Source organism: Coenobita brevimanus, chromosome 56 (genome assembly GCF_032717465.1).
Source record: "Coenobita brevimanus isolate Jiangsu-jjx chromosome 56, ASM3271746v2, whole genome shotgun sequence".
Lineage (NCBI taxonomy): Eukaryota > Metazoa > Arthropoda > Malacostraca > Decapoda > Coenobitidae > Coenobita > Coenobita brevimanus.
This window is the reverse complement of record NC_137009.1, coordinates 10,295,016-10,367,104: the sequence shown is the minus strand read 5'-3', so window position 1 is coordinate 10,367,104 and position 72,089 is coordinate 10,295,016. Positions and strand designations below refer to the sequence as shown.

The 72,089-nt window shown below is 41.1% G+C and overlaps 1 protein-coding gene and 1 non-coding gene across 2 annotated transcripts; one reads left to right on the top strand and one right to left on the bottom strand.

Moving 5' to 3' along the window:
* Positions 1-26,027: 26,027 nt before the first annotated feature.
* LOC145401637 (glutamate receptor ionotropic, delta-2-like) lies at positions 26,028-54,450 on the bottom strand. The gene is made up of 7 exons (XM_080273830.1): positions 53,938-54,450; positions 47,736-47,925; positions 43,192-43,373; positions 29,571-29,729; positions 28,590-28,838; positions 26,719-26,886; positions 26,028-26,120 (listed from the first exon to the last, which is right to left on the bottom strand). The coding sequence occupies exons 1-7, from the start codon at positions 54,448-54,450 to the stop codon at positions 26,028-26,030; spliced, it is 1,554 nt and encodes a 517-aa protein (XP_080129956.1).
* Positions 54,451-55,693: 1,243 nt separating this feature from the next.
* Positions 55,694-55,812, top strand: LOC145401848 (5S ribosomal RNA). The gene has a single exon (XR_013897688.1). It is a non-coding gene; the product is annotated as a 5S ribosomal RNA (ribosomal RNA).
* Positions 55,813-72,089: the final 16,277 nt, after the last annotated feature.

The following is a 72,089-nucleotide window of genomic DNA, read 5'->3' as shown; positions in this document are numbered from 1 at the left end:
GTTAGGTAAGAAATAACTTGTTTTATAAATGTATTCTGAGACCTAAATGAATCCTCCTTTTGGAAAACGAACCCTGGTTTCTTCTTTACGTTTGTATGTTATAGTGTACACTAAAGTTAAGTTAGTTTTCAATTAGGCTTTACCTTATCCCTTTTGGTGATTAATTAAGGGCTAAGAGCGCACCGTAATATACACCCCCACAAGAATTTGGTGTCCTCCTGGCCAGGATAGCTGCGTGACATAATATTGGCAATCTTGGCCACATACACAGTGCTTACTCCTACCTACTTAACCATAATCAGTAATCATGGCCCTAATGAATGATAGTGATGTGAAAGCATTTTTGGATTCTGTGCCTTCCCCAACCAGATTGAAAACACTCACAAAACACGAGCTCATATTGCTTGCCCAGGCCGTGCAGTTGAGATTTCCTGCCTCAGTCACTAAGACAAAGTTACTTGATTTAATACTGGACACCATGCTGGAGGAAAGTGAGTCCTCTATAGCTAGTTCTGAGCCATTTGATACTGCACAAGGTGTTGATGCTGAGGTTTTAGCATCGGAAATACCTGGCCCTAGTGATTTTGCTGCTCATGATACTGGTGACAAAGTGCAACTTGAGTTAGCCAGAATAAAAGCTTGTAGGCATAATATAACACAGCACTGTATGTAACAATATAGCTATAGGTAACAATATGTAAAACAGATAGTTTTGTCTGAGTTCTCCAGGAAGACTTACAGAACACATCCTTTTACCTAGATGAAGCAGGAATGTCAATCCACATAATGTATATCCACAACCTTTGTTGTCCCAGACCATCAAGAATCCTTAACCGTACAATGTATCTCAAACTTCCTCATAGTCCAGACGAACAAGAACTTCATGACGTATTCAAACACGTGGAGTAATCAGCTCTAGCCAGTTAGTCCACGTGATAGGAAATTTGCCACGCATACACATCCTCCCCATGCTGTATATAATGTGGGAGAGATTCCCTTCAGATGAAAAAGGAGAGAGAAGGACTAGGGAGAAAGTCTGATGTTAGGGTTACGCTCTGCTAAACTGTAACTCACTTTTTATAACTGTGTTCAATAAACTTAGTAACCCAAGAGTGCTGTCACTCACCTCGTTGACACTATGTCTCACTACTTTATTCTGGCTGAGCTTAACGATCCATAATCGATTGCTCTATCTCCCTACAAGTACTTAAGAGCACACTATCGAGAAGCTGAGGGAACTAGAAGTGCAAAGAAAAATAAGAGAACAAGAATAGAATGCTAAAATAAGAGAAATAGAATCGAATGGTAAAAGTAGGGAATTAGAATTACAGGCTCAAATGAGACAAAAAGAAATGGATCATGAAATCAGACTGAAGCACTCTGATAGTTCACCTCTAGCTGGTAGTAGTTCATCTGCCAGGGAATCTTTTGATGTTGCTAGGAACATTAAGCTAGTACCTCCCTTTAATGAGAAAGACGTCACTAAGTACTCCCATATGTTTGAAAAGGAGGCAGGTCGTCTCTCGTGGCCAAAAGACTCTTGGACAACACTGCTGCAGACTGTTTTGAAAGGAAAGGCTCAAGAGGCTTATATGACTTTATCTGTTGATCAAAGTGCCATTCTAAAAGCAAATGAAAGAGGCCATTCTAAAAGCATATGAACTCGTGCCAGAGGCATATAGGCTTAAATTTAGATCTACCTTTGAACAGAAAGATCAGACTCATGTGGAATATGCTAGAGTACCCACAGACTTATTTGATCAATGGTTCCATTCTAAGAAAGTTAATTATTTCTGTAAACTTAAAGAAATAATAATCTTGGAGAACTTCACTGGTAAGATAGATAGGGATGTGGCTACATACCTAGTGGAGAATGATTTAGATACCCTAGCTGAGGCTGCTGTTGTAGTAGATAATTATAGTATAATCCATAAGCACGAACGTAAGCCTCAGCCATTTATTAAGGGTAGGAGAGTGAACCAACCAGTTTTTGTGAACCCTTCTTCTGGTAAAGGCAAGTTAATGTCAGGTGACACTAGTGGGAACACTGCAACCCCGGAGCATGTTAGTTCCACGAAAGCAAGTGAGGACAGTGTTGCCAGAGGGTCAAGAAAAAGTGTCAGATTTTGCCAGTGTTGCCAGAAAATGGGACACTTGGAGGACTGGTGCTGGAAGAAATGTGGGAAAAGTTTCACTGTGAAACCTATTACTTTGGTAAACGCTTGGGGATATTTTGACACCAACAGAGAGAAGCCACCCACAGATATTGTTAGCAGTAGTAAGACACAACCCCAGCAGGTGCATATTGTTGATAAGGCCAGAGTGGAGCCGTCGGTGGTTGACAGACAGACTCCTGTAGAGCCATTGTTAGACACTAGTAAGACTGGGGCAGTGCAGGCATCAGGATCAACTGAGAGTGGTAATAAGACTCCTTCAGTGTCCTCCCCCAAGCAGTACACAAAGTGACTCCTCCCCAGATCATTTATTTGCTAACTTCACATCTAAGGGGTTAGTTTCAGTTGATGGCAAGGGTGGTAAGGAAGTCACTATACAAAGAGACACAGGTGTTTCACAGTCACTAATGTTGAAGGGGATTGTTGGTGTAGCTGACCCTAATGAATGTGTCTTGTTGCAGGGTATAGCTGAGTTTGTATCTGTTCCCTTAGTTGAGGTGAAGCTCCAGTCAGAATTACTGTAGATACTGGTTCAGTGCATGTGGGTGTTGTTGACCAGCTTCCTGTACAAGGGGTCACTTTCCTTTTGGGTAATGACCTGGCGGGAGGACAGGTGAGTGCTGTTCCCTGCGTGTCAAAAACTCCCCTGATTGAGGATAGGACTAAAGAGTTGGAAGATACATGTCCTAAATTGTTTCCCGCATGTGCTGTAACTAGAGCTATGATGGCAAAAGCCAGCTATGAGAACGTTGACGGTAATGGCACTGGCAATGCCGATGATGATATTGGGCTTGGTGATACCTTCTTTGCCCAGTTAAATGACTCAGAGGTTGATGATTCTCCCCAGACTGATGCAAGTGCAAAGTTAGCTGATATGCAAAGATCTGACCCAGAGATTGCCACTTTAATTGACTCAGCAGTTAGGGAAGATGAATGTTAGTCTGAACTGACAGAGTGTTATTATTTAAGGCCAAATAACGTGTTAATGCAAAGATGGAGACCTCCTAGTGTTGCTCATGATAACGAGTGGGAGACTACATTGGGTGGTTATTCCAAGATCCTATAGGCAAAAAATCATGTCCATTGCTCATGACTCTTCTTTTGCAGGTCATTTAGGGGTGAGGAAGACTCTCTCCCGCATCTGGCAGCATTTTTACTAGCCTGGAAACTGGCGAGATGTCGCCCGGTTCTGTAGGTCATGTCACACCTGTCAGATAGACAGTGAGAGCAATAAGCCATCCCTGCGGCTCCTTTGATTCCTCTACCTATGTTTGAGGCCCCATTCACTAGAGTCATTGTGGACATTCTTGGCCCTTTGCCTAAGACCTCTTCAGGCCACCAGTACATCCTCATAATGTTAGACGTGGCCACTAGATATCCTGAAGCCATTCCCTTGAGAAATATTTCAGCTAAACTGATTGTAAAAGAGATGCTGACCTTCTTTACCCATTTTGGTCTCCCTAAGGAAGTTCAATCAGATCAGGGCAGCAATTTTAATTCCAAACTGTTCAGGCAAACCCTTAAGGAGTTAGGAATCTTCCAGATCACATGCTCAGCATATCATCCTCAGAGTCAGGGTGCATTAGAGAGGTATCACAAAACTTTGAAGGGTGTGCTCAGGAAACTATGTGTTGATGAAAAGGAATCGGACAAGTGCTTGCCTTTCCTACTTTGTGCAACCAGAGAAGCACCGAGTGAGTCTTTGGGCTATTCCCCATTTCAGTTAATCGTTGGCAAGGAAGTAAGACGTCCTCTTAAACTCCTCAAAGAACAGTGGGTCAAGGATGATGACCAAATTAACTTGCTAGACTATGTGTCAAAATTTAAAGAAAAACTGGCCTATAGCATATAAGTAGCGAGGGTACACTTGGAGTCCTCTCAGGAGAAGATGAAAAGGTGGTATGACCACTCTAAGAAAGTTAGGAACAGAGTGTCTCCCAGGCGATCAAGTTCTTGTCTTGCTTCCCATTCATGGTCAGCCTCTGCAGGCAAGTTTTGCAGGCCTTATATAGTGGAAAAGAGGGTACGTGAAGTAAATTATGTCATTTTAACCCCAGACCAGAGGAAGGAAGGAAGATTGTGCCATGTAAATATGTTGAAGAAGTATGACAGGCAAGACGTGGACCCCCCTAGTGCTGCATGCGTGGTGTCGGCTGCCCTTTGACTCTGGAGCAGACAACCAGTTGGAGAGAAAACCAGGATGCTTGGAGTACACTGACTGATAAACTGTCCCACTTGACTGCAGAGCAGTGCACTGAGTTTGTTGCCCTTCTCAGGAATTCCCTGATGTCTTCCAAGACACCCCAGGGCGGACTGAAGTGGCACACCACGACGTGGATGTTAGAGATGCTAGCCCTGTAAAGCAGTCCCCTACTGGGCCAGTCCTCAGAAGCAGACCATCATTCAAGAAGAACTGAACTACATGTTGCAGCAGGGGTTAATCGAGTCCTGTCAAAGTGAGTGGTGCTCACCCCGCCATAGTGGTTCCAAAATCCGATGGGTCACATCGGTTTTATATTGATTATCGTAAAGTCAACTTCCTTACCAAGACTGATACCTACCCACTTCCTAGAGTAGATGATTGTGTGGACGTGATAGGCAGTGCTAAGTTTATCACAAAATTAGATTTGATGAAGGGATATTGGCAAGTCCCACTCACAGGAAGGGCCCAAAAAATTTCTTGTTTTGTAGTCGGTGTCAATACCTATAAATGTAAGGTCATGCCCTATGGTATGAAGAATGCTCCTGCCACCTTCCAGAGGCCGATGAATGATCTCACCAAGAACTTGGATGGTTGTGTTACATACATTGATGATGTTATTTTTAGTGGCACCTGGGAACAACACTTGAGCCAACTAGAAGCCTTGCTGCAGAGACTGTCCTCTGCTAAATTGGTGCTTAATTTAACTAAATATGAATTTGTGAGGGCTCGAGTGCAGTACCTAGGTTATGTGGTCGATTTAGGCCAAGTGAGTGCACCTAATGTTAAAGTTCAGGCCATTGTCAATTTCCCCAAACCCAAAAATAAGAAAGAGTGGAAACGATTCTTGGGTATGGTAGGGTACTACAGACATTTTGTCCTGAACTTCTCTGATCTTGTAGCTCCCCTCACTGATTTGTTAAGAAATGGAGTCAAGTATGAGTGTAAGCCAGAATGTGAGGATGCCTATTCTAAAGTCAAAGCCATCCTGTCAAGTCATGCAGTGCTTCAAGCTCTCAATTTTGACAAACCCTTTAAATTAGCTGTTGATGCCAGTGGCCTAGGGGCTGGCGCAGTTTTGCTTCAGGATAATGATCAAGGCTTTGAGATGCCTGTGTGCTATTTTAGCGAAAAGTTCAATAAGGCCCAGAGAAATTGTTCAACTATTGAGAATGAACTCCTTACACTCATACTTCCCCTTCACCACTTCTCTGTTATGTTGGTCCAGGGTCAGATGATGTTGTAGTGTACACTGGTCACCACTCTCTGAAATTTTTGTCCCGATTGAAGGACAGAAATCATAGATTGACCTGCTGGGCCCAATTTTTGCAGGAATACTCCCTTGATGTGAGACATGTAAAAGGTGTTAGTAATGTTTCAGCAGATTACCTGTCCAGAACTTAATTGTACAGTATCCAGAAATTTTCCCTTGGGAAATTTCATCTCTCAGGAAGGAGGTGCCACTGGCACAGTTACGTCAGTAACAAATGGGTAAAATATAAGATCAAGTGATATTGTAAGAAGACAGGCGAGCCGTTAAGAAGATAAACCTTTTATCAGTTTTGTTGGCTGTAAGGGTAACCCTCGTCCCCAGCTGCATTTACTCAGTGGTCAATTTTGCCTTCTGGACTGATAAAACACTAGTTGCTTTTCCCATAAACTGGACAGGAAACCCTCTTGTCCTTGAACTAGTGGGTGTAACTCATAGTGTGGGAGGAGCAAAAAGAGGGTATTTGCCAATAGAAGCCTAAATAACGTTTTCTCTACATTCTTGACGGCACGCCATTGGTTTTGTGGAAAATGTGTAAGGCTTCCAATTGTAGCAGGTGTCTCCGTTGTTTGTGTATGGACAAAGATTTTTTTTAAAGACAGCCTAGTGGGTAGTTAGCCAAGAGAGGCGGAGTAAGTCTGCTTTATCAGCTCAAGGACAATGTGAGAGAGACACATTTTGTCTCATTTATACACATTTTGTACACATTTGTTCACTTTTTGTGATCTGTACACGTTTTGACACATTTTTGTCACATTTTCACATTTACTGTTGTGTTACACTTTTGTCACATTGTGTTGCATTTTTCCTCATATTTTCTCGCATTACTCAATATGTGACTTTGATAATCTACTCTAGGAAGTGGGTAGGTATCAGTCTTGGTAAGGAAGTTTAAAGAATTGTTGAACGTAGAGGATGGAAGTGATGCGAGTATAAGTGGCTGGGGAATGGCTGGGAGAAGGAGGGAGGTGAGAAGACAGGAAGAAATCAGTAGGATAGAAGTTGTGGAAGCAATGAAGAAAGTTAAATCGGGGAAAGCCCCAGGAATTGATGGAGTGTGTGGTGAAATGCTGAAGCATGGGGGAGAGATAGTAGTAAAATGGATGTGGAAGATGTGCAGATTGGCCTGGGAGGAAGGTAGAGTCCCGGAGGATTGGAAGTCAGGTATAATTATTCCCTTGTACAAAGGAAAAGGGGAAAAAGAAGTGTGTGGTAATCATAGGGGCATTTGTCTTCTTAGTATAATAGGAAAAGTTTATGATAGGATACTTATAGACAGAGTTAGAGAAAGAACAGAGAAATTAGTTGGAGAAGAACAGGGAGGCTTTAGGAAGGGAAGAGGTTGTGTAGATCAGATATTCATTCTTAAATCTTTAGTGGAAAAGTTTCTAGAGAAGGGAAAGAAGTTGTATGCGGCTTTCATGGATTTGGAGAAAGCATATGACAGGGTGGATAGACAAGGATTGTGGAAAGTGTTAAGAATATATGGAGTAGATGGGAAGTTGTTGAATGCTGTGAAGAGTATGTACGATGGAGCGAAGGCTGCAGTGCGTGTGGATGGTGAACTAAGTGAATTTTTCTCTTTGAAAGTTGGTTTGAAACAGGGATGTGTCATGTCTCCATGGTTGTTCAATCTGTACATGGATGGGGTAATAAAAGAGGTACAAGGTAGGGTAGTGGATGTTGGAGTGGCCCTGGTGAGAGAGGATAGTGTTTGGAAACTCCCTGTACTGTTGTTTGCAGATGATACTGTGTTGTTGAGTGAAGACAAAGGGGAGCTGCAAGGCTTGGTGGATGAGTTTGAGAGAGTGTGTAAGAAACGGAACCTAAAGGTGAATGTAGGGAAGAGTAAAGTGATGGTCTTTGAGAGAGGTGAAGTTAGTGAGTGTACAGCGAGGTTAGATGGTGAGGAATTGAAAAATGTGAGTACGTTTAAGTATTTGGGTAGTGTGATGAGTAAGGATGGAGGTTTGGAGGGTGAAGTGCTTGAAAGGGTACAGCAGGGAAGAAAGGTTGCTGGTTCCTTGAAAGCAGTGATAAGAAACAGGGAAGTGAGCATGGAAGTGAAAAAGATACTACATGACAGTATTGTGATACCAACTCTAACGTAAGGAAGTGAAGCTTGAACATTGTTGGAAGGACACAAGTCAAGAGTGAGAGCAGTGGAAATGAGTTATTTAAGAGGAGCCTGTGGAGTCACGTGGAGAGACAGGCTGACGAATGAGGATATAAAGGAGCGTTGTGGTGTGGATGTGGATGTGATAGGAAGCGTTAGGAGGAACACACTGAGGTGGTTTGGCCATGTGAAGAGGATGGAGGGTGAAAGACTGACGAAGAGAGTGTATGTGAGTGAGGTGGAGGGGGGAAGAGGGAGGGGGAGGCCGAGGATGAGATGGAGGGATGGGGTGGAGAGGTATATGAGAGAGGGGGGTGTAAGTTGGGAGCAGGGCAGTGAAATGGCGGGGGACAGGGCGACTTGGAGGCGATTTGTTTGTGGCCACCCCAAACGGGATTGAGGCGTCTGGCAATAGATAGATAGATAGATAGATAACAAAACACACTGCTTGTGCACTATTTCCCATTTTGGTTCACTCCTCCATTTACACTAGTATGTGAGTTATATCCGGATTATATGATCAACAAGTCTCCAAGTTTCCTCAAGCTTTGTGAGTACTTTGACTCCACTGACTGTATCCTGGTTAAGTAAGAAATAACTAGTTTTATAATTGTATTCTGAGGCGTATATGAATCCTCCTTTTGTAAAACGAACCCTGGTTTCTTCTTTGGTTGTGTATGTTATAGTGCACAGTAAAGTTTGTTTTCTTGTAAGATTTACCTTATCTCTTTTGGTGATCAATTCAGGGCTAAGAGTGCACCGTAATATACACCCCCATAACAACATATATATATATATATATATATATATATATATATATATATATATATATATATATATATATATATATATATATATATATATATTAGGGTGATCCACTTTTTTTTCCTCCAAATATTTCTTCATCAGGCTGTTTTGATGTCTTACAGTCTATATTGCCTTTCTGCTAAATTTTGTGCTATTCTGTGAAAATTTAGAGGTCGGCCAACTTGGCACTATTCTTTCATTCAAGTACTTTGGTTCAGAAAACAGTGACTTTTTTCATAATTCACATAACGTTTATTACACCTTTCAAAATGAAATATGTATCTAAATGTGACCATGAAATTCTTTCATCAGCTGGGTTATATTACACCCATCAGTGTTTTCTTGGATGCTATGGGCAACTGCTTTCGGTGATTAGCCACGAGTTGCAGGGGGTACTGTTTCTGGTCAAGGTTGTACTGTAACGTTCGATCAGAGTGATACCACGCTTCGCTATGCCATGAACTTCAAAAATGGTGTCAGGTGCTGCAACCAGCTCTTCAAGTTACATGGACAGCCATTCCTTCTGATATCGCTTGAAGAGGCTTGTTTCAGTACTTCCTGCTGGACCAGATATTGCGGTGCATGCAGCAGCAAGGACAACTTCAAGAATATGATACTGACAGGCAATCCATACAAGCTCGTGACCCAGCGCCTCTTCAATTCTAACACACGCTCCACAATGCAAGCCAGTTGATGCAGTCGTGTCTAAAACCAGACCTTTTACATGTGTGTCTTCGTGCCATTGCTTTATAACTCAAAGACATTCTTGAGCCTGAGCTTCACAGGTTCCTCTTTCGATCACTGGGACGTCAGGCAACTTCTCTTGACCACTGAATGTAATGAGGATTGCAACACGATCTACATTTTTCTCATGTGCTTCAATAGCTGGAAGACGTTTTCCGTCCCAAAGAATGAGAACAGGTTCTTCTGTCGAGAAATTTTCTTGAGATGCTTGTTTCCATCCACTTTCTCTGTACCGACGAATAGAGCTCCGAGAACACATTACTCCAGACAGATCATGGCCTAATGCCTATGCTATAGCACCTGATATGAAAGCTGCATTCTTGACTGAAACATTTGATTGATCCAATGCTGTGATAAATTCTGATAATTTTAAAATGTTAATGGTGTCATTCTTTTTAAAACGTTTCGAGTGAGGAGCATCAGTTAGAGAATGAGTGCTACCAATAGGTTTAAATTCATCTTTGTCTTCTGGAGAGGATGATGAGGACCCTGCAAAAATTGGTGAGGTGTTTGCTCCTTCCAGCTGCCGCTTTTTCAATTGATATCTGTATTGCGCCATCATGGTTTTCTCCAGTCTGAATCTTCTTTGTTCTATTGCAGTGGCTTCTATATCAATGTGAGCCATGCTACAAGAATGGACATTTTCCCGTTCCATGCATTAGAATTTCTGATCTTCCTTTATGACAATGGTGCCATGGCATCATTAGCTGCAGTATCGAATAGTTCCACAGTGTCTGCTTCGAAGATATCTTGGTTCATTTTTTCGCAGTCACTTTTCCTGGTCCTATGCTTCTTTAGTGTGAGGTAGGGTTTTGGAAAACTTTGAAAGCTCTGGACTTATGCATAGATCCGCTGAGTCGGGATGTGAGCCCGGATTCAGATCTCCATAACCACCTGACAAGTCAGATTCAGACTCTTTGGTATTGTTTGTGCTTCATCAACATGGTGATACTGCACCAGAAGGAGTGTTTCCAACCATGTAGGTAATCTATGTCTTGGTAGGTTTCCAGTTGCCTTCCCTAAAAGCCACACACCAGGATTTGTTCTAGTTTCAGCCATATGACCTGACGAAGAGACACAAGTTTGAGTTTTGCTTCCTGTCGGAAATCACATCAGTGTCTGCAAAATCACTAAATACAGTCAAATTTAAGGTTTTACTTTCGATCAAAAAACTATTTTTCAGATGATCTTATTCTTGATGAAGTCATTAAGATAAAAACACAAGACATTGCTACATTTCCTAAAATGCTTTATTGGGAAGTAAAATGCAAGTAACATATATACGCAGGGCTCTGTTAGCTCATGATTATCGCAATATGCATATTTAGGCGACCTCTAAATATTATTAAATCATGCTGAAATTTCGCCCATAGCTTTGGCTGTCCATGTGCACAAAAAACATGACCACTTCGATTTTTGACCTACTAAGTTGCACCCCACGTGTATATATATATATATATATATATATATATATATATATATATATATATATATATATATATATATATATATATATATATATATATGTCATAAAAGACTTTGTAGTTACTTGTAGTGGAGTTTTATATATATTAGACTTGTGGGCGAGCGGTTGTTATATTTGAGTAGCTTGTAAGTAGATAATCTTCTTTCCCATTTGTCATGTAGTGACAGGAGAGGTAAAGAATAGTATGGGACTATTTCTATTTGTCTTGGAAATATTAACAAGTCTCTCACACAGAACGGAGTATAAAGTAGAGTCCCGCTAGCTAGCTATCTGTCTCACTCTCTCTGTCTCTCTCTCAAGTTGCCAAGCCCTTCTCCCTGCGACCTGTCTGTTCTAAGGCTAGCTTCTTTCTGAGCTCTCTTTCCTAAATTCTGGTGTAACAGGAGACGTATCACGTGTGTTCCTTGTGGGTGGAAAGTTCTAGAAGCCTGTGTGTGAGTATGTGTGTATGTGTGTGTATGGTCACTAAGGCTTTGTTCACCAGTGGATTGCTGACAACTAACTGCATCATCTCCTTACTGGCCACTGTCGTCAGCTTTCCTCAGTGTAATTTGCAAGCTCATTTCCCATTCCCAGGCTCGCATAGAGCTGTCTATCTATCTATTTATCTATCTATTTATTATGATTTGTAAATATAATATGGAGTCCTGATATCTGCTCGGTCATGCGAAAATGGCGTACCATCGACAGTTAATAGTCCTAACATATTAATACATATTATATACACATTATAATGAACTTATAAGCTAATTAAGTGAAATACATAATATTGTAAAAGTAACATAATTGTATGAATATTGTATACATATAATATTAATAGTAAATAGTGATTATTCAGTAATATTACATATTAAACAAGTTGTATACATATTTGAATAAATGCATTAAAAGTAAATTATTTAACTGTAATACAGTATGTACTTGAGTTATTGTAGTGAAATGCATACATGTGTTGGCCTTATAATTGTAGTTACATTTTGTTAATGCAACTGTTACATAAGTGTCTTGGCCTTATAATTGTAGTTAAAGTTACAGAAAAGTTACATCTTGTTAATGCAACTGTTACATAAATGGTACATATTGTTTGTAGTTACATAATTGTAGCAAGTGTAACATAATGCAATCGTTTGTCATTACATAATTGTTACATATCGTTTGTAGTTACATAATTGTAGTTAAAGTTACATAAAGGTTACATCTTGTTAATGCAGTTGTTACATAAATGGTACATATTGTTTGTAGTTACATAATTGTAGTTAAAGTTACATAAAAGTTACATCTTGTTAATGCAACTGTTACATAATTGGCAAAGTGTAACATAATGCAATCGTTTGTGGTTACATAATTGTTACATATCGTTTGTAGTTACAAAATTGTAGTTAAAGTTACATAAAAGTTACATCTTGTTAATGCAACTGTTACATAAATGGTACATATTGTTTGTAGTTACATAATTGTAGCAAGTGTAACATAATGCAATCGTTTGTCGTTGCATAATTGTAGCAAGTGTAACATAAAGCAATCGTTTGTAGTTACATAATTGTAGTTAAAGTTACATAAAAGTTACATCTTGTTAATGCAACTGTTACATAAATGGTACATATTGCTTGTAGTTTATGTGGTATTTTGGCATATGTAGTAACACTTACACTTATTTTCATTTGTTTGTTATGTGATCTTACTCTATTTCTCTCTTTTTTCTTTCTTACTTTTTCTTTCTTTCTTTCTTTCTTTTTTTTTGTTGTATGTATTGATTTTCTATAGTTTGTTTTTCTTCGCTTGTGTACGCTTTTTCTATGTTGTTCATGGTTGCATAATTACTGGCTAATTTCCTTGGGATACTTTTTTATAGTTTAGTTTATATTGCACAGGTATTACTGAAAATGATATAATATAGTCCCATATTTCGTTATTTTATATAAAAAAATATATATACACTATATACAGTATTAACTATATACACTGACTTGTTGTTCACTTGTACCTATCGTGGGTAATATGTGTGTCAGCACTGTGTGGAAATCATTGTCTTTACGATTGTGTTGAAGATGTTCATTCTTGCTAACGTCATTTGTGTTGGCCATTTTTTTTTCTCTAGTTTACCTTGTAACTTAATTTATATGTTTCCACTAGGTAGCTTTAATTAATAAATGTTTAATACAGTTCTTTTAATCGCTCACTGAGTAACTGTGATGGTATATTTTCTTTATTACTTTGTAGATGTAATAATGTATAGTTGTATATATGAAACACGTATTTTATGTAGGTATAAATGGTAACACTCGTTGGTAGTAAATAAATGCTATAATAAATGAATATATAGAGTGTAGAATATTTACTGTTGGTGCTTTTTTAGTGTTTGAGTTATGCAGTTAACTGAAGTAAGTATGTGTATTTAAGCTGTAACTATACAGCACGTTTTATATGTTTGTGCAGAAGCTTATTGTCTATCACTGTGTATTGTATAAATGAAGTAACTATGTAACTCACTAATTTTTACCGTGGTGGGAATGGTGTGACTGGTGGTGCAGGTGGTGTGTTGACCGACGTGGCGTCTTTTCAGCAAGCACGCATGATGACGTCGACTTCCCACACTGGTAGCTGTGGTGAATGAATGAGTAGCGATGAGTAACTTGAGTGAAGATGAGTGAGTAGGATGAGTTATGAGTTGTGTCTCACTCTTCGTTTGTTTGTTCCGTTTTTCTTCCTCGAGGTAGTCGTGGTCCTTTTTTTCTTGTGACTTACTCGTTGTAGGATGAAGATTGCCGCTACTTGTAGGTGCGTGTAGAAGATTATACAGACGACTCATAGAGTTGTTACTTGTAGTTGATTGTAGATGGTTGTAGTTCGCTGGTTCGTCGTAGAAGTTGCAAGATTGTTTGTATCAATATATTGTTAAACTACTTGCAAGGCGTCGTGTGATCACTTCTAAATCTTTGCGATTCTGCCCGGAATCTTGCTAAGTCTGTTCTTCGCTCTACTAAACATAATTTCATCCATACTAAATGCTCTCAACTCTCCAACTCGAATTCTTCCCGCTCCTTCTGGCACCTTGCCAAAAATCTTTCTAACAACTTTACCTCTATATATATATATATATATGTATATATATATATATATATATATATATATATAGATATATATATATATATATATATATATATATATATATATATATATATATATATATATCGTCATCTTCATCGCCATCAACCGTTTGAGTGTCCACTGCAGGACCAGCCTATGCCTACTGAAGTAGGGGCGATGCTGCCAATGTATCTCTGCCAAGTGGCTTAGGCTGTCTAGTAGAGATTGTATGTAGTGTGAGAAGTGCTTGTAAGTGTAATTGTTGTGTTGGTGTGGTTTTGAATGTGTGTGTAGTCTGTGAACCAAGTGTAATCGGCCCACACAAGCCGACTGAAGCAAGTATACTTTATAGTTTGTGACACTGGTTCAACCACAGCATCCCTGATGTCCGCCAAGCAGTAAGTGGCCAGAAGAACGCTCCCAAATTTATTATCCTGGCGCGGCACGAACCCTCGTTCTTCAGAGTATGAAAACGCACACTTTACCACTGTACCACATAGGCTCCATATATATATATATATATATATATATATATATATAGTCAATCATCGTAAATCACGGATTCATAAATCATGGCTATGTGGCTGTCAGACTGCCAGCACCCTTAACCCGCCCAGTCCCGGCCACTTTTTGACCACTGGTACCCCCCAATCCCGGGCAATTTTTGACCTTTTTTTTTTTTGCTAAAACTTTCGCTTTTGGTGAGAAACATCGAAAATTTATAGAGAAATCGCTCACCTGAGGTTTAAAATACTCATTACAGGTAGGAGAGCCTCCTTACTTTACTGGGTTTTCTATCAGGCTGGCGCCAAAGAAAACGAGTTCTATGGGAGGATAACTATTTCACACCACTCATAAACGGTATTTATTTATTTACTGTTACGAATTTATATGTAGTACAAAAGTATATTGGTTTTCAAGCAGTAATATAGGCATTATAAGCATTGTTTCACTCGCTAATACCTGACCTTTTTTTGCCACATTACCTGATCATCATTTCTAACTGTTTCTTCCTCTAATGCTATGTAAAGTTTGTCCTCCACATTGTCATTGATTGGGGAATCACTCTGGCCCTGAATTTTGTACCGTGGCATGACATGGCTATACTGGCCAAATCACTGATAACAGGTGAATTGCTGAGAAAAGGGCATGCAGGGGGAGGGAGGAGGTCATGCTGGGTAAGGCATTGTCTCTGCCTGGCATCTTGTTGAGGCAGGTGTCCCGTGTATACGTACCAAAAATGACTCGCGAAAATTGAAAATTGTGGAAATTATGAACCTTGCAATTGCAGGACGTTGAAGTACGTCCTCGGGATTAGCTGTGACAAAACGTGAGGACGTGGAAGTACGTCCTCGGGATGGCACGGGTTAAATCACTGTAAGTCACGAAAATCGCAGACCTAGACACCCAAGTGCGCCTTTTCCGAGGAGAATCGTAAACCGCGGCATTTAAATTGGAAATCGCGACCCAGCAACCAATCACCACGCATCCCTGGTGGCAAGAGTACATACTAATGCCGCCACGTTGTTGTTCTTCCCGCCAGTCCGCACACTACAGACCATCGCCGTGGAGTACGAGAACTACCTGCCTTTTTTTGTGCACCTTCCCCCCCGCCTCCTACCTTCCATGGCCCCTCCCGAACCCCCGATGAAGCCCTCTCAGCAACATGATGTCAAGAAGCTGCTGCCGTTGTTGTACAGTCGACGTTTGGAGCTCATTCGTCGTGTTGAGAAGGAAAGAAGTTTTCAAGGCTGGCGAAAGAGTTAGGGGAGAACAAGTGCTGAGAGGTTCTAAGTTCTTCCCAACATCACCCCACTCCATTCACTTAAGCAATATCGTCATAGGATTAAGGTGAGATCCCTTAACATTGCTTATTTCTATTAAATACATGCAATGAATATTCCTAAATTTGTATGTTTGTGTTTGATGGTGCCTAGATAGGTGTAGGTAGGGTGCTGTGGGGGATGGTTGGCCAAAGTCCAGACCCAAGTTCATTTTTCACATAAGTTATTATTTATAAACCACTGAATTTGTAAATCACGGCAGTGGTCCAGACCCAAATTGCCGCGATTTACGAGGATTGACTGTATATATATATATATATATATATATATATATATATATATATATTCTTTTGAATTCTCTAAACTATGGCTTTGGCTTTCCTGTCATTCTCTGACTAAATATATCTGCACTATTTACTAATCCCCTAATTCTATTGACTATCAAAAATTCTTTGACTATCTTACTTTTACGATGGAACACAGTCTATCCATTTCCCCTTTCTCTGAAATCTCCACTCTAGGAGATTCCTATGTTCACCACCACCATTGACTCTTCTCCCCATTCACTGATCCACCTGGTGAACAAGCCTACATCTTTTCTATCCTTAATGACCTAGAGCAGCTTGTACAGCACCCTACCCGTGTCCCTGACCACCTTGGAGAGAGCTCCAACATACTTGACCTCTTCCTTACAACTAATCCTTCTGCCGACACCGTTAATCTTTTCTCTCCGTTCGGCTCCTCTGATCACAACCTTATTACATTAACCAGTCCTATCACTCCAGTACAGCCTGTGGACCTTGCAAAGTAACGTCGACTGTGGCACTTTGGAACTGCAGATTGAGAGGCCCTCAGGCAGTACATCTTTGATTTTCCGTGGAATGATTATTGCTTCTATGGCCGAGAACCATCTGAGTGTGCCTTGCACATTACAGAGGTTATTCTTTCGGGTATGGAAGCACACATTCCTTTCTCATATCCTTTTACCAATGCAAGAAAGCCTTGGTTTAGTCACGCTTGTTCTAATGCTGTCCGCAACAAGGAGATGGCCTATAAAAGGTACCGGAGCCAAACCACCCCTGAATCACATCTTTCTATGTTTCTGCCCGGAATTGTGCTAAGTCTGCTCTTCGCTCTGCTAAAAATAGTTTCATCCGTAGTAAATGCCCTCAACTCTCCAACTTGAATTCTTCCTGCTCCTTTTGGTTGCCAAAAACCTTTCTAACAACTTTATCTCATCATCTTTCCTTCCTCTTTTCTGCTCTGATGGTTCTATAGCTATCTCTTCTACTGATAAAACAGATCTCTTCACTCAGAGTTTCACCTCCAATTCCATCGTAGACAATTCCAGTGCTGTTCCTCCATCAATTCTCCCCTCTGACTTCTTCATGGCTGATATTAAAATTTCTTCAGCTGATGTATCTTCTGCCATCACAGGCCTCAGTACTAACCTGGCATAAAGGCCTGATGGAGTCCTTCCTGTTGTTCTCAAGAACTGTGCTTCTGTGCTTACACCCTGCCTAGGCAAACTCTTTTGCCTTTGTCTGTCAACTTGTACCATTCTTTCTTGCTGGAAGTTTGCATTCATTCGGCCAGTCCCAAAGAAGGGTGACCATTCCAAACCCTCAAACTATCGTCCAATTGCTTTAATCTTTCAGGTAAAGTCTTAATACAAAAATTTTAAAGCATCTTTCCTATCACAACCTTCTTTCCGATCGTCAGTGTGGGTTCCGTCAGGGATGCTCCACTGGCGATCTTCTCACCTACCTTTCAGGCTCCTGGCCATCCTCATTTGGTGACTTTGGTGATAGCTTTGCCATTCCACTTGACATCGTAAAGGCTTTCGATCGAGTCTGGCATAAATCTTTCATTTCCAAACTTCTCTCTTACAGTTTCTGTCCTTCTATCTGTGCCTTCATCTATAACTTCCGTTCTGGTCGTTCTATAGCCGCTGCTTTAGACAGCTATCGTTCTTCTCCTAGATCTATCAACAGTGGTGTTCCTCAGGGCTCTGTCCTATCACCAACTCTCTTCCTTTTATTCATCAATGACCTTCTAAGCTGTACATCTAACCCTATCCACTTGTACGCTGATGATTCCACCATTCACCTTTCCATTCGGTCCCGCAACGTCCATCTTAGCAGTTACTTCAACAAACAAGGGATGGGGCTATGGCACACCTAATGTTTGACTTGGCTCGTATCTCTGACTGGGGTAAAAATAATCTGGTTGTTTTTAATGCATCAAAGACCCAGTTCTTACACCTATCAACCCGACCAAATCTTCCACAGGTGTACCCATGAATGTTTAATGATTTTCAACTTAATCCTGCATCATCTTTGAACATGCTTGGGGTTTCATTCACTCGGGACTTATCTTGGAAAGATCATATTACATCTCTTGTAAAATTTGCCCCCAAGGGATTAGGTGTGCTAAGCCAATTCCGTTCATGCTATACACGGGTTTTATCCGCCCCTGTGTGGAGTGCAACTCTCATGTGTGGGGAGGCTCCCCACATACAGCTCTTTTCAATAGCATGGAGTCAAAGCTTTTTCGTCTCATTAACTCTTCTCCTTTTATTGGCTCCCTTCAACCTCTGTCTCTTCACCGCACTGTGGCATCTTTATCTATTTTCTATCGCTACTTCAAAGGTCAATGCACCTCTGAACTGTCAGCTTGCATTCCTCCACCTCTACGACGGGCACGTAGCACCCGTTTATCAGCAAACTCTCATCCCTTTTCTGTCCAACTCTCTAATGCAAGTGTTAACCGTTACTCCCAGTCCTTCATTTAAGCAACAGGTCAACTCTAGAAATATCTCCTTCTGTCTGTATTTCCTGCTTCCTATGATCTCCAGTCTTTCACACGCAGTGTGTCCAGGCATCTCGAAATGATCGGATCTTGAATTTGGCTCTCTCTTGTATTTTTTTTTCTCTTGGATGGAACAGTTATTGGGAGCCCATGGCCTTTGGTTCCTTCTTCCTGGTGTATATATATATATATATATATATATATATATATATATATATATATATATATCATCAGCCGTTGAGGTCCACTGCAAGACCGGCCTATCCCTACCGAAGCAGGGACGATACAGGCCAATGTATCTCTACCCAGTGGCTTAGGCTTTCTTGTAGAGACTGTATGTAGAGTGGGAAGTGCTTGTAAGTGTAATTGTAGTGTTGTAGTGGCTTTGGATGTATGTGTAGTCTGTGAATCAAGTGTAATCGGCCCGCCTTAAGCCGATTGGGTGCAAACATACTAGTATGCGACACTGGTTCAACCACAGCACCCCTTATGTCCGCCAAAGTAGCAAGTGGCTCGGTGAATGATTCCCAAAGTTTTTACAACTCTGGCGGGAGGCGAACCCTCGTCCACCAGCGTGCGAAACGCACACTCTACCACTGTAACACAGAGGCTCCATATATATATATATATATATATATATATATATATATATATATATATATATATATATATATATATATATATATATATATATATATATATATGTGTGTGTGTGTGTGTGTGTGTGTGTGTGTGTGAGTGGATTCTATGCTCTGCTTCTGACCTTTTTCGTAGTACTGTACATTTTGGTGTATTTGTTGTTGTCTACGCATGCCGTTTGTTTCTCTCTCAGTTCAAAGGGTTTTCTAAGAGTGGAAGAACAGCAGTCAGGTGGCATCAGGACTACAGAAATATGTCATGGTAAGGAATGGGTTCAGAATACGGCCAGAAGATTTTCCTGGCAGAGTTTTGTTTCCAGTTGTAGCATATCCAATTGCATTGTTTGGTATCCAGTAAGAAGGGAAATGGTGACAAACAAAATCCGAGTTGTGGATAGTTTCATACACTTATGGCTTTATGTATTAATTTTATTGTTACTAATTTTAGACAGTAATAAGCAAAGGTGAAACTTTTCGAACTTTAACAGCTTGGTTTAGTCTTCATTAAAACCGTCAGTTCGGGAAGCCTTGTCTAGAATGAACGAATTCGTCTGCATGTAACAAGGATATATTAAACAAGACATCCGCGAGTTGACAAGTTAGAACAACCCAGTAATTCTTTCATAATACAGTAGGCTCCAGCAAGCATAAAAACGCCTGCCAGCAGGAAGAGTTATCATTAAAAGACATTATGACAGGATTCATCGTAGCTATGAGAGCAGCCCTGACCAAAATATAATTGTTTGGCAGCTACAAAAATACACGGAGACTCGTATATAGCTCTCCTTTTGCAATTAGCCATCTGATTTCTTATATTATGTTCAGGGGACGGTTCAGTCTGCATTATCATAGTCTGCTGCGCATCATCTATTCCCTTCCTACTGCCATTGCTATACTTATGGTGGCAGGTGGGGGCACCCATCATCCACTCACCTGATGTAGTGTTACCTACTTTTTTCATGTCTATCATTCTTTTTCTGCATTTCTCCTCCTCTCTCCACATTTGTCTCATCCTTGCTATCACTATTTATTACTCTTCTTTCCACTTCAGGTGGCTATACACTATGCGACAAACCAAATGGTTTCTTGTAACTCATGAATCATGTACTCAAACATTGGAATGTTGTGGAGCCTGCTATGTTGCCTCTGTTAAGTGGATGGAGGGGCGCAAATGGGTCGTCCACCCAGGAACCAAACCTGCACTCTAATCCCTGTGCCTCTCTGTGGTGAGGCGCTATCAAACACATGGGAACATCCATTCACTGCACAAGATGACCCCGCAGTGGCGGTTGCTTGCCTGCGATTGATGGGTATGGTCGATCAGACAAACTGAGGTAATACAATAACAACAAGAACAACAACAACTGCTACACTCACGCCCACACCAGCAAACTCAGCAATCCACCCAAAACAGAAAATGCCGATAGATGAATCTCTAGTGAAACACTGTTTGCGGACCAGCTTATATAATACAAAAGGCCAAGGCCGGTAACACTTAAGTTACTGGGAGGAATAATGAAGACTGGTTTGAACTGGTACATCCACAGGACATCATTTTAATATTCATAGCAAGTACCAGATGATTGTATTAAAAGTAAGAAAGTCCCCTGGTAGTTAAAGGACTCATGGAGGCCAAATTAAACAGTGTATTTCAAGTCTCTCACAAGCTGATAACAGTCGTCGAAAAGTAGCAAGAACATGTCATCGAGGTGAAGTGGTTAATCTCTTCACAACGACAGGAATCCGCTAAATCGAATCTCGTGGAAGCAAAACTAAAATACTGTATAAAAAATACTACATGAAACTTCTAGGATTACTGGATATCGTTTTTAGCCTCCTTGTTGAGTAGGAAGATTTAAAAAGGAATGGCGTCATAAGAGTGGTAGGAATAATCAAAACTGTCTCTGATCCCTCCGTCAAGAGAGGGTTTGCTTAATTAGAGAGAGAGAGGGGAGGGGGGCTCCTGGGTAACGGCAAGAGGGACTTCCGAGGCTTACCTTGTGAGTGGTGGTATGTAGCCTACTGTATTTTCGCAGCCCCACTATACATGAACACTTCCAAGGTTTATGATTCATGAAACAAAAATCAAATACTTTCCAACCAACTTGATAAATTTCTTCCAATAATCCTTGTTTGGTTGAGTCTTAACTATTATTTTTCTGCAACTGGAACCAGACAATTTTATTCAGCTGAGAGTGAATTAGAAAAACCCAAGATTGACAACACGGTTGTCATTTACCCTTCCATAGACCGAATGACTTAAGTATTCTCCTATGTTTAGTGTTAAGCGATTTCGTTAAGCTTGGAGTGACACAGGAGCCTGATTCATATCAAGGCTAAACCTATACCTGTTAATTACTTACTTTTTTTTATGTTTCGGTTAATGACAAAGTATTATCCTACGCTTAAAAGAACGTAGGTCGCCTATGCTCTGTTTACTTTAACTATTCGTAAAATGTTGATGAGCTATACCACGAAGTTAAGACAAGACGGTGCTAGTCGCGAAGAAGTTCTGTCGGAGAGAAGTGGAGTCGTCGTATTGCTTCATTCTGCCACTGAACTATGGTAAGTAGGCTGAGAAACTACGAAAATCGCTAAGTTAAAGTGATGGAACTGTAGTATGTTGAAAAGTATGACGATTACTGCTGGGCCGTGAACAAGGAACTCCGAATTATGCTCAGGACATGACTTATGTTTTCTTAAACTTACAGAAACATTCATTAGTCATAGGGTTAACGCAGGGTGGTTCATGTATAGCACTCCCATTCCACTTCACCCGGCGATTTCTCATGTGTTGCGGGAGCGTGTCGGTCAGCATTAGCGGTGGCTATCCTGTATCCTTTATTCATCCGATTCTCATTGCCACACCCACGCCCACACCAGCAGACTAAGCCGTCCCACAACACGTAAGATACGGGTAAATGAGTTTCTAGTGGTGTGCAACATAAGGACTATGTTGTGCAAGGACGCATTTTAGTAGCTTAGTCTTTCAGCTTCCAAACCAATATATTCAGTTTTGGAAAGCCACTTGGTACTGAAGCCGTTGCTGAGGACTATATCTAACCCCTCCAGTTAAACAGTTCTAACCCAAAGTAAAGAAGATGTTCCGGTTATGGTAAGATAAATGAAAATAACCTCCGGCTGATTAAGTCGGTGGTGTTTCTCATTCTGATATTGTCGTTGCCAGACTATTGTATTCTATTTAGGTATAATCCCCTCCCCTCTGTCTTTCTCTGCTTTCTCTATGTTACACACACACACACACACACACACACACACACACACACACACACACACAAACACACACGCATATATATCTATATATATATATATATATATATAGATATATATATATATATATATATATATATATATATATATATATATATATATATATATATATATATATATATATTTCTCTCTCTCTCTCTCTCTCTCTCTCTCTCTCTCTCTCTCTCTCTCTATATATATATATATATATATATATATATATATATATATATATATATATATGTGTGTGTGTGTGTGTGTGTGTTTGTGTGTGTGTGTGCGTTGAGCGAGAGATGGTGATTGGAAATACGCTGTTTGAGAAGAAAGATATTTATAAGTATACATGGGTGAGACAGGAGGGTGGAAGGGTTGTTGATAGAGCATTGATGGGCTATGTGGTTGTGTCCAGGAATGTAATAGGAAGATTGTTGGATGTAAGAGTTCTGAGAGGGGAGGATGGAGGTATGTCTGACCACTACCTGGTGGAGGGAAAGTTAAGAGTAGGTAAGAGATGGGTGAGAGCTAGGAGGGTTAGGTGTGGCAGGGAGGTTTTGAAAGTGAGTGAGTTGGATAAAAGAGAGAAAATGATAGAGTGTCTGATAAAATTGAAAGATGAGTGGAATGCAGTGAAACATCAGAAAAATGGCAGCGTGGAGGAGGTATGGCAGTTGTTTATGAGTGCTGTGATGGGGTATGTGGAAGAGGTGTGTGGTGTGAGACGAGTGGGTGGTGGTGTAAGAATAGGAAGTGAATGGTGGTGTGAGGAAGTATGGCTGTGGCTCAGAAGAGACGTGCATATAAAGTGTGGCTGCAGAGGAAGGATGAGGTGTCATTTGAGAGGTATAAGGAAAAGAGAAACAGAGCGAGAAGGGCTGTGCGTGATGCTAAAGTGGCAGCAGATGAGACGTGGGGTAGGAGGTTGACTGAGAATTTTCAACAGAATAAGAAAATGTTTTGAAAGGAGGTGAAGAGGGTGCGAAAGGGAGAGTCTAAGAAGGAAAAGCGAGTAAAAGCAAAGGATGGAAGGATGATAATTGAGACGGATGCAGTGAGGAAGAGGTGGGCAGAGTAATTCGAAAGATTGTTAAATGTAGAGGAGGAAAGGGAGGCTGAGATTGTGGCACATGGAAGGGTGCAAGGAATAAATGTGTTGGGTGAGTTGAATATTTCTTTGATCACGAAGGAGGAAGTGTAGGAGGCAGTAAAGAAGATGAAAACAGTGAAAGCTGCAGGTATGGATGGGTGTGCTGTGGAATGCCTGAAGGGTGGTGGAACGACTACTGTTAACTGGTTAGTAAGATTGTTGAACGTGTGCTTTGTGAAAGGTATGGTGCCAGTTGACTGGGCAAGTGCTTGTGTGGTCCCGTTGTATAACAGCAAGGGTGATAAGTATGAATGTACTAGCTTTAGGGGTATAAGACTGTTGAGTGTTGTAGGTAAGGTGTATGGTAGAGTGTTAACTAAGAGAGTTAGAGAGGGTACAGAGGGAGTGATTGGTGATGAACAGTGTGGCTTATAGGAGAGGGAGGGGTTGTGTGGACCAAGTGTTTGCTGCGAGACTAGTGTGCGAAAAGTATTTAGCAAAAGGCAAGGATGTGTTTTGGGCATTCATGGATTTAGAGAAAGCATATGATAGAATTGATAGGGAGGCTTTGTGGACTGTTTTAAGATTGTATGGACTTTATGATAGGTTACTAAAGGGGGTGAAAAGTTTTTGTGTAAGTAGTAGAGCGTGTGTAAGAGTGGGAAATACTGTGAGTGTTTGGTTTCCCGTGAGAGTGGGGCTGCGGCAGGGATGTGTGATGTCACCTTGGTTGTTTAGTATTTATATGGATGGTGTTGTAAGGGAGGTGAATGCAAGAGTTTTAGGTGGAGGTCTGAGTCTGATGAATGTTGATGGTAGAGAGTGGAATCTGAAGCAGCTGCTGTTTGCAGATGATACTGCACTGGTGGCAGACTCAGAGGAGAGATTGAGACAGTTGGTAGAGGAGTTTGGAAGGGTGTGTGAAAGGAGGAAATTGAAAGCAAATGAGAATGAGAGTAAAGTGATGAAGTGTACGAGGTCGGTAGATGGTAGGAGGATGAATATAGTTTTGAAGGGTGAGTTGCTTAAGGAGGTAGAGTGTTTTAAGTTTTTAGGGTCACATGTTGCTGTGGATGGAAGAATAGATGCAGAAGTGAAGTTTAGAATGAATGAAGTAGAAAAGGTGCTGGGAGGAATGAAAAAATTGTTTAGATGTCGTTCGCTTAGAACTGATGTAAAGAGAAGGTTGTATGAGGGTGTTGTGGTACCGACTGCATTATATGGGGCTGAAACATGAAATATGGGTGTAGTAGAGAGGAAAAGTTTGAATGTAATGGAGATGAGGTGTCTGAGGTGTATGTGTGGAGTGACGCATATGGATCGAGTGAAAAATCATGAAGTGCGTAGGAGAACTGGAGTTGTTCGGGAGATGGCTGATCGAGTTGAGCAGAGGGTGTTGCAATGGTTTGGGCATATGGAGGGAATGGATAATGAGCAATTGGTGAAAAAGATAACTAGATCTGATGTGAGAGGTGTAAGACTGAGAGGAAGACCACGAATCGGATGGATGGATAGTGTGAAGAGAGCATTGGATGTAAGAGAGATGTCTGTTCAGCAAGGAAGAGTGGCTGTGCATGACAGAAATAAATGGAGAGAAATTGTGAATGAATAAATGATGACGCAGCCCTGAGGGGATATTTTCCCGCATTTTGGTCAGATCAGCTGATCAGGTCAAGTGCGGGGTAAGGGGATGGGTCTATTATGATGCGGCGGGGGTAAACCAACTCTGCTGTCGGGGCCTGCTGCGGATGTCACTGATTGCACAGCGCAGCTGACCCTCGTGCGGTGTGGTGCAGTGAGGATCTGTCCCTTCTCCCCTTTGGGGGTAAGATGCGCATGAATGTGTCTGAATGGATGAGTACATTGGGAGTGTGTCGTCCTGTCTCGGCTACCTCCCTTTCCTTGTTGGAAGCAGCCTAGGTATATATATATATATATATATATATATATATATATATATATATATATATATATATATGTGCTATTCATTCCTGAAGGGGATCCAAGTCAGCCAAAACTGCTGTGCAATCTTTCAACACAATTATCAGAATTCTCATGAAGTGGTTCAGTGTTCATGCTGTATGTAGATAAAGAAATATTTGTCAGAAGGTGGAGGCCGTGTTTATTATCCATGAAACTAGTAGCACCCGAGGATGATTAGGTGCTGAAGAAAACGTCCCTTGAATGAAGAGGTAAATAGTGATCAAGTAAATACTAGGAGTAATGAAAGTTTTTTTTTAGTCTGTTTTTAATTATTTTATTTACTTCTTTTTCTGTAGTCCCCATCGCAGCTAATGAAACTATCTCCCTCATTATCATATTTTCCTTTAAAGTAATAATTCGTTATGATGTCCCCATATTTACATATTATTCTTGCAAACATCAAAAAAATTTACGAGGCTTATTAGAGTGCATCAATACTGGATGTACTATTGAAAGCTGTATCAAGCCCCTCCCGTAAAAAAGGTTCGAAACCTGAATATAATTGCCTAAAGAGAGAGACAGCGAACACAATAAAAAGTTCATTTTATTTATGGCATTATACATTAAATAATTTCAGGTTGATGAGGTGTACGGGGCCAACAGCAGCTCCAGAAACAATAGCAACAGCCCGCACCCGTGGCCGAGGAAGAACAGGAAGAAAGCTCCCTGCAGGTGATTCAAGGTGAATACAACCTGTACACAAGAAAAGTGCCACCATGTAAAGCGAAGAAAAAACTAAGGAATCAAAATATACAAGGTTGTTCAGCCACTAGCTTAACAGCAGAGCCATTCACTTTCAGATATAATTCAAGAGACAAGGAAAACTGTTGCAATATTTACGAATACATAGATTATGAACATACCCTGTGACGTAAGTCACCATTCTGTAAACAGCACGATAATTACCATGCCACTTAGTGCCGATGTTAAGAAGGAATGCGGATCTAATGCCATCTTGGCTGGTGCAAAGTATATATATATATATATATATATATATATATATATATATATATATATATATATATATATATATATATATATATATATATATTTATATATATATATATATATATATTAAATATCCATGTTCTCAAACCTTTGTCAGACAGGAAATTTTCTCACTTGAGTAAAATAGTGTGGAAGTTGCCAGAAAAATTTGAAGATTATATAACGTACAATAGGATTAATCCTCAACTCTCTCTCTCTCTCTCTCTCTCTCTCTCTCTCTCTCTCTCTCTCTCTCTCTCTCTCATCTAAACCTTACAAGCCTGGTGTCCGTCTCAACGGCTGTGTCCTCCTGTTCCTGTGATGACTTCTGGTCCTGGTATTCCTTCACATAAACGGCGTACAGGTCATATAGCCACTTGTTGATTAAGCCAGCCTCCACACACCGCCACATCACCGCGTTGAAGTTCTTCAGATAAGGTGCACCCTGAACCAAACAACAAAATAATCTGGTGGATGCAAGCCAGTGCACGGTTTCTGTGGGCTTTTACAAAGTTGAAAATGTGTATATCATAAAGTCACGTGGATTTAACCATGCACACCTAAAATTTTGAATGATAATATGCATACCACTTCTTTCTGCTTCACTTCCTTCCGGCTGCAGTCAAAACCACCTCACAGTCTTAACCAACCTCAGCCAAGAACGGTCCGGTATCCCTCGAGCCTTCCTCTAAAAAGCATTCACTTCATGCAACCTTTCCTTTTCTCGCCTCTCAGCAAACACTCCATAACAGAATGCAAGAGCAACGCATATTAAAACATACGAAAGCATATTAATAGTTTACAGGTGTCAGACAATAGGGATGCATAAGAAACAAGAAGGATCACATAGAAAGTACAACACTCGTGCCCATCGATTAGCCTAAGCGCCTGACTTTGCCTGTGACTTTATCGTCCACCGATTGCTCTCAAAGTCGAATTATTAAATTCCTCCTTGACTCTTAACTGTATCATGAAATTTGGTTGAAGGCTTTCCTAAACTTGGCTGACCTTGCCCTGTGGCCTTGACCCTCTGACAAATTATTGACATAATGGAAACTGTTTCCTTGCCTTTCCCCGAAATATTCCTCAATATTTGATTTAAGTTAACCTTCCGAGGTACTCTTCACCTTTGACCTATTTTTCTTTAAAAAAAAAACAATAAAAGAATCCCTCGTCTGATCCTTAACTCATCCACCAGTTATTGTCGAAATGAGATCAACTCTGTTTTAGTTATTTTGTTCACACAAGGACACATGGGTCAAACTTTGATCTTGTCCTTTGACCTTAGCCTTTGACTGATTGATATAAAAATGTTATTATTTCACTCTTCCCTCACCCTCAGTCTTTTCCCAAGATTTGGTATAAACAGGATAAAAACTGGCTAATATTGGTGAAACTTTGATATTTCCTTATAACCTTGACCTCTGACCCATTGTCTGACCTTCATTACTTTCACCATGTTTTGTTAAATCGAATTAGAACACATGGAGTAATTTTGTTCACACACACACACACACACACACACACACACACACACACACACACACACACACACACACACACACACACCAATCAAAATATAAAATTCATACTCGCTTTGGAAGCACATGTGTTTTCCCTCCAGAGCCTAGGGTTGCTGCCAGTTGCGCCTAGTGGGTAGGGTTACTAAGCGTACCGCCCTTCGCTTATCGGCTCATATTTGCGAAACCCTTAGGTCCCTACATTAGGGTTCCCTTCTTATTTAAAATTTGAAAATTACTCAAACCGTCACTTCAGGGTGACCTGAGGGTATAAATGGTTAATATATTAGAAAAGTTGTATTAATGATACCATGCAACTGGCTCCTTACAGACTCAGCTGTCACTGTTATTCACAATAACTTCACCGACTACAGTACCAGTCAAGGGCTGGCTTAACACTATCATGTTTTCAAAAACAGGCATCTTATCAGTCCCCATAGTTCTTGTCATTAAATGATTTATGTTTTATACAGTATATTAGCTCCATACTTACAGCGCTGTAGAAAATATGGGCTATAACTGTACATGTCATCTCAAGTTTGTATATCTTTGTTTAAGTAGAGAAAAATCTGACATTAGGTGAACGAGAATGCAAAAAATGACTCGCATTTCTTCTACCTTCACTTACTTTAGGCAAAAACCACACAGATACGGTTGGAAAGAACCTCTCCGTGGCCACATGTAGATCAGTCTTTCTCCTGGGGTTGCTGTTGTGCATCAACATCTGGAGCACGAGGAAGCTGCGGTAATTTATATAAGAGTAAGTGCCCTCCACCACCATAGGCATACTGTTTTCGTCGTTGTTGAATTGCATGTCCCTCCACAGCTGTTGGTACAGTGGGATGTGGGATGTGGAGAAGAGTTGATATTCTGCGCCCTGATTGTAAGAACAGCAGTTGAAGTTAAAACTGTGCATAATTTTAAGTAACCTTTTATCATATTCACTGCAAGATGACAATACAATGCTGAATGCAATGATATGATAAAGACAAAAATAAATGATAACGAGATGTTGTAGGGAAGATGCTGTTGTTGCTATTGTAGCCCCAGGTTCATTTGAAGGAGAACCCAGTGGACTGTAGGCTGAAGCTGCCCCTGTCCTGCAGCCCGCCTTTCTCCTTTCGTATGATTGGCAAGGAATTCAGGGATTACTGACTGATCGAACAACCTCACCATCCGGCTATGCCTGTGACAACGTGATGGCGTCCCTTTCCTGCACCAGAGATGATGGAATTGGAGGTAGCATGAATCTAGAGTACTTTTCTCGTCGCTGTAGCATAGCATGTCCCTGTCTACCGTTTGATACACTGGGTTGAAGGATGTGGAGAGTTGGTGTTCCGAGTCATAACAGGAAGAAAGGTGAAATATGTTGACAAGTTTTCATCATAGAGAACATGCCCCTGTAAAACTAATTTTACTCGCCAGGTCCAGCTTGGCAGTTGGGATTTGTGTTGCCCTCAGCGTAATAAGAATCCAAACAAGTTCCTTTTACTGTCCAATTACATTTTGAGTACTCTGTGCAGTCTCTTTATGCACTGGAAGAGGATAATACAACAAAAACAAAGTTTTTGATCCTGTACAGGTCTTGGTCCGTTTGGCGAATACCTACCTTAAGTTTATTCACACCATACTTCAGGTTGGACCCAAGGAGCTGCTGGAGTGTGTTTAGCGGTGGGGGAATGAAGGGCACTGCTAAATTGCTGGTGAGGGAGGTCTTGTAGTGGGTCGTCACCAAGAAGGCGTACAGGAGCCAAAACCCGAGAAACACCTGGGGAAAGATGGCAGCTGCTACACTTCTTTCAAAGCGATGCTATTAATATTCTTCACAACCTCTCATTTTTTCTGTATTTATCTTTTGCATTTTTTACCTGCCACCAAATCAGTGTATAAACATGATATTACGAGATCAGGGCCGTCCTGAGTCGAGCATGTTACACCATGGCTTTTTAGATGAATATCAAATTATAATGGTAGTTTTATATGAATCTGCAAAACTCGACACTGAGCAGTTTGCAATAACCTTGCTACCATCTTTTTTTTTCTTTTTTTTTTTTATGCGAGGAAGAAGGAACCAAACGCCATGAGCCCGCAGTACGAGTAACAGTTCCCTCCAAGAGAAAAACAAAATACAATAGAGAGCCAAATTCAAGATCCGATCATTTTGAGATGCCTGTAGATGAGATGTGGGAGGATGTGAACAAAGTTTTGCATGAGACTGCTGAATGTACGATTGGAAGGAGACATAGCTTCAAGAGAAAGAAATGGATATCAGAGGAAACGTGGGATATGATAAAAAAGAGAGGTGAGGCTAAATTGAGGAGTGAGATGCAATGCGTTGATGAACAAGAGATTGAATTAGCAAGAGCTGCGTACTGGAGTTTGAATTCAGAAGTAAGAAGGTTAGCTAGGAGAGATAAAAGAAGATGTGTGGATGAAAAGGTTGCAGAGACTGAAATCTTAATAAACAAAAATGATGGACAGAGTCAAAGAATAGCATATGAATCGATTAGAGAACTGAGTGGTAATGCAGGTAAACGCAAGGAAGTACCAGTTAGAGATAGGGAAGGAAATTTATTGACCAAAGATGGAGATATTAAAAATAGATGGAAAGAGCATTTTGAGACAGTTCTTAATAGACCAGTACCACCAGAAGAGGATATACCGTCTGCTCAGGAAGATTTAAATATAGAAACAGGAGAGTTGAGGCTTGCAGAAGTGGAGAAAACAGTAAAACAGTTAAAGAATAATAAGGCACCAGGGGAGGATGGTTTATTTCCGGAAATGTTTAAAGTGGAGGGGGATAGATTAATAATGATCTTGACCAAGCTATTCAATAAGATATGGGTTACGGGGTTACTACCATCAGTTTGGAAGAATGGTGTAATTGTTAAAGTTCCGAAGAAGGGAGACCTGAGTGAATGTAGTAATTGGAGGGGAATCTCTTTGTCACCGATAGCTTTGAAAGTTTTCAGTAGAGTGTTGTTAAATAGGTTGGAGCCAGTGGTTGAGGGTATTCTGAGGGATGAACAGGCTGGTTTTAGAAAGGGACGTGGTTGCAATGATCAGATCTTTACAGTTAGGCATTTGATGCAGCAAGTTAATGAAATGAGAGTGCCGTTAAGTCTTTGTTTTGTTGATTTTGAAAAGGCTTTTGATAGTGTTTCGAGAGAGACTATGGGGAAGATCATGAGACATTATGGAATACCAGAGGAGTTTGTGAGGGTCATTATGAACATGCATGAGGACACATTTTGTAAAGTGATGGTTGATGGTTGTCTGAGTGATTCGTTTGAAGTCAAGTCCGGAGTAATTCAAGGTGGTGTTCTATCGCCTTTACTATTTATAGTGGTCATTGATTACATTATGAAACGCGTTGGAACAGGAACCGGTATACTTTGGGGAGAGAACAGGAAACTTTTGGATTTAGATTATGCAGATGATATAGTTTTGATTTGTGATGGGCCAGAAGAGATGCAGAGAGTGTTGGACTGTTTGGTGAGTGAAGGTCGCAAGGTGGGTTTGGTTATTAATTGTGGAAAAACTGAAATAATCAATATGAATATGGAAAATGCGCAGGAATGTGTAATTGGAGGTATGGTTGTAAAGCAAGTTGATAGGTTTAAATATTTAGGTACTTATTTAGCCAAGGATGATTCTTTGAACTATGAATTCGAGGAAAGGTTAAAGAAGGCTAATCAGGCAATGGGAATGCTTAAAAATATTTGGAATAATAACAATTTCTCTGTGCATACAAAAATCAAACTTTATAAGGTAATGGTTAGGAGTATCTTAATTTATGGACACGAGTCTTGGTACAGCACAGTGACTATGGAAAATAAATTCTTGGTGTTTGAAAATAAAGCACTTAGAAGAACATTAGGAGTTAAGTGGTGGGAAAGGATACCAAATAGTAGAATTAGAGAAATAACGGGAGTGCAGCCGATCGATGAATATGTTAGATTCTCACGATGGAAGTGGCTAGGACATGTGTATAGGAGACAGGGAATAGTACGAGGTACACCAGGGTGGGTGGCACTTGGTAGGAGAGGTAGAGGAAGGCCAAAAGAGACGTGGGTGAGGACAATGAGACGGGAAGCTGGAGATGAGTGTTGGGGAGATCTTGAGGAGTTAGCACAAGATAGGATGTGGTGGTGTGAGTTCATCGAGGCCCTATGCATCCCCGAGGGTGCCACAGGAAATGATTGATTGATTGATTGGACACACTGCGTTTGAAAGACTGGAGATCATAGGCAACAGGAAATACAGACAGAGGGAGACAGTTCCAGAGCTGACCTGTTGCATAAATGAAAGACTGGGAGTAAAGGTTAACTCTTGCATTAGAGAGTTGGACAGAAAAGGGATGAGAGTTTGCTGCCAGACGGGTGGTATGTGCCCGTTGTAGAGGTGGAGGAATGCAAGCAGACAGTTCAGAGGAGCAGTGACCATTAAAGTAGCGATAGAAAAGAGATAAAAATGCAACAGTGCGTGAAGAGACAGAGGTTGAAGGGAGTCAGTAAGAGGAGGAGAGTTAATGAGACGAAAAGCCTTTGACTCCACCCTATTGAGAAGAGCTGTATGTGGGGAGCCTCCCCACACATGAGCGTTGTACTCCACACAGGGGCGGATAAAACCCCTGTATAGAGTCAACAATTGTGCAGGGGTAAAGAAAGAGTCGAGTCGGCTTAGCACACCCAATCTCTTGGAAGCAGATTTTACAAGATATGTAATATGATCTTTCCAAGATAAGTCCCGAGTAAATGAAACCCCAAGCATGTTCAAGGATGATGCAGGATTAAGCTGAATATTATTAAACATTAGTGGGTATACCTGTGGAAGATTTTGTGGGGTTGATAGGTGTAAGAACTGAGTGTTAGATGCATTAAAAACAACCATATTATTTTTACCCCATGTAGAGATACGAGCCAAGTCAGACATTAGGTGTGCCATAGCCTCATCCCTTGTTTGCTGAAGTAACTGTTGAGATGGGCGTTGCGGGAACCGAATGGAAAGGTGAAGGGTGGAGTCATCAGCGTATGAGTGGATAGGGTTAGATGTACAGCTTAGAAGATCATTGATGAATAAAAGGAAGAGAGTTAGTGATAGGACAGAGCCCTGAGGAACACCTCTGTTGATAGATCCAGGAGAAGAACAATGGCCGTCTACAACAGCGGCTATAGAACGACCAGAAAGGAAGCTAGCGATGAAGGCACAGATAGAAGGATAGAAACCGTAGGAGGGCAGTTTGGAAATTAAAGATTTATGTCAGACTCGATCGAAAGCCTTTGAGATGTCAAGTGCAATGGCAAAGCTTTCGCCAAAGTCCCGAAAGGAGGATGACCAGGAGTCTGAAAGGTAGGTGAGAAGATCGCCAGTGTAGCGTCCCTGACGGAACCCGTACTGACGATCGGAGAGAAGATTGTGATAGGAAAGATGCTTTAAAATTTTTCTATTGAGAATTGACTCAAAAACTTTTGAAATACAGGACGTTAAAGCAATTGGACGATAGTTGAAGGGTTGTCAGTGGTCATGTCATAAAATGACTAATTGTCATAAAAGACTTTGTGGTTCCTTTGTGGTTGAGTTATATATATATTAAACTTGTGGACGAGCGGTTTTTATATCTTGGAGTAGCTTCCCATTTGTCATGTAGTGACAGGAGAGGTAAAGAATAGTATGGGACTATTTTTATTTGTCTTGGAAATATTAACAAGTCTCTCACACAGAGCGAAGTATAGAGTCCCGCTAGCTACCTCCCTGTCTCGCTCTCTCTCTCTCTCTGAAGTTGCTAAGCCCTTTCTTTTTCTGACCTGCCTGTTCTAAGGCTTGTCTCCTTCTGAGCTCTCTTTCCTAAATTCTGGTGTAGCAGGGGTGTGTCACGTGTGTTCCTTGTGAGTGGAAAGTTCTAGCAGCCTGTGTGTGAGTATGTGTGTATGTGTGTGTATGGTCACTAGGCGCTTTGTTCACCGGTGGACTGCTGACAACTAACTGCATCATCTCCTTACTGGCCACTGTCGTCAGCTTTCCTCAGTGTAATTTGCAAGCTCATTTCCTATTCCCAGGCTCGCATAGAGCTGTCTATCTATCTATTTATCTATCTATCTATTATGATTTGTAATTATAATATGGAGTCCCTTCTTTGGGACTGGCTGAATGAGAGCAAACTTCCAGCAAAGCAGGAAAGGTACAAGTTGACAGACAAAGGCAAAAGAGTTTGCCTAGGCAGAGTGTAAGCACAGAAGCACAGTTCTTGAGAACAACAGGAGGGACCCCATCAGGCCCATATGCCTTGTTAGTACTGAGGCCAGTGATGGCAGCAAATACATCAACTGAAGAAATTTTAATGTCAGCCATGAGGAAGTCAGAGGGGGGAAGTGATGGAGGAACAGCATCGGAATCATCTAAGGTGGAATTGGAGGAGAAAGTCTGTGCGAAGAGATCTGCTTTATTAGTAGAAGAAATAGCTACAGAAGCATCAGAGTAGAAAACAGGAGGGATTGATGATGAGGCAAAGTTGTTAGAAAGATTTTTGGCAAGGTGCCAGAAGGAGCAGGAAGAATTCGAGTTGGAGAGTTGAGAGCATTTAGTATGGATGAAATTATTTTTAGTAGAGCGAAGAACAGGCTTAGCACGATTCCGGGCAGAAACGTAAAGATGATGTGATTCAGGGGTTACCGACTATCAGCGTAATATTTTAAAAATGCCACAGAAATGAAGCATTAACAAAGTAAAGTGTGTGTTCCACTATATAATTCCAAAACGGATTACATTAATAAGTACCTTAGCACCCAGGTGTGACCCCGTTTCTTAAGTAACTTGAGAGTACACCTTTGGTGTGTGTGTTGTTACGGAACAGAGAGAGATAATGAACACTTCAAGGGAGAATACTAAAATCACTACTGTCCCGCAAAGTTCCAGGTTCAAAACAAATGACTTAGGTAAAATTACAAGTTAAAGTTTAATGCTCAAACTAACAACTAAACATTCAGGACTCATAAGGATAATGTAATGGCAAAACAGGTTACATATATGGTTAACTGCAATAGCCTCTATTAACATGATATTAGCAAGAGCAAATTTATCTAAGTCAGCCCTGATAAAATGAGAAAACCGGATAATGCTGAGTTAAAGCAAGATATAATATTATTAAAGATACAAAATAATACTAGTACTGGCTAACAGTATGGAACCAATATGAATCATAAAAACTTTATCAGGCTTACGAATTAACGCCTTAGGCTATACAGTACAAGAAAAATGGCAATAACACTTATACTCAAAATATACAGCAGCTAGATGGCTGGAGACTTCCTGAGCACTCACAAAAATAATAATATACTGTACAGGGGAGGACAGAGATGTGAACAGAATGAGGAGTAGATCTAAGTGGCAACTAATGCAGAGACTGAGCTCATTATATAGGGGGCTGGCAGAGCTTGATTCAACTTGTAAGAAGGACGCGCAAATGAAGGGATAGGGGACAAAGAGTTGACAATCCTGCTCTGAACAACAGAAAGAACGACTTACTCTATTCTAAGGGGGAGAAGGGGGGAGTGAGGTAGAACACGCAAGCCTGGTCATTATGGAAGCCACGTGACGAATCGTGAACAAACATGCAGCATACTGTACATTAGGATCATACAAAGGATGATGCAATCATGAACAAAACTGTATCATAAGTTATAATTATACAAGGGATGATGAAATCATAGGCTATGTAACACCTCCCCACAAAGAAAAAGAAATTTACAAAGGAAATTTCTTATTACTCTAAAGCAATCTGTCTAAAGTCTAGATAAGCAATCTGCAATAACATTTTCTTTCCCCTTGACATGTTGTATGTCTAATGAATACTCCTGAAGAAGTAGACTCCCTCTTGTCAATCTCTGATTTTTATCTTTAAACTTACTAAGGAATTTCAGTGGGTTATGATCGGTATAAATTACTATGGTGTCAAAACCAGAACACAAATAAAATGAAAAATGCTGTAAACCCAAAATCAAGGCCAAAAGCTCTTTCTCAATAGTTGAGTAGTTCTTTTGAGGTGGAGTGAACTTCTTACTGTAATAAGATACAGGGTGTTCAATACCGTGATCATCCTCTTGCAGCAAAACATCCCCAGCTCCTGTATCACTTGCGTCAACAGCCATCTTAAAAGGCTTAACAAAATTTGGAGTAGCGAGCACTGGCTGACTTAATAGGATAGCTTTATGTTTACTGAAAGAGGATTCACAGTTATCGGTCCAGACAAATTTAACTCCCTTTTTCAGTAGGTCTGTAAGTGGTGATACAAGAATTGAAAAGTTAAGAACAAATCTCCTGTAATAACCTACCATTCCCAAAAATCTTTGTAGCTCATTCCTACTTTTAGGTCTGGGAAGATCACTTATAACATGAACCTTAGCTCCTGGTGGTGCAACGTGTCCATCATCAATTACGTACCCAAGGTACAGAACTTTAGCTTGACCAAACTCACACTTTGATAACTTAGCTACAAGATTAGCCTGAATCAAACGCTCAAGAAATTTACTGACATGGCATAGGTGATCTTTCCAGTTGTCACGGAAGATTACTACATCATCAATATAAACAACACACCCTGCCAAACCCTCTGTTACAACATTCATGAGCTTCTGAAAAGTGGCTTGTGCATTCTTCATACCATATGGCATTACAGAACATGCAAAAGTCTTTCCTAGTGTTATAAAACATGAGATCTCCCTAGCACGTTTAGTCATAGGTACTTGCCAGTATCCCTTTAACAAATCAAACTTACTTATGTACCTGGCCTTTCCGATCTTATCTATGCAGTCTTCCACGCGAGGGAGAGGGTAAGTGTCTGTTTTGGTTATCTGATTAACACGTCTGCAGACAATGCAAAGCCACTGTGACCCACCTGGCTTTGGGACTAGAGTGATAGGAGAACTCCTCTCGCTCTGACAGGGCTCAATCATCTTGTGGTCCAACAGGTAGCCAAGCTCCTTCTGGATGAGAGGAACTTTCACTGGGTTCACACGGTAAGGAGGCAGTTTAATTGGCTTTGCGTCTCCAATATCGACATCATGCATCAACACAGTGGTTCTTCCTGGAATGTCACGGAACACTTGCGGGTACTCCTGCAGTAATGCTGAAAACTCCTGCCTTTCCTCGGCAGCTAGATGAGAAAGCTTACTCTGGAGATCATTCATGATATCAGGATTCTTCCCCAAACTATCACTCAGGCTCATACTGCATGGAAGAGCTTCACTTGCAGACTCGGATGGAACAGCTACAGTGCAGACTGGGTTATTTTCGTCCCGCCTGTGATATAACTTTAGCATGTTGATCTGACAAAGTTGCTTGTTCTTTGTACAATTTGGTGTGGTGATGACATAGTTGACATCACTGAGTTTCTTCTCCACGAAATAAGGACCACTAAACTTGGCTTGAAGAGGTTGCCCATGCACTGGTAGCAGAATCAAAACCTGATCTCCTGGCTGAAAATGGCATAACCTGGACTTCTTATCATATCAAGTCATCATCTTCTCCTGAGCAGCTCCTAAATTCTCTCTCGCCAGCTGTAAAGCAGTGGACAGCTGTTCTTTGAATTTCATCACATACTCCAGCAGGTTGACGTCATCTTCCTCCGACAGCCAGCATTGCTTGAGTAGCTTAAGGGGTCCTCTTACTTCATGGCCAAACAATAGTTCAAAGGGTGAGAAGCCCAGTGATTCATTTGGAGATTCTCTTGCGGCAAATACAACGAATTAAAGACCTTTATCCCAATCTTTCTGATGTTCCAAACAATATTTCCTGAGGATCGATATGAGTGTTTGATGATATCTCTCCAACGCTCCTTGGGTCTGGGGATGGTAAGCTGAAGACGTGATCTGGGTGATGCCCAACTCTTTCAGAGACTGTTTGAAAACATTTGACATGAAATTATCTTCCCCGGTCTGACTGTACCTCCTTGGGCAGACCAAACTTGGTGAAGAACCCTAGCATTTCCTTAACCACGTTCTTTGCTGAGATATTTCTAAGTGGAATGGCTTCAGGATAACGAGTAGCCATATCAATCAGGGTCAACACATAAGAAAATCCTGAAGAAGTCTTAGGAAGAGGGCCCACAATATCCACCAACACACAGGTGAATGGCGCCTCAAAAGGAGGAATGGGAACTAGAGGTGCAACCTTTTCGGTCTGATTACACTTCCCCACAACTTGACAGGTGTGACAAGACTTACAATACCAGGAAACATCTCTGAAGTTACCTGGCCAGTAGAAGTGTTTCAAAATGCGTGCCACAGTCTTCCTCACTCCAAGGTGTCCTGCCAAACTGGAATCATGAGCCACTCTAATGATATCCTGCCTACAAACACGAGGGATGACAACTTGATGTACAACCTCCCATTCACAGTCGGCTGATGCTGTTGGGGGTCTCCACTTCCTGATAGGTACTCCTGACTTTATATAATAACAAGCAGAAGCACCAGCTGACTCTTCCTCACTGCAGGCAGAGTTAGCTAGACCTTTCAACTCAGGGTCAGCAACCTGCAACTCAACCAACTCTTGGCGAGACAAATTATCAACACCACAGGGTACTGCCTCATCTGGTGAGTGGTCCAAATTAGCAAGAAAAGTGTCAGCTAGGATAACATCATCATCATCATTATCCTCTAAGTCACCAGTAACTTCAGACTTAGCCCTAGTGACCGCATATGCAGAGAACACATCAGGGACATCACAATCGCAGGCACTGGTTCACTAGACAACTGAGGAGCTGGACACACTTGACTTCCACCAATATCATTTCCAAGTAAGAAAGTTACACCTGACATTGGGAGTGTCTCAACCAACCCAACCATGACGGAACCATTAACAAAACCAGACTCTAAATTCACTCTGCACAGAGGGACAGAGAAGTAATTATTCCCTACACATTGTAAGATTACAGTTTCATCAGAGGAATTAACATTAGAGCCTAGAACAATGGTCAGCATAAGGGATTGGCAAGCACCAGTATCACGATATATTATAACTGATTTCCTGTCATTACTGTCCAGAGGACTGACAAAACCATCAGACAGGAAATTAGCACATGAACTCTTGAAAGTGTCACCCACGTTACTGCTCAAAAGAGGAGATTCATCATGAGAATTTAATTTATCCCTTAAAGCAGGTTCAGTTAACTCGGTTAATGAATTCTGGGAACTCTCAAGGGTGGACACTAGACCAATTGACTGAATATTTAAAGACTCCTTTTTGTTCACATCACGCTGTCTCCTGAAACATTTCTCCGTAGTATGACCAAGCTTACTACAATAAGTACATTTACTTTTCTGAAATCTAGAGGTGGAGCTGGTATTTACTTCCTGAGAAACATCATCTTTATTCTCTTTCCTGTTACCTGTACTCTGAGTAGAGGCAACCTACTTACTCTCAGCTTTCCTTTTTTCTTTAGAATATCTCGTGAGAGAGAACATATTCATCAGTTAAAACTGCAGCATCCGACAAATTATCTATTCTTTTCTCATCAAGATATAGGCTTACATCTTTATTAATACACCTTTTGAAGTCCTCCAGCAAAATCATCTGCTTAAATTTATCAAAATCAGAATTTACATCCTTAGAATTTAACCACTGCTCTAACAGATCTTCTTTGATTTTTGCATACTCAACATGGGATTGCTTATCTTGCTTATAAGTTGTCCTAAATTTTACTCTATAGGCTTCAGGAACAAGCTCATAGGCCTTAACCCCTTAACCGTGGGGCGTCACTTTCGTGACGCTTGTGAGCAAGGGATCATACTGCGGGGCGTCGCTTTTGTGATTCTGTGTTATTTTGAATTCACCCGGGCTTCCAAGTGGGGGCTTGTATCATCTATCAGTACTGCCAATGTCCAACACTAGTCAGCACTCCTAATCTCATCTGTACTCCCATCCATTGTTGACAATTTAGCCATTTCTCCCCGTTCTTGACTCCCCTCCCTACCCCCTCTCTATTACCCTATCCTCTCGCCTGCCTGGCCGTGCTACGCTAAGTAAATCTTCCCTGGAATTTTTCAATGATTTCATCCATTGAAATAAGCCCTATGCCCTATTCTTATACCAAATAATATATACTAGAAAAAAATAAGGTAAGTGAGAGTGCCATACACCTGGAATTGGCTAACTATCACCTGACAATACCGCACGTGCACTCGTTCGCTAATTTTCACTGTTTATTTCCCCTTGAAATATGCCGTATAATCTATTTTCGTCATAAATATACATATAAGGAGGGAAGGGAGAAGCCTAAGTGATATTTACATTCACCTGGAACTACCTAATTTATAATGTATTGTCTAGATTTCCTGCCAATCATTTCAGTGCTATAAAGTAGCTGTGTCAAGAGGCTAAACGTTGGCAGTACTGATTTCCCTAGGTAGGCCACCACCCCGGCCCACCCTTATCAGTTCACTCTCATCTTCCAGTGTGGGGGTACGTCTGTTATCTCTTGCTAGCTTCAGGGCCTTTTCACCCCCATGCAAAGGGCCCTGTGACCTTTACCCCCTACTAAACCTCGTGTGGAAAGAGGTAAAGGGCTGACAATTGATAAAAGAGTGACTACGATCTTTCTATTGAGTAAAACAGTGCAAGTGGAGTTGTAAATAATGTGTAAACAGCAAGTGAAAGTAATGAATGTAAATATACGTGAACAGTGGAAAATAGTTTTATAAGTTACTTCAAGTGACAGTGCATAACACAGTGTAAATAAAATAGAAATGCAAATAACGTAAATAAAATAGAGAACGTAAATAGAAATGTAAATGAGTAGTATTATAAGAATACGAGTATATACCCTAGGAGTAATGAAAGTGAAAGTTTCACTCTAGCATGTCTGAATACTATGAGTTATGAGAGTTAAATTGAAAGTGACATTCACTCTCAATGCTAGTATACAGGACGAGAAAGTGAATGCTACATATTTTACTGAAATAAATTGAATCCCTACAGTGACAATAAACTAATACTGCTGAAGGAAACTTATGGATAAAGACTGTAGATATATATAAGTGTTAAATAGTAATAGAAATATAAAGTGTGAGGGGTTTTATGAATAATAAATGACAGAGTACCAAGAGCTAACTAGCGCAAGTGCAACGGTCAGACGCGCTCGTAATTTTCATTGCTTTCACAGTGTTTTTTTTTTTTTGGAGTATGGATCCCAAACTATTTGAAAATCATAAAGTAGTGTTAATATCTGGCTGTGGTAATCATATTACGGGTTGTCGGGAAGTGTAAAGTGGAGACTTCTTTACCCAACTTCAGAGGTCTCCACAAGTCCTACGGTAACAGACGAAGGCTCAACAAACATTCCAGGAGAAAGCTGAAGATATGTGGCATAAGCATATATAATTTTAATATTCTAGGACTCATAACTGATTTTTGGCAAATATTTTTTGAGAGTCTGTCGGAGCCCGAATAATCCCGTGGCACACGCAAAACATTGGTAAACATGCCCGCGATGTAGGGGTTAAGAATCAAGCTCTTAACTACATCATAATTATCAGATTGATCCTGAGGCAAGGATGCATAAGTTACTTGAGCTTTACCAGTGAGAACACTCTGAAGGAGTACTGGCCAATACTTTTTGGGCCAATTAAAACCTGTAGCTACCCTTCAAACAACTGAAAATACTTTGTTAAATCAGATTCATTAAAAGGAGGGACAAGTTTAACATTTTTAGCCACATCAAAATCATCAGAGCTAGATGATCCAGTTCCACCTTGTTTCATGCGATACTCATGGTCTGCCTGAATCCTAGCAAGTTCAATTTGTGCCCGAGCCTGTGCCTGTTCCTCCTGAATAGGAGCCTGAGACTCAGCCTCCTTAGCACGTGCATGAAACTCAGCCTCCTTAGCACGTGCATGAAACTCAGTCTCCTTAGCACGAGCCTCCTGCAGGGCTATCTGAAACTTAGCTATTTCAATCTGCGTTTGCTCATCTGGAGGAGTTACATTAAACATGCTTTTATTAATCATGCCAACAATTTGATCTTTAGAATGAGGAGAGTGAACAGCAATTCCCAATTGTTGAGCAACAAGCTTAAGTTCATTCTTTGTTCTGTTTTCTACATCACACACTGTTTGCACATTTGACAAAAAATCTTTGGCTTCATCAAGAGTTGTAATAGTAGACATCATGGATAAATCAAGCAATATCCTTATGATAATATCCTGAATATCCTCATAAGAGGTCGCCAAATTAATGTTACGGAACAGAGAGAGATAATGAACACTTCAAGTGAGAATACTAAAATCACTACTGTTCCGCAAAGTTCCAGGGTCAAAACAAATGACTTAGGTAAAATTACAAGTTAAAGTTTAATGCTCAAACTAACAACTAAACATTCAGGACTCATAAGGATAATGTAATGGCAAAACAGGTTACATATATGGTTAACTGCAATAGCCTCTCTTAACACGAAATTAGCAAGAGTAAATTTATCTAAGTCAGCCCTGATAAAATGAGAAAACCGGATAATGCTGAGTTAAAGCAAGATATATTATTACAGATACAAAATATTTCTGATACTGGCTGACAGTATGGAACCAATATGAATCATAAAAACTTTACCAGGCTTACGAATTAAAGTCTTAGGGTATACAGTACAAGAAAAATGGTAATAACACTTATACTCAAATTATACAGCAGCTAGATGGCTGGAGACTTCCTGAGCACTCACAAAAATAATAATATATTGTACAGGGGAGGACAGAGATGTGAACAGAATGAGAAGTAGATCTAAGTGGCAACTAATGCAGAGACTGAGCTCTTTATATAGGGGGCCGGCAGAGCTTGATTCAACTTGTAAGGAGGACGCGCAAATGAAGGGATAGGAGACGAAAAGTTGACAATCCTGTTCTGAAGAACGGAAAGAACGACTTACTCTACTATAAGAGGGAGAAGGGGGGAGTGAGGTAGAACACGCAAGCCTGGTCACTATGGAAGCCACGTGGCGAATCGTGAACAAACATGCAGCATACTATACATTAGGATCATACTAAGGATCATGCAGTCATGAACAAAACAGTATCATAAGTTAGAATTATACAAGGGATGATGAAATCATAGGCTATGTAACAGTGTGTGTGTGTGTGTGTGTGTGTGTGTGCGTGTGTGTGTGTGAGTGTGTGTGACTATGCCCTAAGTAATGACAAGTGCAAAATAAAAGCATATGATGATGAAAAGCTAGTGAGACTCATGTTCACCCTGCCCGTAGACAGCCAGAGGTACTGATAGAGGGACTGGCTGAGGAAGGAAGCCAGGATGCGCATGGAGGCGTGGGAATCCAGGAGGTGGGAGGAGGAGACGGAGGCTTGAATGTGGTAGAAGACATGGTAAAGCAGGACCCCACCACACACAGACACCACCACACACACCCACACCTTCCCTGAAGTGGAAGTTTGAAGAGAATCAGGTGTATATAACAGAACAAAAAAGTAACGATAAAGTACGGTAAGGAAACTGAAAATTGAACACCATGACACTCAAATCACCCCATACACTCATACCTTCACTGTAAGGAATGCTTAATAGGCTATACTGTGTAAACGAAGAAGACTATGGTGGTGTGACTGCGGTGTTGTGATAGAGCAGAACCCCATCGCACACAGGCATCACTCCACACACTTATACGTTCATTGCAGTGGAAGTTTAAGAAGTTAATATGCAATCAAGAAATGATGTACATAGAAAAATAGCTGTATAAATCTCTTCATCCTTCGTATACATCACCCCACACATACAAACATCCACTGCACTTCAAGTACATCGAGTTAAATCTGCAGTAAAGGAAGGAACCGAGAATAGCTCACGTAGAGGTAATAATATAATGCGGCACGGGAAAAGATTCTAGGACATATAATGTTTGTACAGGAAATAACAAAATACAACTCAGTGACCACTACAGAAGTTTGTTGAGCTGACTCTATCTCTAAGAGGAATATCTGCGAGTTTTGTGTGCACAATCACAAGGCCATTTTTCTTCAGCCATCTTCTTATCGAATCCACCCATCTTCGTCTTGGTAGTTCATGGCACTCAGCCGTGATAGATCAAGACAAAAATGGCTGGATAGGATATGTGAGTCAATGACCTACAGACACTGGGTGGCTGAAGGTTTGCGGTCATGCACTGTCACCACTGGAAGAAGGCTGGTGAACCACCCTTAATTTTTTTAGGACACGAAAACAGTGGCCTACCCTCAGGCTCCTACACCTCGAAGAAGGGTAATAATATTATGAGCTCGGCTATTACCACCTGTATTGCGCACTTTGACTCATGTTGAGAAAGTATACCTTGACCAATAACTGTGTACAACTGACTCACGTTTCGACTGTGTTTGAATTGTTTATTTTGTCAAAGCTCTAGCTGCTTGACTTGACTCACGCTAGAATACTCTTGACTCATTTTGGGATCGTCTGCTTCTATTCATTTTGAAATTATGATGGAAATTTCTACTTAGACTTACTCTGGAAGTATGAAAGAATTTTTCACTTTGACTTACGATGGAATATCAGTCATTGATCTCAAGTGGGTATTTCCTACACTGGATTAACGATGCAGAGTCTACACTGACTTACGCTAGCATTTCCTACACCGATCTGCATTGAAATTACATACATGAACTTAGGTATCATACGCTGTCGTACGCTGGAATTATTTATATTAACGTTAAATTTTCCTGCATTGTCTTCGTGCTAGAAGAGTGAGAGAAGAGTTCTGGACAAATGTAGAAGTGTGCATGGAAAAGTTTGGAAGGAATGAGAGAGTGTTTTTGATCGGTGATATGAATGGTAAAGTTGGGAATGTGAAGGTGGATGGAATAGTTGGTGAGTGGGGTGTGCCTGCTGAGATAGATGAGAATGGGAGTGCGTTAGTGGACATTTGTGCTGGGAGGGGGTTGGTGATAGCCAATACCCTCTTCAGGCATAAAATGATCCACAGGTATACATGGCGTGTGATGAGAAGGGTGGGTGGTGAACTGAATGAAAGGAAGGCAATGATTGATTATGTGTGTGTGGATGAAAGGATGCGAAGATGTGTAATGGATGTAAGAGTTTATAGAGGTTGGGGAAGTGGACTTTCTGACCACTACTTGGTGGTGGCCAGAATTAGAATGCAAGTAAGATGGAGGAATAGAAGAAGGGAAAGACGAGAGGAAGGAGTAGTTGCAAGGAGAGTGGAAAGGTTACAAGAGGATGAGAAAAAGGTAGAATGTAAGAGAGAAGTGAAGGAACGATTGGGCAAATATGAATTGGAGCAGATGGGAGACGTGGAAGGTGTGTGTAGGATATTTACAGAAGAAATATGTGCAGCATGTGATGTGGTGTGTGGAAGGAAGAGAAGACGGAGGGGGGTGTAAGGAACAGCGTGGTGGACTGAAGAGTTGAGACAGGCTGTGGCACAAAAGAAGAAAGCATACAATGAATGGATGAGAAATAGAGGCGTGGAAGAAGTTGAGAGGAGGAAGAGAGAGTTATATGTAGAGAGAAAGAGAGAGGTGAAAAGATTAGTAAGAGAGAGTAAGAAGAGAGTGGATGAGGAATTTGGAAGGAATTTGAGTGTAAAGTGGAGGGACTGTAAGAAAATGTTCTGGAAAGAGGTGAAAAGAGTAAGACAGGGTGGAAGTGAAGTTAGCAGGGGAGGGAAAGATAAAAATGGTAGATTACTAGTGGAGAAGGGAGAAAAAGTGATCAGATGGAGAGAACACTTTAAGGAATTGTTGAACATAGAGGATGGAAGTAATGAGAGTATAAGTGTCTGGGGAATGGCTGGGAAAAGGAGGGAGGTGAAAAGACAGGAAGAAATTAGTAGCATAGAAGTTGTGGAAGCAATGAAGAAAGTTAAATCAGGGAAAGCCCCAGGAACTGATGGAGTGTGTGGTGAAATGCTGAAGCATGGGGGAGAGATAGTAGTAGAATGGATGTGGAAGATGTGCAGATTGGCCTGGGAGGAAGGTAGAGTCCCGGAGGATTGGAAGTCAGGTATAATTATTCCCTTGTACAAAGGAAAAGGGGAAAAAGAAGTGTGTGGTAATCATAGGGGCATTTGTCTTCTTAGTATAATAGGAAAAGTGTATGGTAGGATACTTATTGACAGAGTTAGAGAAAGAACAGAGAAATTAGTTGGAGAAGAACAGGGAGGCTTTAGGAAGGGAAGAGGCCGTGTAGATCAGATATTCATTCTTAGATCATTAGTGGAAAAGTTTTTAGAGAAGGGAAAGAAGTTGTATGCGGCTTTCATGGATTTGGAGAAAGCATATGACAGAGTGGATAGACAAGGATTGTGGAAAACTGTTAAGAATATATGGAGTAGATGGGAAGTTGTTGAATGCTGTGAAGAGTATGTATGATGGTGCGAAGGCTGCAGTACGTGTGGATGGTGAACTAAGTGAATTTTTCTCCTTGAAAGTTGGGTTGAAACAGGGATGTGTCATGTCTCTATGGTTGTTCAATCTGTACATGGATGGGGTAATAAAAGAGGTACAAGGTAGGCTAGTGGATGTTGGAGTGGCCCTGGTGAGAGAGGATAGTGTTTGGAAACTCCCTGTACTGTTGTTTGCAGATGATACTGTGTTGTTGAGTGAAGACGAAGGGGAGCTGCAAGGCTTGGTGGATGAGTTTGGGAGAGTGTGTAAGAAACGAAATCTAAAGGTGAATGTAGGGAAGGGTAAAGTGACGGTCTTTGAGGGAGGTGAAGTCAGTGAATGTACAGCGAGGTTGGATGGTGAGGAATTGGAAAATGTGAGTACGTTTAAGTACCTGGGTAGTGTGATGAGTAAGGATGGAGGTTAGGAGGGTGAAGTGCTTGAAAGGGTACAGCGGGGAAGAAAGGTTGCTGGTTCTTTGAAAGCAGTGATAAGAAACAGGGAAGTGAGCATGGAAGTGAAAAAGTTACTACATGACAGTATTGTGATACCAACTCTAACGTACGGAAGTGAAGCATGGACGTTCTTGGAAGGACACAAGTCAAGAGTGAGAGCAGTGGAAATGAGTTATTTAAGAGGAGCCTGTGGAGTCACATGGAGAGACAGGCTGACGAATGAGGACATAAAGGAGCATTGTGTTGTGGATGTGGATGTGATAGAAAGCGTTATGAGGAACACACTGAGGTGGTTTGGCCATGTGAAGAGGATGGAGGGTGAAAGACTGACGAAGAGAGTGTATGTGAGTGAGGTGGAGGGGGGAAGAGGGAGGGGGAGGCCGAGGATGAGATGGAGGGATGGGGTGGTGAGGTATATGAGAGAGGGGGGTGTGAGTTGGGAGCAGGGCAGTGAAATGGCGAGGGACAAGGCGACTTGGAGGCGATTTGTTTGTGGCCACCCCAAACGGGATTGAGGCGTCTGGCAATAGATAGATAGATAGATAGATAGATAGTCTTAAATCTGACACTGAATTACACTGGAATTTCCTTTATTTATTTACGTTGGAAAATCTTACACTGACGTGCATGAAAAGTGCTACTATGACTTACACAGGAATTCTCTGACTTATGCTGTCATTGGGTTGAAATGGCCTAGTCAGACTCATGTTAGAAATACTGATTTTGCCTCATGTTGAGATTGAACTGCTTTCTTTGACTCACGTGACTGACGAGGAGAGCACCAAAGTACTGTGAAACTTGCTGTTGAGTCTTAAGGATGGAAAAGGACAGAGGATGAAACAGCTGGAGAGGTCATGAATTCCAGAAGGAATACGAGTCGGGGCATAACCCGCCATATTGGTTATGTTGGAATATCCTACTTTAACTCACGCTGGAAAGGAGTGATGAGCTTTTTCCAGGGCGCACTCGGGGGACTTTTGGCTGTGATGAAGGTGAGGGCGTCCATGAAATACATTGTGGTTGAATCCAGTGAATTGGCTCGCTCCTGTGTCATGACTAGGCCTAAGGAGAAGTTGGCTCGGCCAAACTCAACGTCGCCCATTATCCCAGTCCAGTGGCCCTGGGAATGCACAAGGCAGGTAGAGCACGATGGGATCTACAATTTTTTATATTATTTTTGCTCAAAAAGTGCTTTTTCTTTTTTTCGAGTGCTGATTTGTAACAACAGATTAATACTGAAATATATTGCTGGTCACCAAGAAGTGCAATGGAAAAGCGTATTGTTGTCTTCGACAACTGAGCTACGTGCAGTATGCCAACAAATTACGAAAACCTGGGTCATGGTAAGGCGAAAGAAGTATGGTGAATTCGCTGGTATCATGCCAAGCACAAGAATTTGGGTTTCACCATTACCCATGACTCCAGTGACCATTCTTAATGGGAGGCAAGATTGAACCGGAATTTATTGCCGCGTACTTAGAACTTAAACAATGAAATGGAAAGCAGGCTCCAAAAATGAGAGATGAAAGACATGATCTGGTGAACTGGGTCGCTCTGAATAATGGCCAGACTAATGGAAGTGACTTTGATGAGAGACAGTTTGGAGACCAGTATAATGAGAGAAGAAAGCATACAGACTGAGAATAATAGGGTTTACCGACATGGTTTGCTCCTGCTTCATGGTTTTAAATTCATGGTCACATAATGTTGATCGATATGCCTCGAAAATGAAGAGCCTGGTTCAGGACTTACGGCCGTAACTTTAATCAAAGAGACAAACCTTCAGCATCTTGTAATAATTTTTGAGTGGTTGACGAAGACAGAACTTCACCAATAACCCAGATAGGATCCAGTGAATTTGCTCGTTCCTGTGCCATGACCAGGCACAAAGAGAAGGTGGCTCGTCCGAAATCGACATCACCTATGACTGTTCAACTGCCCTTGAGATTAAGAAAGGAGACCAGTTCTGAACGATAGGATTTTATCGTTAGATGATTAAGCAAGACATATGATTTATCCAGACTCAGTGTCATCTATGTTCCGAAACCAGCTACTCTTTTGGACGAGTAACGGAAGGAAGAAAAAATGGGATTCACTGACTTTGCTTGTTCTTGCTGCATGACCAAAGTACAAGGAAGGGTTGGTTTACCTGAACTCAACATCAGGCATAATGTTTATTGAGGATAATGTCTGGTGCAGGTAATGTTTGTTTGGTGCAACTAATGTTTGATGCATTTAATATATGCTGCAGCTGATATGCATTAATTTGGTGCAGCTAATTTTTGGTGCAGGTAGAGTTTGATGCAACTAATGCTCGTTTGTTGCCGTTAATGTTTGCTGGAGCTAAAGTTTGTTTGGTGCAGCTTATGTATGATGCAGCTGCTGTGATATTTAGTAAACATTCACCCGAATATAAAGGTACACGTTTGAGTTAATGCTCATCACTGTATGCGTGGAGGTAAATTATGCAGGACAAATTAATAAATAACCAGAAACCGTACAAGTAAGCCACATTATTGCTTCAGCATGTCCTGTACAATGCCATGAAACACACCTGTCTTTACTGACATTATGTAAAAGAAATACAAGGAAAAACAGGACTTGCCATTATTTCTAGTTTAGTTTTTGATTGAAAGCACACACACACACACACACACACACACACACACACACACACACACACACACACACAAGGTTGCCTGACAAAAACGTGGTACTATACCGAACGCATTTCGAAATTTTATCCTCTTTCTCAAACTTAGCATGAATACTGATATACTTTATGCTAACTCGGTTACTTGAATATTTTCTAAAGTGTCAACCACTCTCTTCGCATGGTGCAATGGATGGTACTGCACATTTACGCTGTTACATTTCATCACAGTTTGTATAATTATTATGATGAGGTGGCACTAAATATTCTTTCATCAATTTATCTAGCTACAGCCAGACGTCTAATCCCGTAAGGAATGGCCAGAAATGATTCACCTTCATGTCATCCTTAACCAAGTCATCATTCTGCCTTCTCTTCAACCTCCAACTCCTGAGTCCTATTACTTTCCATCCCATCCCACTACCTCATCCTCGGTCTTCACTTCCCCTCTCCATCAGTGACAAACATTGTATTCTCTCTAAATGGCAAAACTATCTCAAGATACGTTTAATGTTTTCCAGCACATCCACATCAACACCACAGTGCTCCTGCACCTTGTCATTTGCTTCTCTTTCTCTACGTATGTCTTCACATGCTCCTTTCAGATAACTCCTTTCCATTCCTGTCACCCTTGACTTATGTTCTTTCATACGGTAATTAATTTTTCAAACACAAGACGTCGGATGAAAGATACGAGTAACTTGTCGATGCGAGTTTAGTCTGGTGGCAGAATGGTCATTTTCGGGTGAACCTCGTTCTGAGACATATACAAAGTTTTATTGCATTTTCTGATACTTTGGGATGTAACCATCAAAATAAAAAAGTGCACCCAGGTGGCACACTTGAGCGTTTCAAAATGGAGGCCTAAATCCAATATGGCCGCCTGCATGAATGATGATGCTAATAAAACATGTTTAGCTATCTTTTTCAGTTTTTAATTTTCTTCATACAATAATAATGTTAACTTTTCCTATCAGAACATGCACTAAACAAAATGATCACCTGTAAACTACACATTATAACATTTCATTTTAACGATTTTTAAGTTTGTCATTTTTTGCTTGTCATCAAAGAGATGCTTCCTTATTTCTTTGCTAGTGGTCATGCCAATTATGCAAGGTATGCCTTGAATGACTTTCATTCTATGAGCAAACTGCCTGATGAAGTGCTTCAAGACTTCATGGACGGAGGTCATGCATTGCAACATCAACCAGGCATCTGGAATAGCATCTGGTCCCACTAGTACATTGAGACAACTTTCATACGTTATGGCCATAGTCTAGGAGGAATTATTGGAATAACCCATCAACCAGCAGCACTGAAAAGTTGGGCTCTTGGACTACATATCTGTGCTCAACTGAAAAAAAAATGTTGTCTCCATGCTTGATGGAAACGCGCAATCCACAGTCATGACCCATAAGGAAGAAGGTCCTTCAAGGATACAAACCGATGAAGGAGACAGAGCAAAAAATTCTGGAGAAGCTTTGAAGCTGCATAGATCCACTAAAAGGAGAGTGCCATCCACCTGGACTTATTAATGTGGTTACAGGTAGGATACGTGCAGAGCATGTCAATGTTGACAGGGCTGTTGAATTGGGAGCAGCTATGATGAAAACATTTGAGGAAGGATGGCCACAGAGTTTTCACAAGCCACTCACAAAACCAGTTGTGCTCATGTCAGCTTCAAGAAAAAAAATTAAAGTGGACAATATATCTGTGTATGATACCACATTGATCTATTCAAGAGTGCTTTGTCTCCAAACCTCTAGGAACATCAACATGAGAGATGTTCTCTGTTATGAGTTGGCTGCATTTCCACCTTCAATATTCCAGGAAAAGACAGGTGATATGAGACTGCCACCTTCTAAAGCCACCCTGAAAGCCAAAATCCAAGTGGAAGTATCTGATCGCAGAATGGTCCCAGCTGATGCTATAATACTTGATGGGTGTGCAAGTCTCTGGGTTGTCAAATGGCCAAGCAAAGGTGTCATAGAAGATTATATACTAAAGTTTGTGCAGTACATATGTCATTGTCTTTTAGTAGCAAACACACATCTGGTCTTTGACAGATATCACAGTGGAAACATAAAAGAGGCAACACGAGCAGCTAGAGCTAGGAAGGAAGCAAGTAGATGCCACAGACTGCCATTGGCAACACCTCTGCTACCATAGAAGGTATGTTTATCTTTTACACACAATAAATCCCAGGTGATTAATCTCATTTGTGAGTATCTGTGTGAGCACACTGATCTACTGCCACACAATGGCAAACACCTTGTGATTACAGGTAAGGAACCAATGGACTCAGAAAAAGCAGGCCTGACTTGCGCACTACACATGAGGAAGCTGATGTTATTGTGGTGCGGCAAGCTGTCCATTTGGCAAGGTCAGGAAGACACAGCATTAGAACTGTTGCTGATGACACAGACATATTTGTCCTGCTATGCCACTTCTGTAAGCAAGATAATCTTGCCTGCAATATGGTAATGATTGGAACAAGCCCATCACGATCAAGTGCAGACATCAAAGCAACAGTTGAGCACAATCAAGATGTTCTCAACAGTCTGTTACCTGTCCGTGTTCTTACAGGATGTGACAGTGTTTCATATTTATGGGGTATTGGTAAAAGGAGCATTGTTAAAGGCAATAAAGAGTGGGAAGACACTTACTAGATTATGATGCCAACAAGAAGGGCTGACTGATGTTACTGCTGATGTCACAAAATTCATTGCAGCATGTTACGGATTTCCAAATGAAAACAACATGACATCTTTAAGATATACTGTGTGGCAATCAAAGATGGGCACTCTTTGGCTCACCACAGCACCAGAGCTAAAAGCTTTGCCACCAACAACAGAAGCATTTGAAGAACATGTTTGCAGAGCCTATTTACAGGCAGCAATTTGGAGAAACTCCCTTGATCCAAAGCCACCAGAAATGAACCCCCTTCATTATGAGTGGACCAAGGATCCTGATTCAAACATGTTGGTTCCAATTGGCTTGCCACCTGATGTTTCTCCTGCACCACTTGATATCCTAAAACTAATCAAGTGTAGGTGTCATTCCCACACCCCATGTTCATCTGCCCGTTGCAGTTGTGCTGCAGCACAACTTTCTTGCTCACTGTTTTGTGCTTGCAATGGAACTGACTGCCACAATCCTCAGTGTAAATCAAGAATGTCAGTTGAAGAAGAGGAAAGTATGGAGGAAAGTACAGACATGGAAATGACGGACACTAAATATATTAATTATAAATGTGTTTAGTTTATCAGTGTCTTAATATTTATAAGCAACATATATTCTTGATGTAAAGCATTTTGATCAATTTTGAAGGGCATAATTGGTCTAACATTCTGATATAAGGGATATGAACATTTTAGTTGTGAAAAAGATTATGGTTTAAAAATGACCTATTAAAAATTTAAAAATGTTTACTGACAGAAAGACCTAATTGTCCATCCTTTCACTGTATGGTTTGTTAAGAAGATGAAATAGTGTGGTTATACCTGGTGATAGTCTAACAGGGTACGGTAATCACATTTTGTGCCTTTTTTAAACAATTATAATTAATTGAGCAGTTTTTCTTTTCACAATTTACACATTTATAATATACTTTGTTACTCCTAGAATTTCTTGAAATAATTCTGCAACTAAATAATGTAATATTAGTCAAACTAATGACAATAGTTATCAAATATTGTAATATGTCATTTTTTCGGGTGGCCATTTTGGATTTCGGCCCATATAACAAAATGTTCAAGTGTGCCAACTGGGTGCACTTTCTTATTTCATTAGTAGGGTTCAATGTATCAAAAATGCAATAAAACTTTGTATATGTCTCGGAACGAGGGTCAGTGAAATTCCTCCAGACTAGTTGCTCTTGTTTTGAATATTTTCTTTAATGATGAATCACTGAACTTGACTACATGCTGTGTGATGTAACTACCTCTTCAAAAACTACACGTACAGAGTATACAAAAGGCCCTTCACGTGGGAGACGAACTGTAAAAGTACTGAAGAGTAAACCCCAAACCATAAAATTATTATGTATGAATTTATGAGCATATCGATTTTTTTTTCTTGTCATTAGACCACCGTAGTTACAGCAAGTCAGTATTAAAAGTACAGACAACAGTTTATCCTAGAATTGAACGATGTAGACCGAAATGTGATAAAAAAGATACAATGTTAAAATTCAAGAAATGGATTATATTAAACAGGAAAACTTAATGATAAAGTTTACATTTCAAAACAGTAATCAGAAAAAAATAATGAAAAGGAAGATTCTTGCACCCCTCTCCCCCCACACACACATACATGCATGCACACACACACACACACACACACACACACACACACACACACACACACACACACACACACACACACACACACACACACACACACACACACACACACACACACACACACACACAAATCCAGAGAGGGAGAGAGAGAGAGAGACTTCCCAATACTCACATCATCTTTGAGAACACCCCATTCACTTTCAGCGGGCATGACGATGTCGTAGGTGAAGTTGAGTTTGTAAGCGATTGCATCCAGAATGTTGATGTCAATGGATGGTTTAGGTATCACCACCCTGGATCCTTCAACAACCTCATAGTCCACATATGGCCTGTATTGCAAAGCGGAACATACCAGTTTGGTTCCGTAGAAATTACCCATCTGGTCTGGGAATATGTCGTTGGTATTTTCAAGGCCTGTGTCACTGGACCATTTGTTTACATTGAGAATCTTCGGGAAGCCTGAAGGGTGCAAGAGCTGGCGGATTAATACACGCCAGTAGGTACTGTTTTGATTCGTCTGTGGGATGATGACTGCCATGTTTTGCTCTTTCCCCAGGCGTTGATACATGAGGAAGCGTTCAGCCTCAACGGTGTCTTTGGCGTGGACGAGGAAGTATTGTGTTAGCTTGTTGGAGGAAGTATCTGTTAATAAAGCCAGCAGTTGGGAGTTGGGTGGTTCTAGCATCATGTAAGTTATGCAGGAATACAGATTCACTTGGGCTGTATATTTCTTGATGTATTTCAGTGTTTTATGATTTTGGTGAGAAACACTCTGACTGAGGGTAATTTTCACATTTGTTTTTGCTTGGTCCACAATTATATTTCCCATTGAATTTTTTGTGTAAGAGCTGACTTTTCGGGAATGTAGTGTATTTTCTGGATATGTACTTGTTCCATTATTTGACCAAGGGTTTAATTTATTACCTTCTTCAGGCAATATCACAGCTCTGAGACACTTTTGTGTGTAGTGTTCAGCAAGATGGTTCATTACAGTTGATGTCTGGATGGCTCCTATGTTTCCAAATGTACCCACCTCTGCAGCCACAGTAGCTGAGAGACGTCGCATCCCTGATGATTTGACGATAAGTAGACCAATCATTAATGCAGCTGCCAGATGACTCGGTAATCCCATGACAGAATGGAAGCTGAAAAGTGCTGAAAATTATAGCTATATAATGAAAGAAAAGTAAAAGTTAGGTATGCCATGAACCAAAATTTATCTGCTTGTTAGTTCTTACAGTAAATGAAAATATAACTCTCATCTTAATGAAGTATTAATGTCATGATTATATCAGAATCGGTAGAAAAATATAATTTCATTTTATAAACGACCTGTTTGTAAGCCATCATGTCTTACAAAATTAACGGAAGTAATGAGCCTGAGCAGGAAGAGTTAGTTACGTACACTTCCTTTATGCTTGTGAACCACAGGGTTATATATTGTCTGCTCACTACATCAAATCGAAATCTTATGTGGCAAGATTTGATAATTAATTAAATGTTTATACATGCACCAGTAATACTGCTACTGCACTCATGAATAATGTAAATAATTTGTAAATATCCATTTTACGTGAAATCACCATTTTAACAACAACTAGTTGACCTGTGTACGTGACCTAACCTTCTGTTCTAAAAAAAAAAAAAATCTTGTTTTTACTGACCCCTTCCACCAAGTTTGTACCATCTCAGATAAAAATTGTTTTAGTTATTTTGTTAACACACAGACAAATGTCTCGAACTTTGACCTTGCCCTGTGATCTTGACATTGTTCTCAAAATCAAATTCCTTCATCCTTGCCTTATCCTCAACACATCCACCAGGTTCGGTATACAACAAAATGATTAAAAACTGTTCAGGTTGACCGTCTATGTCAAAGTGACCTAACCCAACAAATAGTTGAGTAACTTGAACAAGTAAATGAAAGTGCCAACGGCTATACCACGTTGAGTACACCGCTTCCCGTCCGATCAGCGAAGTTAAGCAACGTTGTGTCTGGTTAGTACTTGGATGGGTGACCGCCTGGGAACACCAGATGCTGTTGGCATCCCTACGTGACAAGTGGGGTTGGTGGAGGATTAGTGCCCCTCCCTGTAAAACAATTAACTCTAAGCCCTTGGCCACCCCGTTTGGGATACATGGCGTCTGGCAATGAATGAATGAATGTGTAGCCTACATGATATTATTCTGCAACAGCCGTAACTCAGACTAACATTATTTTCACAGAATATCTAAAGAAAAGAAAATCTGACCACTCAGGTCCTGCAATTTAACATTTTAAATTGAAAGAGTAGGTAGAGAATTAAACATGCACTTAATAACGAACTATTTTGTTTTGTTTTTGCATCAGTTATAAGCACGCAACTCCAGTCCCTTTTCAGATAACTACGCAATTCCAGTCCCTTTTCAGCTAGCTTTGTATAAGAAGACATAATGGTTATGTTCCCTATAAAAAGCACTGGATAATACTTTTTCACCAACTCAATGCTTTGCTGTATATGATATACAGAAGACCTTTCTGCACAAGAGGGCGGCTGGCATGCACTGCAACCGTGTCACTTTGTAGAGCTTAATTCGTGTCCGAAATAATTTAGAATAGTAAATTATCAATGGATGCCCACAGTATGCAAGTAATGAAAAAAAAAAAATCACTTATAAAATAGTACACTTTGAACACCTGAACAATCATGCTAGACACAGACAGCAAATAAATCATCCACTTTTAGTAATACGGCATTTGTTTGCTTAATTCCTCATACCACCTGATTATATCTTTGATGTAGGGGACACCTTTGTTAGAGAAATATATTCAATGTAGGATGTCTTTTTTTCTCTGGATATTGTCATTTGGGATAGTATGTCTGGCAAATATTCAAGGGTACTATTTTAATTTTGCCTATCAGAATAGGTTGACAGTTATATTTTTCTCCTAATAATTGTGTCTCTTTATCACGATGCAGCTATTCTCGATTTAAAGTAATACCATTCTGAGACATATACAGTAATAAGTGGCAAAAAAGGTAATTTAGCATAATCACTCATTGAAAAAAAAAAAAAGCTAAACGCGCAAACAAGATATTATAGTAGACTACTCAATATAACAGACTACTCTCGCTTGCATAAAAAGGGAAAGAAGGAAGGAAGGAACACTGAAGAAGTATCATCCTACCATAACATGGCTGTATGGCAACAAAGAAGAAGGATGAAGGGAAGGAGGAAATAATTCAAGTGCAAAATGTGACGAGCAGAAAGGCAAGTGCTAATAATGGAACGAGAAACGGTGGGAGAGTCATCGATAAATTCAGTAATCAGTGGGGGCCGAAAAAGTGAGAAGAGGAAGTGAAAAGCTGTGATACGGTGTCCGAGTGCAGTCGAGCAATCAAGAAAAAGTAACAAATAGACATGGGACAATTACAATGTGAACGGAGAGGCTGAAGGTCAGGGCTCATTAAATGACCGTGAGTGAAGTGGGTATGACCAAGCGATGACGAACAAGGATAGTCTCCCAGCAATGACTGAGGTGGGTCGAGGTGTGCCAAGGAAAAATTGAGGGTTTAATACTGTATTTTTTTTTTTTTTTTTCACCATGGGGGGATGGGGAAGGGGGAAAACTCCGTGGGGTGCAGACCCTCGCTCAATCACTGACTCCACCCGCAAGGGTCCTTTTGTTCAACCCTCCAACCAGCAAGTCTTCCCCTTTTAAATATCTCTTGACTTCAGTAGTCAACCTGCTCCGTGGCCTTCCCCTTGATCTCCTCCACCCAAGGTAAACTCTCTCAGAGGTTCACCTTGAAGGCAGCGTCCGCCTCAGGAAACGGGCCACCAGCCCATATAACTGAAGATGGCACTGACGTATTATGTGGGTAACGGGACTCAATTCATCAGTCTCACGGAGTAGTCACTCAATACGTACCCGATCATACCGAACTGCAAAGTCACTTAAAACTAAAGGAGCCAATTCACCAGTTCAAGTCACTGTTTAGTGCCCACGTCTCGTATCCATAGAGTAAGACAGGGAACACCAATGTCTTGAAGATGCAAATTTTCGTCCCACTACGCAAATAACAGTTCTATCAAATACCTGAGTGGAATGAATTCATAACTACATATGCCAAACTGATGCAACAAGAAATCTCATCGTCTGACCTACTATTGTTATTTACCACACTACAAAGATATGCAAAACTTTCCAAGACCTCTATATTCTCACCACAAGCTTGGACAGACTTAAATGCTTCATCTAACAAACAATAAAATGTCTGGACCTTGATGTTTGCCTAAGAGACCTTTAATCTCAATTGCTTTGACTTCTCTTGAAATTCCTTGGGAGCATAGAGGTATCTCCAGCCACTCTGATAGGATAACTCAGTCATCAGCAAAGTCAATGTCAGTAACTCTGAGATTGCCAATTGATACTTCACAATGACTTTGATTCACAGCTAGGCCAAGTATCCAATCCACTCGCGTGTTGAGAAGCGTGGGAGCAAAGTTACATAACTGTCTTACTCCAGTATTTACTGCGAAGTCGAATGTTCCTCCTCTGCACTTTACAGTAATGTTCGAATACAGGCCAGCAGTCACTCAGAGTATTTCTGCTGGGATCCCACGGAGTCACAAGATATCGCGTAATGCCTCCCAATAAACGGCATAAGACACCTTCTTGAGATCTACATAGAGTACAAGCAGACCTTGTCAATACTCAAGGTGGTGTTCCATGACAACTTGAGAAGCTAAAATGCAGTCAACTAAACTTTAGTAAATGGTCCTGGATACACATCAGGGGAATGGGGGCAAGAACCTTGCCCAGTACACTGAGGACTGTAATATCATGGTAGTTACTACAGTTGCAATGGTTTCCTTTCCCTTTCTAGGCAGGAGTAACCAAATCCCTTGCTCAGTCAGAAAGAATGATACTAGTCCGCCAAATGGGTTCTGTAACATAAAATAATGCCCTGATTATGGCCTAACCCACAACTTTCATCAGTTTTGCCAGGATGCCACAAACACCATTTGCTACACAACTTTTCAACCTATCCACTGCCTTCTTGACTCTCTCGAGAGAAGGCACAGTATCATCAACTGGTAGGAGAGCAGCCATTGATTGTCCACCAGTCTATATAAGCTCATCACTGGAAGGTTCACCCAAAGCTGAACAAGGTACTCAGCCGAACGAGCCCTACTCTTGCTTCCCCCAGACACGTGTCATTCATCATCTGGCCATACAGAGTTAACCTGAGAGGCGGGTCTGGTGTGGAGCTTCTTAAGGGCTTAGTAAGCAGGTTGAAGGTCATTTCCATAAAAACAGCATTCCACCTCCTCAGCGATTTCCCTGACATACTTCTTGTCCCTTCTCAGCAAAACTTCTGCCTGTCCAATCAGCAGCCAGTCGGGACCATGACTCATCTCAGTTGTGGCCAGTGTCCCTGCTAAGATAAAACCTTTCCTTGATCTCAAATGCTGCCAAATGAACTCATCAGCTCTCGCCAGGGTTGCAAATTTACAGGTATCCCATTCTTCAACAGGGTCCTCGACAATACTAGGAACTTCAAAATGGTTTGAGACTACCACTGCATACTCAAAAACATCATCCCTGAGTATCTCAAGTTTTGAGTTGTGGCTTTAGAACAGCAACAAGTCTGTGATCGGTTGTAAAGAACTCAGTGCTCCTAAAAATCGTGCAAGGATATTGTCAGTCTCTATGGCAACGTTTCATGTACTGGAATACAGTCCAGTAATAAAGATCTGGCCGCTGGGACCAGGATTCAACAGTTCTCAATTAACGTGACTTCGCAAAATCCAAAAGGTCAATTAACAGGACTTTGCAAAATCGAAATGTAAGAACTGTCTTGGTTCCTGGTTCCAGAGCCATAGGCACCTAGGTGCATAGATTCCTCGAAGCCTTCCCTGTCAGTGCCATGTACTTGCACTGATGTCAACCAGGATCAATAGTGTATCTAGCAATGGGCATTGTTCCACAAATTAGTCAAAGTGTAGTGTAGAATAGCTTCTTCTCTTCAAGAGCATTCATCGCAGTTGGAACACATATGGCAAGACGTGAGATGAAGCTCAAGGAGTGTTTCAATCTCATCTGCAATGTACACTCATCAGTTGGAGTAACCCTGGCAACACAACTGACACGCGTCAATAACAGGACTAAGGCTAGGGGGTCCTCCCTTCATCATCCAGCTTTGGGGTCCTGTAGGCTTTACTTAGCAACCATCATGATTGGTGCCAGCATATCAGGGCCCCCAAAGTTCCGTCAGGGTGGCACTGAAGAGGGACCCCATAACATAACTGGGTCAGTTTCAGTAAGTCCACGCTGACCCTGATCCCTCTTTTTCTAAGTAAGACACGTGAGATGTAAGTTTTTCCAGGGAGGGCATGCAATCCCCTCGAAACGTCCCAAGTCAAGGGAAGACTGACCACTAGCCTTTGGACAAGGTGGAATCCTTTACAAGGTCTATCCTGGTTTGATTCAGAGTTTTTCTTCTCCTAGGGGAACTGCCAATCAAGGCTAACGAGCTCCACCAACCCTGATATACTGTTGCTGGTGTCTAACCACCTTCCTCACTAGCCTAGTCCAGTGGGTTACCAGAATAGTCGCCGACGAAACGACCATGGGACAGGTAGTACTGGATTACACGTTACCAATAGCGTATTTAACCTAACGGTGAGAAGGCAATGACGATAAGGTGGGGTGGGGTGCATGGGTCGACGTAAAGGCTTGCAGTGGGATTTGACTGAAAAACATCAATAGGTAACTAAAGGCCAATATGTTTAGAGTAATCAAGTTTTGAAAGGGTGCGAATGGAGGCAGAGGAAAACTCTTTGTAACAATAGTGGAGCTTAGAAAGAATAAGGGTAGAGAGACCAGGAAAAAGTGTTGCCCGATCAGCACTCCATGAATGATGAGACTGCGTTTGCAACTGGTGAAGATGTTTAAGAATAGAAAATTTAACGGACGAAACATTTTCATTCCAATTTAGTCGGGATTCAAAGATGAGGCAAAGAAAAGTGGTAGATGAGCAGTAGGGAAGAGGGGTGTTATACAAGTAAAGTGAAGGTTGAGGTATGGTTCGTGAGTGAGTAAACGTCCCTACACAGGACAGAATAAAGAAAACCATGAGTATTGACCATGTTGAGACAGCATCAATGACATAATGGTGGATTGGAGATGAGGTATGCCTGAATTAGCAGCATAAATGCTAAAGTGTCGATATATGGAGGCCGAAACTGACGGAGGGTAGACAGGAGATGATGCAATTTATAACTTACTAAGGACTCAGCCCTGGGGGACACTTTGATGATGGGGAAATACACATGAAAAGTGTGCTTCCAGTGGTCTGTAACAAGTTCAAAGGGAAAGAAATTTTAGAACAAAAAACTATGTTACCATGAAGACAAAGGCAATGATGACAGTGAAGAATATGATTTCTCCAAGCAGTATCGTAGGCATTTTGTAAAAAGAAAAAAGAAAAAAGAAAAAGAAAAAGACAGCAATGACTGATTAGCAGGAGTCAAAAAACAGGATGGATAAAATATCCTAGTTGGATGGGACGACCAAGGGTGTTACGTGCTTGGTGCTACCTGAACTGGGGGGGGGAGGGGAAGAAGACAACGAGATTCAATGTACCATACAGGTCGATTATTGATCATCCATTCAAGAAGTTTACATACACAGTTAGTCAGGGCATTGCAATGGTAATTTTGAGGAAGGTGACCAGATATAATAGGTTTAAGAAATGTGTGCAGGATCGCTGCATGCCAGTCAGGAGAACGGAAACAGTCTGTCCGTTTCCGACGAAAGTTTTTCCAAGCGGAACGATATACATGGAGGGTCCTTGTACAAGCAGAAGTGCACCAAGGAACACACTTGGCAGTGGATGGTCGCGTATCACGGGGAATGGCAGCGAGGGCAGCACCTAAAACAATTGAGGAAGTTGGACAATATATCATGTGGCGAGGAAAAAGAAGAAAGAGGGAAAGGCCGCACAGAAGAAAACAACCCCCAGTCATCAAAATGTAACTACCAACAGGGTGGACAAGGGGCGGGACAGAAAAAGGCAAGAATGAGTTTGAGAGGGAAGTGATCACTAAAAATTTTCTTCCAGCACTGGCCAACGGAAAATCAAAGAAATCCAAGATGAACAAAAAGACAGATCCAAGCAAGAGAGGGAAAAAGAGTGTAGTTCGAAGTGAGGAGGTGATCCAGAGTTAAAGCTGAGGATCTCAGTAAAAAGGAAACTGCTTTAATAAGACGCTCATAGTGCCAACTGCTGAGTCATCTCACAGGGAATGTCAGCAGTTTAGTCACGACGGAGAAGAATCGAAAGGGGGAGAAAATGAAGTAACGTGAAGTCTAAAATTAAAATAGATAGGAGAGTTACAGAGCTAACAGTGATCCACTGACGGAGAAAGACACGAGTAGAAGAGGCATAGGAAAACAAGTAGAGAGATTAAAAGAGATCATAATAACAGACAAGGGGGAGTGATGTAAAATAAAGAAAGGGATCCACGAAAATAAAACCAGAATATGAACTGGGAAGACCGAAGAAAGGTTTCTTGGAGAGAAAGAGAGAAGAGAATTATGCGTGAGGAAATAAGAAAGTGGAGTTCTGTATGATGGGCACGGATTCCCCTGACGTTCCACTAATGAAACGCTAAAACAAATGAAATAGAAAATTAAGTCCAGGTGGAATGCAGTGGTTGTTTACAGCATTTAGTGCGAGAGTAACCAGGAGGCATAGGTACAGTAGATCAAGAACGGAAGGGATTGGGGAAGACAGGGGGAATGCGGTGGTCATGGAGAGGAGGGTGGCCGGACAGTGGAAGAGAGGAAAACAGGAGAAGGAAAGGGGAAGGTTCAGGAGGGGTAAAAGTAATTAAGCGGGATGAGAATGTATTTCTGAAGTTAAAACGGCATGAAAGAATGAGGTACGTTGAAGGTAATTAAGGATGCTCTGTAAGAATTCGACTGCCATATGACAAGACCAAGTCTGAGTGGAAACAGGTGATAAAATCTCCATGGCATTGCTGTTTGGACGAGGGGGAATGCTGCGTAGGTAAGGCAGTAGATGGAGAGGGGGAGAGACCAGGAATACGAGCCAGGGACGACACAAGGGTACATTTATGTCTGCCTTAACGGGGTGAAGGTGAGGTAAGGTAAGACCGAGAACATACTGAATGGAAAGGAGGTCGGGTAGAAGGAACACTGATAAAAAAAAAGAGGAAAAAGATGAAGAGGAGTCAGAAAGGGAGACAAGAACAGTGAAAGAATTGGAGACAGGTAGGGAAGCCGAGGCAGTGGAAGAGGAGACAAGTGGCACAACACGAGTAGTACAGGCCACGCGCACATAGGAGATGCCAGGAGAATGATGCTAGCTACAAGTTTGATGATGGACGTCATGAAAGGAAATGCCATTTTTTTTTTTTTCTCGAAAACAAAACACTCCTGTTTCAAGAATGTAAACTGGGTATTTTCCGCAAGAGGCTGTATATCGACCTTGACAGATCTCCAAGATAGGCTGCTGCAAGGTCAGGCAGAGGAAGAGTCAAACCTGAGCTCAGTTGGTGTAGAAAGCCTGTGATCGGCAGTACTTGGCAAGGCGGCCAAAGCGGCAGTAAGAAGAACACTGGCGATGGGGAAGAATATATTCTTCGACAGGGACGACAGTGCCCCAGACGATGACAGACGGGGAAGATTACGAAAATATGTTATCATATTGGCAATGTTGGCTGGATGTTAGCGGCGTCCACGGAGAGGGATACTAAAAAAATAGAGAATACTGAGTGTTGTTGTTCGGAAACAATGAAACGCGTATCATTAACAGTCAACAAAACTTTGGTTACCAAAAGACAAAAAAAGTGGAAGACATAAAGTGCCTTTAGTGAATTTTAAGTGGGTATCTGGAGAGACTTAACGGGAATTACCAGAAGGATTATCAAAAGATTAAGTATTATAAGCTCTGGCTGCATTTAGCACTCTGAGAAGATGATAGCCATTGGGTCGCACAGAGGATGTGGCGTCAGTGCCTACTCGGAGAACCAGAGAGAGACGAAAGGAGAGGTTATCTGTATGTGTGGTGATGTTAAAATATTGGAATCACATCTAGGGTCCAATGAGTGAGATGGCAAAGGAAGGGGTAGTGGGTAAGGAAGAAGGATGAAGACGGGACAAGGAAACCGAAGACAGGAAGGGTAGACTTGGGAATGAGTGGAATAAATTTTGGTTCGATAGTCAACTCGTGGATGTAAGGCGTCGTGAGGTGGGAGTTGGTGTGGGTCAATGTGAGGAAACAATAGAGATGCATAGAGTTTTAAAATTAGTATTGAGAATTGGAGAAGTAGCGCGAAGAGGAGCTGGGGTCGACATCGAAGTCGAAATATCAGCAGGAACGGGGAAGGGGGAACTTGAGACAATTTCCATAATCACATTAAAAAGAAAAGGCTCATCATGACTGCCAAAAACAGAAAGGACCGTGTGGGTGGAACCTGGAGTCAAAAGGACAGGCCAATTACTCAACCAGGTGTCACGCTCCAAACATGTAATCCCATCCCTAGTCAAGGGAACAGCAACACACTGTGGGAGATCAGAGCACCACATCACCATGGTGGACCAGTGGCAAATGACCGAGAGTTCTATATCAAAGCCACAGCACCCCCGGACTCGCAGCTGCTGCCACATAGTAAGTCTCGGCTCTGTAGAGGTCCACACGCCGGAGTGATGCCAAATCACCATGGCCCCTAAAATTGGCAAGATCAACAGTCCATGGGTACACATCAGTCCTCCTTGTTGCAACAGTGTAAGAGCCACTGACTAGAATTTTGATGAATGTGAATAATTCTACACCATTTTATGCCAAAGACAGGATAGTCTACATAGCAAAGGAGAATTGGGAAGGAAGAGGGAACAGAAAAGAAAAAGACCTTGCAAATTTAAATGAGGCAGCGACAGGGCCATAAGGGAAAGGGAGAAGGCAGAACCAGGTGGAAAGACGTAAATGCTGCGTCCAACCAGCAACCAAACCTCCACACTCTACCGCGGAGTCCACCAAGGTACCCTACGAGAGCTCCCCATACGTCAAGTCCCGGTCAACGTCTCCTAAGTTGCCCTTCATCAACAACGAGCAAGGAAACGGAGGAATCATTCATAAGAAAACGCTTACGCAACTTCCTTGTTTTACCTCGGAGTTAATGGAAAGCGCCATGCCAAGTTTCAATATTAATCATTCTTCATAATCAGTAATAATAAATATAAGAGATGCAGAGTGGTAGATCAGACTCAGTAATAACATATTAAAAACATTTATTTGGCATGATAATTGCATTGTAATAATAAAGCTTTGACCTTTGACTATTCTCTTCCCGTAACAGTGCAAGCTTCAAACACTCAATATTCTCTGCCTGTTTCTGCATCGTGTATAAGTAGACATTACCATTTTTTCTTTTTCATCGGCTATATTATTTTCATTATATTTTTCTTTTAAAAATGAAGTCACAAAAGTATGAACGCCTTTACATCATCAGTAAAAGATACCGCAGTTGTAAGACCATACATTCGTTCTGATGACCATGATGGCTAATGCATTCTAACGGAATTTCATGCCTGCCACACTCTCCCGTTACCTTAAGGAGATGACAGGTATCTCAGCCAGTCACTGAATGAACAGCAATGAGCTCCTTTATTCATTTTCAGAATGAAGTGCCAGAAGGGTAGCGGGATATTGAGGCCAATTTGTACTGGGGATAGAAAAGAGTTACGGTTAAGTTGTCAATAGGCTGTTATCACCAATGTCTGAAACAGATCATGAAAGAAGGAGAGGGAAAAGGATTTTCTAAATATTCTTGTAACATATATGTATTACACAGTCATAATGCGTATACAAAACATCATTTCAGCCAAAAACTCTTTAAATTTAATCATAGTGCAGCTATAAACTTATGTATCTATCAGTCTTCTTGTCTTTTCTATCCATATATTTATCTATCTCTCTAGATAAAAATATATAGATATACATAAGCGGTATCGTATTGAGTAACAATAATTGCAGTTTTAAGGAGATAAGAGTTAGGTTTCAAGTTCATATGTATCAGGCGTTTCACATAATTTAGGTGCTGAGAAGACATATTATATACAGCTAGTACATAAGTATTATATACATATTTACTTATTGCACATAGGTAACCTTTTATAAGGCAGTATTTCTCAATATGGAGATGATGAGAATGGTTTTGTATTTGAAGAAAAAAATAATAAACAAACTTTTTATGAAAATGTCAGAAGTCAGAGCAGAACCAAGATCATAGATAAATGCGTTTACGAGTATACTGCTTCTTCAAGAAGACAGTTTTGAAGACTTTTTAAGACTATTGTTCATCGGTCTGCTTCCTGTTGTGTACAGGCACCTCATAAAAATCATAACACATCAACCAAATTGTACATTAAACGCAAAGGTAACAAGAGAAACAATACTGGTATTTAGCGACAAATTATACTAAAGTTTGTAATCAAGTATGTGAAAGGGAGAACCTTGTATTTTTTAAATATGGTCGCTCAGAGGTGGTCAAGGCTAAATATGGGGCGGACCAAGTACAGCTCATCAGGGCCCCAGAAATCTGGGGCAACCACCGGGGTGACCAAAGTTATTTCAGGAGATCTGGTCACGCAACTGAGTACATGAAACTGAACAAGGAAATCATTCACAAGAAAATCAAATTCCTCTGTTGTGCTAGTTGCTTTTCCATGCATTTAACTTGTCCATGTCATTCTATAAACTGTATATTAAGAAGAATGTCGCATACTTATGGGGTCATCATTTTTTTTTTATTAGTGTGACGGAGCTTACCTAACACAATGTATTACTGTCACAAGAAGACGTAACATGGGCTTTAACGGACTATTGAATATGCTCATTACTAATTTTTAGACTGTACGTTTGTTTTCTTACGTTTTGTATGGGCTGATGGCATTATACAAAATCTTATACTTGTATATGACGAATGTGCAACTATGTAACATTAAACCCACGATGGCTGAAACACTTTTAGTTAAACACTGCACGAAAATATCTGAACTGAAGGGAGACACTTTTTGATGAGATTGCCATTTCTATTGTAGTTGGTTGGATATGTGCTGTGGCATAAATGGGGACTACCAGCAGTATAAAACGCCTGTATACCTCATGGTTAAGAGTGCATGACAATGAAGGTCCCCCATGTGTTGCTGTTCCAGTTCACAATTGGAAAGACTTGTGGTTGTAGTGAAGACTGAAAGCCATTGACAAATTGCTCTCGTTGAACACGACTGGAAAAGCTTGATTGGGGTAGGGATACAGAGCCTGTGTTCGAAGCATATTATCGACTGACTTCACGGTAAATATAAAAGCTGGATTAACAGTGCACACTTCATGAAGTACCAGTATGAAATGTCTCCCACACTCCTGGTGAAAGTTTGGGCTTAAATATACCTTATGCTGCTGATGTGCTGCTGCTCCGGACAACAATTGGAGAAATTTAATAGTTGCTATAGCGATTGGAAGCCGCCTGTGTTTTATGGCCCTAGGACGCATTCAGAAAAGTTCATTTGGGCAGTTTTCATTCAGTCTGCCGGCAACTGAACCAACAGTAAAATCACAAACGGTGAGGCTCGATTAAAACTGGAGGCTGGATCTAAAGTGGAGATTTCTCGAACTACAAAACACCTTTGCAGCTCCTGGTTTATAATGGGGCTGAACGACACTGAATGCTGTAGATGTGCTCCTGTTCAAGGACACGACAGGAGATGTTCGACGATTGTAGTAAGGATTCAGCAACAAAGTTCCTTCCCTCTGCCAGCGTCGGATCCAGCGGTAGACGGTAGAGAGGCTGGACCCTGTCTCAAGGGTAATATCTCTCGCCGATTGACCTGCCAGCCACAGCCAAATGATCAGCTTGGGATTCGCTGTCACTGTTTTAGCCCAGCTCGCTCGTCTTTCCATCTCTTGTCTGTCTGTGTTAATAAACATGTACAATTGTAGCTGCAGTAAGGTAAATATTTCACTGTAAAGGTTGTTCCAACTGCAGTACCAGGTGTTGCTATAATCAGCTCTTTTAATACAATGATGTCTCTTTTTATGTTCTTGGTTGATCTCCAAGTAATTTCATTGACTTCAGACAAAATCACAGTTTAGGATATGGTAATAATTTATTATTTTAATGATCGGTGAAGGATTAAACTTTTTCTTCATCTACATGTGACTTATTCTTTTCATTTTTTTTTTTTTTTTGGTAGGGGGCAACAAGAAATGATTAATGAGCTAAAAGGTAAATGTGTTTATGTCTGGTTGAAAAGAGATATGAAGATAAAAAAATACGTGCTAGAATGCGATTTTTCAGCTTTACATCGAGGAATCCTTCAATGCTCCACCAGAAGCATATGGGTCTCTGAGGTAGGAGGTAGGGTACTCAGAGCAGACATTTTACTGTATCGGTCTGATATCGCATTTTCTAATTTTTGTCAAACGATTTTATTCACCTTAGAAAATACCTCCTAGCTGTGAAGGGGTTAAGAAGGCTGTACCTGACTCCTCCAATTTGAAATGTCTCTCTAGAGCTGAATAAAATCGCCAGGAGATGGCAAGAATAGAATTAAGATTTCCCTTGCCTGAATGGATTATGGTGAGTTACCAGTTACCAGGTATTCTTCCTTTCCCCCTCCTACTCTTCTTCTGACTTACTGTGGCACCCACTTGATGCTCTTCTATTGCCTCGGTTCACTCCAGTCTAGGAACAGCATCACTGCCTCTTTGCCATGCGATGGGCTAATATTAAAGTTCCATCATCAAGATAATTAACGGTTCTGTTTCATGTTGGGGTTACATACATATATTAATTTGAAGTACGTTACTGAAAGCGTGTTTTTTTTTTTTTTTTTTTTTTTTGGTTAGTCTAAATTTCGCTCCATAGAAGTGAGCTGAAACAGTTTTCCTTCAGAATCGTTTACAAAAGAATATTTAAATGGGTATGTTATTTTTTACACTTTCTGTTACATTTAATGGTATTTACTGCATATTTTGCACGTGTTGAACCTTCCCCAGGACTGCATTGGAACAGAGAGAGAGAGAGAGAGAGAGAGAGAGAGAGAGAGAGGTATGTTATTATTACACTTTCTGCAAAATTTAATGATATTAACATCAAATTTTGCAAATGCTGAACCTTCTTCAAGACTGCATTGGAACAGAGAGAGAGAGAGAGAGAGAGTAGCAGCGAATCAGCAAACTCTGGTACGATAATGAGTTCACAAACATTCAAAATACTCTTTGAGATGGACAGTAGTCTCTCTCAGTCATAAATACATGCTTCAAAAGGTGTGTTTTAATTCCCAGAAAAATACTATACCTGTGAAAACAGCGCGAAATGAATACTTTCAAAAATCTGAACTGTACGTGAATATGACTGAAGTATTCACACACTCAATTAGCCATGGCCAAGATGCTGCCAGAATCCTTGATTTACTCAAGTTTTATTATCGCCCTCCTTTAGAAGGAGGAGCGATAGTGTTTTGCCTGCCTCTGTGTGTGAGTGTGTGTGTGTGTGTGTGTGTGTGTGTGTGTGTGTGTGAATCGGTTCCCAATATATCTTATGAACGGCTTGAGCTATCAACATGAAACCTCCTGGATATCGACAGATGCCCAAAATCTTGACCGAGTTCGAAAATGGGCACTCGGGGTCAAGGTCAAGGTCACCAAAGTGGCTGCCAAAGGTCAACTAGTTTTTATCGCCCACCTTTAGCACCATTATATCTAATGAAAGGCTTGGCTTATCAGCATGAAAATTTCAGGGTATCATGATATGGCCAAAATCTTAGAAGAGATCGAAAATGGGTATTCGGGGTCGAGGTCAAGGTCACCAAAATGGTTGCCAAAGGTCAACTAGGTTTTATTGCCCGCCTTTAGCACCATTAAAATCTCATGAACGGCTTGAGCTGTCAACATGAAACCTTCAGGGTATCAAGAGATGGCCTAAATTTTGGACATAACCAACAGCATATTCTGGCGGGCATTAGCACTGGCGTCCCGAATGCTTTTCGTTCATTTCCTTGCAGTTTTCGGACTATTTCAGCTTTAGGAGAGCTTCCAGTGTAGTACAGGAGATAAGGAAAGCTGAAGTTCGTATTGTAGTTTCTAAGCTGAAAAAAATCGTCTTGTAAGAGCAAGACTTAACTAATACAGTGGGCTCGCACAGTGCGCGAGAGATTGGGCGGTGCACGAGCTCGCGCACTGGGAATTTGTGTACTAGGAATACATAATCGTATGGGAATAATTACATATGGGTGGTACCCCCTCATACCTAGACATTTTTTGGCCTTTAGAGACATAATAAAGGTCATATGTTTGAGACATTGTACTAAAGCTATAGCTACAATAACAAAAATATTGGTAGTCACCTTAACAACAGTAGACAACAGGCCTGATGACCTTAAATAACAGGGGTTCCGAGGTGCGGCAACACTTACAGCGCCGGACTCCCCACTGCACCTCCCACCGCACCAACACTTCCCTCCACAGACTCCTCTTGATCACCTTCCCCAGGAGCATCAAAGTCACTCACTTCGGCCATAAACCCTTCGAAGTCCAATGCTGGCACTTCTGACATTGCATCCTCTTCATCCTCAACAGGAACAGGAGCAGACGATGTCGATGGTTCTGCTATTTCACCAACTTGAGCCCGCTGTGTGTAGCTTGTTATGAGTGTCTGTCTTCTCCTGTTTATTTCTTCCCTGTGCCTGTCTGTGTAGAAATGGAAGAGTTTGTCGATACCAACCAGAAGTTCCTCCGTTCTTAGGTTGCTCACTTCCTGTTCCTACACCTCTTCCTTGAGCTTATCCACAGCAGCAAGGATCTTGCTAATGTTTGACATACACAGCTTAGTCCTGCCTTCCATCATGCTAGGCTGCTCAACTTGACTCTGTCTGGCACATCAACATGACGACACGTGATGCGCTCTGTGAGGGGTGGTCGTGCACTAGTAGAAAATGGCATTTTTGAACCACTCCTTGCCTCTGCCTCGCGTTCTGTGCGGTAAACTCACGCATTAAAGGGTTTTTGGTTATGAATTTTGGTCACTCGTGCACAAGGCGAATCGCGCACTGCGGTGACGCGCACTGTGCGAGCCCACTGTACTTCAATTCAGTATAGGTAATGTTTGGTACATGGACCCGCTCAGCCCAAGGACGTCTTTTTCCTAATGTTATTGCTGCCTACAGATGATTTTATTCAGTTAGGAGGACCATTTAGAACTTTGGTCCGTATCCTCGTCGGTTATAGAAGCTCCCTGGGACCTCTTCCTTAGAGGTTTGTTTTTGGATATGGCTGGTCAGCATCACTGTGTATGTTTCTAATGCCGAAAATGGTTGTATTTAAATGACATAAATGACACTGATGAGTTTACCAAGGAGTCTTATGCACAATGAATCGCTTAGGAAGGGGTATTAGGGAGCTTCCTTAACCGACGAGAATACGGGCCTTGAAAGGTTAATTTACTTCCCTTAATAATCCGCTAGAGGTCCATTTTAACCCATCAGTCCTCTGACCATTTTATTCAATCCAGGGGATATCTCTTTTTGTGAAGGAGCTGATGTTCTTGTCAGCCAAGGCTCATCTGAACGTGAACCCAGTGGACTTGTGTCTGAAGATACCCTTCTCCTGGAATCCATATTTTCACCTTACAGGTAATAAGGAAGGAAAAACAGGTCTTGATAGCCAGGCAGCGAAGTTGAATGGTTAAATCAGTGCCACCACGTGAAGGCATTCCTCTGCAGCACCAAAGAGTTGATGAAGGGTATACATTATCCCTCCAGTTGTCTCTCTTAGGCTGAATAAACTTATTTTGAAATAGCAGGAGCAAAATATAAAAGTTCTCAGCTGAAGAGTTCCACTATCGTGACAATGAAATAGGGTATGAAAATGCACACTGCAAGACGAAAAAGATGTATTTCCAGACATTTTCGGCGACAGCTGTCTCCCTCTTCAGTGGATCTACAGACCAAGAGTGGGCTGTAGATCCATTGAAGAGGGCAACAGCTGCCGCTGAAACTGTTTGGAAGCACATCTATTTGGTCTGCCAGTGGGCGGTTTTGTATCATTTTAAAATTGTCACTGAGCATGCAAGGAATAAAAGATAAAAACTGTTTCAAGCTGACAAGAATTGACTAAAAGCCGTGTTTAGCTTAACCCCTTAACCACAGGGCGTCACTTTCGTGATGCTTGGGAGCAAGGGATCATACCACGGGGTGCCACTTTCGTGATTCTGTTATTTTGAATTCGCCCGGGCTTTCAAGTGGTGGTT

Bases quoted from the DNA above. Each gene is read 5' to 3' on its own strand.
- LOC145401637 (XM_080273830.1), bottom strand. From the start codon at position 54,450: ATGCTAGAACCACCCAACTCCCAACTGCTGGCTTTATTAACAGATACT. The intron at 47,926-53,937 runs GTGAGTATTGGG...GTGCATTCCCAG, and splicing joins GGGGTGTTCTCAAAGATGAT to GGCCACTGGACTGGGATAAT. The intron at 26,121-26,718 runs GTAAGGTTTAGA...AATCACCTGCAG, and splicing joins TTGAGACGGACACCAGGCTT to GGAGCTTTCTTCCTGTTCTT.